The 72,089-nt window shown below is 40.5% G+C and overlaps 4 protein-coding genes across 6 annotated transcripts; all 4 read right to left on the bottom strand.

Moving 5' to 3' along the window:
- Nucleotides 1-13,133: 13,133 nt before the first annotated feature.
- Nucleotides 13,134-14,317, bottom strand: LOC131899546 (periphilin-1-like). Of its 3 annotated transcripts, none has more exons than XM_059251036.1 (3): nt 14,296-14,314; nt 13,694-14,250; nt 13,134-13,573 (listed from the first exon to the last, which is right to left on the bottom strand). In XM_059251036.1, the coding sequence occupies exons 1-3, from the start codon at nt 14,312-14,314 to the stop codon at nt 13,238-13,240; spliced, it is 912 nt and encodes a 303-aa protein (XP_059107019.1). In that variant the 3' UTR covers nt 13,134-13,237. The 3 variants fall into 3 exon arrangements, with proteins under 3 accessions (XP_059107019.1, XP_059107020.1, XP_059107021.1); XM_059251038.1 differs by having other exon boundaries at nt 13,136-14,016; nt 14,197-14,250; nt 14,296-14,317; XM_059251037.1 differs by having other exon boundaries at nt 13,134-14,250; nt 14,296-14,317.
- Nucleotides 14,318-24,056: 9,739 nt separating this feature from the next.
- Nucleotides 24,057-25,243, bottom strand: LOC131899549 (periphilin-1-like). The gene is given in 3 exon segments (XM_059251040.1): nt 24,057-25,008; nt 25,010-25,176; nt 25,222-25,243. Coding segments are annotated over 3 exon segments (1,032 nt in total). The 5' UTR covers nt 25,241-25,243; the 3' UTR covers nt 24,057-24,162.
- Nucleotides 25,244-35,100: 9,857 nt separating this feature from the next.
- Nucleotides 35,101-36,177, bottom strand: LOC131900150 (periphilin-1-like). The gene has a single exon (XM_059251518.1). It carries the CDS (start codon nt 36,175-36,177, stop codon nt 35,101-35,103), a length of 1,077 nt encoding a protein of 358 aa, XP_059107501.1.
- Nucleotides 36,178-44,506: 8,329 nt separating this feature from the next.
- Nucleotides 44,507-45,577, bottom strand: LOC131900148 (periphilin-1-like). The gene has a single exon (XM_059251517.1). It carries the CDS (start codon nt 45,575-45,577, stop codon nt 44,507-44,509), a length of 1,071 nt encoding a protein of 356 aa, XP_059107500.1.
- Between the last annotated feature and the right edge of the window lie 26,512 nt (nt 45,578-72,089).

Raw genomic sequence — 72,089 nt, 5'->3', positions numbered from 1 at the left:
AATTAAATTATCATATTAATTATACTATTAGTATTATAATTAATATAATTTTTAATTATTATAATTATCATAATAATATTAAACTATTATATTAATATTAAAATAATTAAAAATTAATATTAAAAAGAAATCTGGTAAATGGAGAATGGTAACAGACCTTAGAACATTTTACAAAGTAATTCAGCCAGTGGGCTCTCTACAACTTGGAACTCCTTTGCCTACTCTGTTACCAAAAGGATGGCCTCTCATAGTAATTGATTTAAAAGACTGTTTTTTTTTTCAATACCCTTACAAGAAAAAGACAGAGAAAGATTTGCCTTCATGGTGCCTACTTACAATAATCCTCAACCAGTTAAGAGGTTTCAATGGAGAGTCCTCCCACAGGGAATGTTGAATACCCCAACCCTGTGCCAATATTTTATACAACAGCCTTTGGAAGTGACACGTAAAAAATTTCCTAAATCTCTAATTTATCATTATATGGATGATATTTTACTAGCTGACTCAAATGCAGATACTTTAGAAAGAACGTTTGAAGAGGAAAAGAAAATTTCGCCTTACTGGGTATTACAAATTGCTCCTGAAAAGATGCAAAGAGGAGATTCTATTAATTATTTAGGATATAAAATAGGTCTACAAAAAAATTAGACCCCAAAAGGTGCAAATTAGGAGAGATGACTACAGACTCTTAATGACTTTCAAAGATTATTTGGAGACATTTCTCACCTATGAAATATTGTTGGGGTAAAAAATGATGAACTGAATAATTTGTTCAAAACCTTAGAAGGTGACAAGGACTTAAGTAGTCCAAGAGAATTATCACCTGAGGCTGAGAAAGAACTGGCCTTGGTAGAAAAGAAAGTACATGAAGGGCATGTATATCGTATTGATCCAAAGCTGGATTGCATTTTGGTTATTTTAACCTCTAGGCATTCTCCTACAGGAATATTAATGCAGAGGGAAGATATTATGTTGGAATGGATATTTTTCCCAAACAAACCAAATAAAAAATTAAAAACTTATGTGGAAAAAAATCTCTGACTTGATTTGGAAAGGAAAATTGAGACTTCATCCATTAGCAGGAATAGACTGAGTAGAAATTATCCTACCTTTAACTAAGGAGGATATTGAAAAATTATGGACAGAAAGTGAACCTTGGCAAAGAGCTTGCAGTAATTTTTTGGGAGAAATTAATAGCAAATATCCAAAACACGATAGAATTAATCAAATAAAGAGAGATGATTGGATTTTGCCTTGAATTGTATGGGAAATACCCATATATGGAATTCATACATTTTATACAGATGCCAACAAACAAGGAAAGGCAGGTTACAAATCAGAAAATTTAAGTACAGTGGTTCAAAGTCCTTATAATTCAGTTCAAAAATCAGAATTGTATGCTATTCTGTTGGTATTAATGGATATTTCAAAACCTCTCAACATAGTTACTGACTCTCAGTATGCTGAAAGAGTGGTATTACCTATTGAGACTGCAGAATTTATCCCTGGTGCTTCAGAACTAACTTCAATATTTATTCAATTACAAGATAGAATCAGCAAAAGGAGTCATCCTTTATATATAACTCAAATCCTATCCCATACTGGTCTGCCAGGCACTCTAGCACAAGGCAATGATAAGATTGATAAATTATTGATAGGAAATGTGCTGGAGGCCTCAGAATTTCATAAAAAACATCATGTCAATAGTAAAGGTTTAAAAAAGGATTTTCCCATTACCTGGCAACAAGCCAAGGAAATTATAAGGAAATGTCCTACATTTTCCTTTTACAAACAGACACCATTTCCAGAACAATGTAACCCAAAGGGTACTCAGAGGAATGAAATCTGGCAGATGGATGTGTTTCACTTTTCAGAATTTGGAAAATTAAAATATGTACACCATACCATTGATACTTATTCAGGATTTCAATGGGCAACTGCTTTGAGATCTGAAAAAGCTGATTCTGTAATCACTCATTTACTAGAAGTTATGGCCATCATGGGTATACCTGCCCAAATTAAAACTGACAATGCTCCAGCCTATGTCAATGTTAAAATGAAACAGTTTTTTGCTTATTACAATATAAAGCATATTACAGGTATACCACATAATCCTACAGGCCAAGCAGTTATAGAAATATCAAACAGAACTCTAAAGGATATACTAAATAAACAGAAAGGAGTAACAAAAAACCCCAGAAATAGACTGCATAATGTTCTATTAACTTTGAATTTTCTCAGTCCTAATGAGAAAGGAACAACAGCTGCAGAGAGGCATTGCATAACAGAAAAAACTACAGAATTAAATCAGCCTATATACTTTAAGGATATGCTGACCTCAGAATGGAAACCAGAATATGTGTTCTGTTGGGGACGAGGTTTTGCTTTTGTTTCTACAGGAGAAGATAAGCTGTGGATACCATCAAAATTGATAAAGGTTTGATTTGAACAAGGGAGACCTCTTAGAGGAGGTGATAGTTCATCAACCAACATGACTATACAATTTAAACTAACTTACATTTTTAACACATACTTTTTCACTTAATCAGACAATAACTTCTCGAAAGGGAACCTGCCCTAAATTAGTCTTGGGGAGAGGTTTTTGTTTTTGTCTTTTAGGAGAATGAAGGCTAAGGAATCTGAAGAACACTGGACAAATGAGACATCTGAAGAAAAAGGACAAATCATCTGTCCCAAGAAAAAGAGTAAAATGGCCTACTGGTATATCATTTATAAAATTTTATAAGTCTTCCTAAATGTTTGTTTCTGCTCTTCTCTAAAGAAATTTAACACTGTTGGTCTTCCTGTACCCCCAGTTCAATTAAAATTTAAAGCTGACTTTGGAGTTGGAGAATGGCTCTCTCCTTCTTTAAACTCAAGCAGGTTGTTAAAAGGAAAATGCAAACTCCCTGTATCATGCCAGAAGAAAGAGCCATCTTCCACTATGGGACAGGAGAAAAACCAAATTAATTAAGGGACTATTCTATTACTACTAATCTCAATTCTTTGATTCTATTCTGATTTTTAAACTTTTCTTAAAGTATGAATTTTATATCAAAGTTTACAGAATTTATATATATTATGTATATATGTACATTTTAAACTTTGTTAAGACATTAATGGTCATATAGAGTACTAATTCTAGAAAAAAGGCTTCAATTAGCTGCTTATACATGTCTTTGTGTTCGAGTCTCTTATCAGTTTTCTTGCAGGAAATCACAGCCAGGCCTATCATCAACTGAAGTCTCCAGGAAGAAGATGGGGCCCCACAGCAACCACAATTCCACATGGACAATAATAATACCACTAAGCTGACAAACATCATCTACAGATCAGCTTTGCACTACAAAATGCTAAGAGCAGTTTTGAGAGGGCTAGCTGAGATGATCCACTTTCAAAGACTACTTAAATAGGACTTGAGATAAGTACTTGACTTTGGCATTATGTTCAAACTGGACAACAAAGGAAATAGCTACCTTTCCTAGAATTTGACAATTAACCCAAAATTTTTCTTTTCAGAACAAAGATACATTCACCCACACCCAGCAGGAAGCAATTTTAAGAATACAATGCCCACATTCCCAAAGAGGTGGTGTGGAGCAGGTGGATTTTTGGACTTTTAATGAGTTTTGTGTCTGGGATAATTTTCATTGTTTAGGATGGTTGGTTACAAGTTGTTGTTAAGGGTTAGGAAAAGGGCTAAACAAAGGAGAATAGATTTAAGGTTCTTGTTTTAAAAAAAAGACAGTTACTAGTTTTAAATACTTTACACTGGATTGGATTTTTTTTATTGTATACAAATTATATATATTTAGATTGATATTGTTAGAGAATGATATACGTAAATTTCTAATCTTGTTCAAGATATTGTACTTATACTGTTCATTTAACAATGTAATGCGCCGGGCGGTGGTGGCGCACGCCTTTAATCCCAGCACTCGGGAGGCAGAGCCAGGCGGATCTCTGTGAGTTCGAGGCCAGCCTGGACTACCAAGTGAGTTCCAGGAAAGGTGCAAAACTACACAGAGAAACCCTGTCTCGAAAAAAAAAAAAACAAAAAAAACCAAAAAAAAAAAACAATGTAATGCAATTTGCTGATCCTTGAATGTCATTATTACCAACTATCAGGATATAAAGAAATGAAAGTTAGTAGTTAGACATTACAATAGAACTTGTAGTCATATTAGGTATGTTTTCAAGATTGAGCAGATATATTTTAGATAGACAGGTCCTCTTCAAACCCATCAGAGAGCTACAGAATATGGCATTTAAAGTGTTTTAATAACTAGAAAAATTTTTCTTTTTTGTTATGACTATGAGACATATCGGCTCCTGACAGTACCAATCTACTTCAGAGAAAATATAGGCATTGAAGAAACTGCATATGGAGTTAACTTTCATCGTGGCAAAAGTTAGCCACTGGACAACAAAGTATCCTCAAATTAACTGCTGACAAATAGGACAAAATGGACAGACAGGACACAAAACAAAGGACTACCAATTCTTGCCAAGACAAGTGTGGTTGTGGCTTTAAAAAAAGGCATCTTCTGAAGCCAGGATAATAGGGCACCATCCCTGAAGTGGCCTTTGCAATCGGGAAAAGGTACAGTGCCCTTTTCTCCAAAGACAACTGAACAGGCAGTGGGCCGATGGCTTCTGATGTGCAGTGGAACAGCAGCTGAAACAGTTATTCTTTTTATTTTATTTTACAATATAATTTAATTCTACAAATCCGCCATGGATTCCCTTGTTCTCTCCCCTCCTGCCCCCTCCCCTCCCCCCCCAAAACAGTTATATTTGAAGAGTAACTAAGCTCACACCTCTCAGTGGTAGACTGGCATTTAATAGAGGGATGTGGAGAAGAATGGGATGTTGAGATGAAGTCACACACACACATAGCCAAGAAGAATGGACAGCTGAATTAAAAAAACATCAACAATCTCCAGAATTTAAAATCCTGAATCATGACATGACACTATTGGAATTCAGGTGTTTCTGGTATGTTGACTGCTCTCACCAAATGTGAGGTCGAACTGTTGACATTGTGTACATCCTAGTTCACAAATGAGTCTGTCAGATACACTAAGCCTATAGGCTGAAGATGATGTCCCAACACTGGAGAAACCTCAGGTGACTGTCCAGGCAGCTGGCTGTTACTGTCAACTCACATGTTTGGAAGTTGCTTGCATGCACTTCCTGTTTTTATTTTTGTTAGCTAATATTATTTCCTTCTTGGGTCTCGGAGGGAGTTGAAATTTAGTTAGTTATAACTGAAGATTAGTTAGGATAGAAAGTGAATTAGGTACATTTTGCACTTACCAAAATAGGATAGATAATGGAATTATTTTCTCTGAATTTGTCAAATAAAAATGCACTAGACATTTTTTAGGTATCTATTGCTTGTATATATGGTATATAGTTATTGTACTTTTGTATATAGTTTTCTTATATTATTATATCTGTTTTATTAAAATAGAAAAGGGGAAATATGGTGATATTTTATCTGTACTGAAATGTGATTTTATTTCTATGTTAATAAGTAAATTTGCTTGGGGGTCAGAGCTAATAGCAAGCCATAGCAGAAGCCTGGTGATGGTGGTGCATGCCTTTAATCCCAGCACTTGGGAGGCAGAGCTAGGTAGATCTCTGTGTGTTCAAGGATACAACCAGCATGGAGACACTCACCATTAATCTCAATACGAACCATAGAAGACCTGGAGTCCTGTATAGATGGGCAGTCACAAAGAGGTCATGTGGTTGGGTTTACAACCAATGAGAAGGCAGAACAGAAAAAAGTATATAAAGACAGATACACAGGAAGTAGGGCACTCGCTAAGGAGGACAGCAGCGGCAGTGAAGGTTAAGGTTTTTAGCTCTTAGCTATTGCTCTGACCTCTTGGGCTTTTAACTCTGCAATTGACTCTGTGTTTCTTATTTAACTTGATGGTTACATCTACAAGCTGCAAAGGAAAAAGTTCAAGTAACATATGAAGGAAGACCTATCAGAATTACACCCAGCTTCTCAAAGGAGATTCTGAAAGCAAGAAGGTCCTAGACAGACCTTTTGCAAACACTAAGGGATCACAGATGACAGCCCAGAATACTATGCCCAGTAAAGTTTTCAATGATCATAGACAGAAAAAAAAATTATTCCATGATAAAACCAGATTAAACAATACCTATCCAAAAATCCAGCCCTATAGAAAGTACTAGAAGAAAAACTCCAACCCAAGGAAGTTAGCTGCTCCCACAAAAAAAAAAAAAACAAAAAAAAACAGGCAATAGATAGCAGCAAATCTCAAAGAAGGAAAAAGCATACACACAAACACCACCAACAAAAAAAATAACAGGAATTAACAACCACTGGTCATTAATATCTCTTACTATCAATGGACTCAATTTACCCATAAAAAGACACAGGCTAACAGAATGGATATGAAAACAGGATCCATCCTTCTGCTGCATACAAGAAACACACCTCAACTGCAAAGAAACACACTACCTCAGAGTAAAAGGCTGGAAAAAGAATTTCCAATCAAATGGACTTAAGAACCAAGCTGGTGTGGCTATCCTAAATTTTAACAACATAGACTTCAAACGAAAATCAATCAAAAGAGATTGGGAAGGCCATTACATACTCATTACAAGAAAGATCCACCAAGATGAAGTCTCAATTCTGAATATTTATGCCCCAAATACAAGGGCACCAACATATGTAAAAGAAACATTAATAAAGCTTAAATCGCACATCAAACTCCACACATTAGTAGTAGGAGACTTCAACATCCCACTCTCAATACTGTACAGATCTGCCACATTGAAACTTAACAGAGAAATAAGGGATCTAACAGATGTTATGACTCAAATGGACCTAATAGATATACACAGAATATTCCACCATAACAATAAAGAATATACCTTATCCGTAGCACCCCATGGAACTTTCTCTAAAATCAATCACATACTCAGTCACAAAGCAAATCTCAATAGATACAAAAAAGTTAGAATAACCTCCCGTAGTCTATCAGACCACCATGGTTTAAATTTAGATTTCAACAACAAGAAAAATTACAGAAGGCCTACAATCTCATGGGAACTGAATAATCCTCAACTGAATCACCAATGGGTAAAGGAAGAAATGAAGAAAGAAATTAAAGACTTCCTACAATTCAATGAAAATGAATGTACTACATACTCAAACTTATGGGACACTATGAAAGCAGTGCTAAGAGGAAAATTCATAGCACTAGATGCCCACATAAAGAAATTGGAGAAATCTCACACTAGTGACTAAATAGCACACCTATAAGCTCTAGAACAAAAAGAAACAAACTCACCCAGGAGGAAGAGATGCCAGGAAATAATCAAATTGAGAGTTGGAGTCAATGAAATACAAACAAAGAGAACAAACCAAAGAATCAATGAAACAAAGAGTTGGTTCTTTGGGAAAATGAATAAGATAGACAAGCCCTTATCCAAACTAACCAAAAGGCAGAGAGAGAGAGAGCATCCAAATTAACAAAATCAGAAATGAAAAGGGAGACATAACAACAGACAACAAGGAAATCCAGAGAATCATCAGGTCATACTTCTAACACCTGTACTCTTCAAAATTGGAAACAGACCATTTTTCTAGACAGGTACCACATACCAAAGTTAAATCAAGACCAGATAAACAATTTGAATAGACCAATAACCCCTAAGAAAATAGAAACAGACATTAAAAGTCTCCCAACCAAAAAAATCCCAGGACAAGATGGTTTCAACACAGAATTCTACCAGATTTTTAAAGAAGAGTTAATGCCAACACTCTGCAAATTATTCCACACAATAGAAACAGAAGGGACATTACCAAACTCCTTTTATGAGGCTACAGTTACTCTGATTCCCAAGCCAAACAAACATTCAACAAAGAAAGAGAATTACAGACCAATCTCCCTCATTAACATTGATGCAAAAATACTCAATAAAATATTGGCAAACCAAATCCAAGAACACATAAAAAAAAAGGATCCACCATAATCAAGTAGGCTTCATCCAAGACATGCAAGTATGGTTGAACATACTACATTTACTGTAAATTTATACTTTACAGCAAGAAAACAGCCAACATCAAAAAGTTCAAAGAGATTCTACTAAAAGCAGGAACAAGACAATGCTGTTCACTCTCTCCATATTTATTCAATATAGTACTTGAAGTTCTCTTGAGTTTCTCTCCATCAAGCTGTTGGCTTGCTGTAAATTGCCTTTATTATGTTTAGGTATGTTCCTTGTATTTCTGAACTCTCTAAAACTTTTATCAAAAAGGGGTGTTGGATTTTGTCAAAGGCCTTCTCAGCATTTAATGAGATGATCATGCGGTTGTTTTCTTTCAGTTTGTTTATATGGTGTATTACATTGACAGACTTTCATATGTTCAACCACCCTTGCATCCCTGGGATGAAGCCTACTTGGTCATGGTGGATAAATTTTTTGATGTGTTCCTGAATTCGGTTGGGCAGTATTCCATTGAGTATTTTTGCGTCAATGTTCATGAGGGAGATTGGTCTGTAATTTTCTTACTTTGTTGCATCTTTATGTGTTTTCGATATCAGGGTAACTGTAGCCTCATAAAAAAATTTGGGCAGGCTTTTGGGAATCTGGTGCCTGTGGTGTGATGCCTTGTGCAGCCTTGGTGCAGTGGGAAGGGGCTTGGACATGCTTGGGATTAGTGTGCTGGGCTCTACTGACTCCACATGGGAGACCTTGATTTGGGAGAGGTGGGGATGTTGGGTGGCTTGGAAGAGAGGGCTGGTGGTTGGAGAAGGAAGGAGGTGGGATCTGTGGGTGGTATGTAGAGTGAGGAGACAATTTCTTAATAAAGAAAAATGAAAAAAGAGAAAGAAATGGTTCATGTCTGAGTGGTTAACAGCATTTTTCTCTTGCAGAGGACCAAGCTTCAATTCCCATAACCTACTTAGAGGCTCACAACATTCTTTATTTCCAGTTCCAGAAGAACTGACACCTCTTCTGATTTCTGTGGGCATGACATACATGTAGTGTGCATATATATGCAGGAAAACTCATACCTTATAAGCAAGCTATGAAGTTCTTTGGCATGTGTCCAAAGTTCTTGACATCCTACCCCAGATACTTGCTCAGTCTTGTTCATTACCACTCTGTTCACATAGACTAGGAAAGAGAAATAACCTAAATAGCTTTCAACTAATGAAGAGGTAATGAGAATGCAGTACATATACACTGTGGAATACTATTTATCTGTAAAGAAAATGAAATCTAGAGGCAAAGGGATGGAACTAGAAAATATTGTATTAAGTGAATTAACCCAGACACAGAAAGTCAAATGGCACATGTTCCCATTCTTCTGTGATTCCTAACTCCAAATCTTCAGATGTGAATATTAAACCTGAGTAAATTCAGAAACTGTGAAAGTCAAGTGGTAGCACAGAGGGGAGGGCATGGGAAGGAGCCCTAGAATGAAGAATAACAATATACAAATGATGTGGGGGGAAATAGTGAAAACAGGGGAGATTTTCATTGGAGTGGAGAGAAGGTGGTCAATACAAATGGGGATGGAGAGGAAGAGGTGTAAATAACAGTAAGGTTGCTTGAAAAAAGCCACAGCAATTGTGCTGGCTAGTTTTGTGTCAACTTTACACAAACTAGCATCAAATGAGTGGAGGGAGACTCAACTGAGAAAATGCCTCCAAAAGATTGGGCTGTAGGCAAGCCTGTAGGGCATTTTCTTAGTTAGTGATTCATGGGTTTGGCCCAGCAAACTGTGGGGGGTACAATCTCTGGTCTGGTGGTTCTGGGTTCTATACGAAAGCAGGCTGAGTAAGCCATGGGGAGCAAGCTAGTAAGAAGTATTCCTTCATGGCCTTTGCATCAGCTCCTGCCTCCAGGTTCCTGTCCTGACTGATGAACAGTGATATGGAAGGTAAGCCAAATAAACCCTTTCCTCCTCAACTCATTTTTGAGTCATGGTGCTTCATCACAGCAACAGAAACCCTAAATAAGACAATGATTATTTATCTAATATTACTTGTGTGTGTGTTTGTGTGTGTGTGTGTGTGTGTGTGTGTGTGTACATCTGTATTTTAAATGACAATTCCCCCACCTCAGATGTCAATGTTTCTACAAAAAGCCATAGACTGTCTAGCAAAATCTCTAGTAACAGGGATGAAAAACTCCCTTTTGAGTTTTTGGTAAGGGGAGTTTGAAAGTCCCAAAACAATATGGGGTATTGACATTGCCCTTGACCATCTCACAGAAGTTGGAGGTAAGTCTCTCTTGCTGAAAATACCATGTGCTTCAGACACCGGACTGGAAGGATCCAAGCTGGAATTGACCTGAAAGTCTGCATTCTGAGGACTAATTTTCATAGTATTTGGTGCTGTGCAAGCAGCCAAGGGAAGGAAACAACAAATACACCTAACCAGCTGTGACATCAAAGTACCACAAAGACCAGCTTGGCAAAAAATCAATAAGTATGTAGTGTGGAATAATTGTTTTGTACACTGTGAAGATGTGTCTTTGCCAAGGCGCCTTCTGATTGCTTTAATAAAGAGCTGAATGGCCAATAGCTAGGTGGAAAGAGGTTGGACAGGACTTCCGGGCAGAAAGTGAGGAAGAGAGATGCATCTAGGCATGTGACAGACACCAGGGCACATGGAGAGGAAACAGGAGTTGCAAGATGGAAGAGAGGTAAAAAGTCATGAGGCAAAACATAGATTGATATAAATGGGTTAAGTTATGGGAGCTAGTGGGACAAGCATAAGCTATAGGCTGAGCTTTTCATTATTATTAGTATGTCTCCATGTCATTTTTTAAATTGTGAGCTGGAGGCCCAAAGGAAAAAAACTCTGCCTACAAGTATGCATCATACCTCTTACATCTTGGCCATAAGGAAGAGAATACTGAGGATGGTAGCACATGTGTTTAATCCCAGCATGCAGGAGGCAGAGGCAGGGGGATCTCTGTGATTTTGAGGACAGCCTGGTGTACACAATGGTTTCCAGTCTACCTAGGTCCAGACTGTAAAACCTTGACTCAAAAAAAGGAGATAATGAAATTGAGATGTAATTCAAACCATGATTTTTAATGTACCTATTGTCCCAAATTGTGTATTTTGGCTCAGTGCTATGCTGGGAAGGATCAAGAAGTGAGTGTAATGTCCAAATTGTCTCCTCTCTCTTCACTGACTCACTTACAAGTTGAGGGGAGCTCTGCTGGCCTTGATGTCTTTTGCCACATTTCTTTTTTCATTTTAATTTTTTATATACTTTTTTTTTAAATTTTACTTACCAACCCCAGTTCTCCCTCCCTCCCCTTCTCCCACTTCCCCGCAAGTTCTCCTCATGCCACCCGCTGGCAATGGGACCAGGTCTTATCCTGGGTACACGAAATGGCTTTATTTTTTAATTTTTTAATTCAATTTACATACCAACTACAGATCACCCTCTCAACGCTCCTCCAATTCCTCCCTCCTTTCCCCCCAACGACCCATGCCTTCCTCCAAAAGGGTTAGTCCTTCCATGGGGGAACAGGAAAGCCTGGTACATTTAGTAGACTCAGGACCAAGCTCCTCCACCATGCGTCAAGAGTGAGCAAGGTGTCCCACCACAGGTAATGGGATCCAGAAAACCAGATCATGCACCAGGGATAGATCCTGATCCCACTGCCCGGGGCCCCTAAAAGAGACCAAGTTTCTCCCGCATGCAGAGGGTAGTATAGTCCCTTGAGGGCTCCACAGCTGTTGGTCTAAAGTTCGTGAGTTTCCACGAACTTGGTCCAATTGTCTCTGTAGATTTCCCCATCATGATCCTGACCCCGTCTTCCTCATTCTTATTCCCTCTCTCAACTGGCTCCTGGAGCTCGGCCTGGTTCTTGGTTGTGGATTTCTTTACCTGCTTCCATCAGTTACTGGATGAAGGCTCTATGATGACAGGAAATTTATCGATCTGACAACCAGGTTACGCCAGTTCAGGCACCTTCTCCACTATTGCTAGTAGTTTATTCTGGGGTCATCCTTGTGGATTCCTGGAAATTCCCCTAGCACCAGGTTTTTCCCTAGACCCATAATGACACCCTCTATCCAGACATCTCTTTCATTACTCTCCCACTCCAAGTTCCCTAGGTTAACCATGTTCTCAATCCCCAAACCCTTCCCCCACTGCCCCCCTCACCCCCAGTTTACTCATGTAGATATCCTCTGTTTCTCCTTCCCAAGGTGATCCATGTGTCCCTCTAAGGGTCCTCCTTGTTTCCTAGCTCATGAACTGCCTTTTTAGAGCACATTCCCTGTGGTGTGATGCCTTATTCTGCCTTGTTTCTATGATAACACATGTGAAGAGGGAGATTCTCTAAGTCTACAGAACTAAGATCACGGAAACTAACCAAGAAATCTATCATTTTATCCCAATCATGAGCTCCTTGTCAGGTCCCTCTTTAATAAAGAACAGGCCTAAAACAAAACTCCAGGTTGTTGTATAGTCTAATTTTTTATCACTACCAGAAGAGTTTCTGAGAAATTTCAAATTAAAATGCATCTTTGTCTCAAGTTACCCCCTCCTATCAGTCTTATCTATAATGTTGTTCAGAGAGAGCAGTTAGGAGCGTCACTTCATAGAAGAGACAAACTAAGTTCAATGACTTGAGAAGAAGGTTTTGTTTCAATGTGTCCTTTAGAGATTTTTTTAAGTGCTTCTTTCCTATACAAAAGAAGAATTATTCTCAAAGCAAATATTGCAAGACAGCTAAGTTCTACTTCCTTAAGACAGCATATTTTGACACCACTGAAAGTTGCAAAGCAGAAAAAAAGCAGGCAACAAGTGAAACTCAACTCAAAATGCTAACAATGCCTATGATGCAACCTGGAATGATCTCTAACTACAAATTATACTTCGGAGACCAGCACATCATGGAAGACTATTGATCATGAGTTAAGTACAGAGAGCTTCTCTCCAGAACTGCCTTTTCAAACATTAAAAAATTAATTGAACATCATTTTTGGAAGGGAGGGGATGTATTAAGATGGATTAGACGATTCTACACATAGGGAAAACATTCTAATTAAGAGACTTTAAAAACTATTGTAGATGTTTATTTGATACTAGCAACGGGGTCAGTTATCATAAAGTATTTCTCTTCATCACAAAATAGTAAGGATTTCAAAAGTCCAAAGGGAAAAATCTAGAAGCTTTAAAAATTTGTTTGAACTGAGCCCTAATTCTTCTCAAAAAGGGCCTCCAAAATCTGGAGTAGAATTATCATACTCCATAATGAAATGCTTGAGTTCTTCAACATGTTGCTCACCTATTTCATGCAAACTCTGCTTCATTGCAAACTGTATAGATTTTTCTAAGGAACGATCCTTTTCAACCAGCCTTTCCACCACCATCCCGAAAGTTTCACAGACTTGTCGGTAAACCTTCTCAATCTCCGTGATTTTTGATGCAATCACTTTTGAGCGACTGCTAAGCTGGCTGTCTTCACACAATTCTGTGCCAGCTGTTGTGTTGGACTCGGGTTCTTCTGTCTGGTTGATACATAACGGTGCCTTGGATCCCGTCTCAAACTCGGACATTTCAGCCAAGTGATTTTCTTCTGACTTCTTGGGATTTTCATTAGCCCACTTGCTTGCAGCATCAGCCTGTTCCTTCTCAGTCAGCCGGCTGGGGCTTTTTAACACCTTGGATGAAGAACCTGAAGGCACAGTATCTCTTGATGTTTTCAAAAACTGGATGGCTCTCTCTTTACATCGATGTCGAGACTGATGGAAGGAGCGCATCCTGCTTCTACTGCTGAGACTGGAGCCAAATCTGCTGTGTAGGGAGTCCTTCCTGCCCACACGTGATTCTCTCCAAAAAGGAGCGCCCCATTTATGGGGAGATCGTTGTCTTGAATAATGGGAAGAATACAAATGTCTTCTTCTAAAGCCGTTTCTCATGACCCTGTACTGAGGCTGTCGGCTTGTGGCATACTCATCTCTTGACCATCGGTAGCCATAAGGGCCTCTTTGGTAGGGTGGGCCACTTCTTGGATTCTGAGAAAAACAGCGGCCCTCATCACTTTTTTGGTAATCCACGTGACAGTAGTATCTACTGTAGCCTCCTTCATCGGGTCTGGCTAGCAGAGATGATCTCTTGTCTCCCAGAGGCGGTCTCTTCGGCACGTTAATTAATCGATGGTTGCCATCACTGGGATGGCAACAAGGAGGCGCTTGTTTTCCTGGAAGTCGCTTGTAGTCTGAGCATCCCTGCGCTTGATTTCCTGGAAGTCGCTTGTAGTCACACCATCCTTCAGACCACATCTCATCTCGTGGAAGCCACTGGACTTCTGTGAACAGAAATGTGTACTTCCGTTCCTGTTCACTTTCAATTTCCAACCATACTCATGGCTCAGTTCAAGAATATGTTATTGTCTAAAAATTCGTCCTTGGAACTCTCCAACACAAACGTTCCACCACTGCTGCTGAAACCCCACCAACAGCTCTCTAATTAGACTTAGGACCACTCAACAGCAGGGAAATCATGCCAGGTGCTTGAAAGCTAGGAAATTAGCTGGGGCTAGTGAGGTCATGCGTCCTAGAGGAGAATGCAGTACTACTACTTGACTAAATCAGTACAATTCCTAAGTGAATTCCAGTTACTACAAATAAGTGTAGCTCTCACCCCTCACCAAAAAAAGCTTCTCTTTGCAAATTAGAGAGACCGTTGCACAAAATCACAACCACTCAAATTCAGAGAACAAGTGATTGTGGGGTGTCTAGCCCCAAGATACACACACACACACACACACACACACACATATATATATATATATATATATATATATATATATATATATATATCTCCCAACTCCTTTGCCTAAGGCTCAGGGAACATTATTAAGAGGAAGAGGAAAGTTTGTAGGAACCAGAAATCAAAGGGAAGCTTCACGCATGATATTTCAACAGTATGACTGCCTAAACAAGACCTGAATAAAGACAATACCAATCAATATGCTCACTTGAACGGGGGAAATCTCATAGAGTTCACCCCTAAACAAAGAACTACAGACTGCTAAAGAATTAGTCTTCCCCAGGGATGACCCTTTTAACTGGTTACCAATATCAAGTCGTTGCTCTGAATCATATACATATACAAGAAACACTAAATAGACTGGGAATGCTGTAATTATATATTTATGGGTGTGTGTGTGTGTGTGTGTGTGTGTGTGTGTGTGTGTGTGTGATAATTAAGGAAAAGAGATCATGAATTTGAAAGGTAACCAGGAAGAGAGGATATAGAAGGGAAGGAAATAGAAAAGGAAAGAATGTGATTGTATTATCATCTTTAAAAATTTAAAAATTGAATAAAATATAAATAAACATTGAAAACATATAAGGAAAAGAACATAAACACATAAAATATTTATTTAACAGTGAACGAATGTAAAATGATTTAAAATTAATTTATGTAATAGCAAAAAATCATAATATTCTAATAAAATTCACTAGTGAAAACTATAAAGTATCTTAAAATACAAGCTTATAAAATATTTATTTAACATATTGAACAAATGTAAAATGAATTAAAATTAATTTATGTAACAGGAAAAAATCATAATGTCATAACATTGTATATAGTTTTTCTTACATTAATTATAACTTTTGTCCTTTTTTCTTTATATTAAAATAGAAAAGGAGAAATATGGTGATATTTTATTTGTACTGAAAAGTGATTTTATTTGTATTTAATAAACAAAATTGCCTGGGGATCAGAGCTAATAGCAAGCCATAGCAGAAGCCGGGCAGTGGTGGCAGACACCCTTAATCCAGATCACATGACAGACAGTTCTCTGTGTGTTCAAGGATACAGCCAGGATGGAGACACATGTCTTTAATCTCAATACCAACCATAGAAGACCTGGAGGTCTGTATAGACAGGCAGTGATGAGGAGGTCATGTGGTTGGGTTTACAACCAATGAGAAGGCAGAACAGAAAGTCAATAAAAAGACAGATACACAGGAAGTAGGTCTCTTTCTGAGGGGAAGGACAGTAGCAGCAGGAAGGGTAAGAAGGTGGTTTTAAGTCTCAGCTCTCAGCTACTGCTCTGACCTCTTAAGCTTTTAACTCTGCATTTGACTCTATGTTTCTTATTTAATAAGACTGTTCATCTACATCTGGTGCCCAGTGTTCGTGGTACAAATTCATGAAGAAGCCACTTGCCAGTGGCCTTTTGGGTCCCCGCTCACACCTGAGCTACACATAGCCAGTTGTAGCATCTTGGCGGCCTGCCAACTACCCGACTCCCCAGCTTGGGCAAGCTCGGCCTAGGCCCCAGGGCTGACTGACCGACTGTAGCTACACCGGTGCTATGAAAAACTAAGGCCTGCCAGAACTACCGCTAATTGCAGTAGCTACACTCAACTGCAGATAGAGCTGCTTTTGGCTGAAATGTCAGCACACCTGGTTGGAGCTAAAGAGACTCAAGCGGGAACACATGGCTAGATTTAAGCATTTAGCCAGAACTTGTGGCTGGGCTGTGCTTTCTTGTGCTCTCTCTCTCTCTCTCTCTCTCTCTCTCTCTCTCTCTCTCTCTCGCTCTCTCTGTCTCTCTCTCTCTCTCTGTCTTTGGATTCACACCTTGGACACTAGGTAGCTGTTTTAGAATTCCCTCAGATTTCTACTGTTCTATGCAGACTTGGTAAGTCAATTAAGATATCAGATATTTTAAAGGAAAAAAACTATTTAAAAGAGAAATTTTTTTCCACATTAAAAAAAATGGGTTTTATGTATACATTGGTAGAAAATTGGGCTTTGTTTGATAAAATTTTAGGCAGTCTGCAAATGGAACAACTATATGAGAAGATTAATGTTGATGGGATTATGCACATTATTACTTTCCTTATCCTTATTTTACTATTTAAAAAGATAGTCAATTTGAGTGCCAGGATAAAAGCTTTAGAAAAACCTGTTAAACCTGTTAAAATGAGTTGTAGAGAAATTCAGATTCAGACAGAAGAAATTAACAGTGAAATTGTTTCAGGATTGGAATTTAAGGTTACAGAAAGAAAGCCTGTTTTCACACAATCACCCTTAATTTATCTGGTAATCATACAGGAGCTACCTTAGGGCACTCGCTAAGGAGGACAGCAGCGGCAGTGAAGGTTAAGGTTTTTAGCTCTTAGCTATTGCTCTGACCTCTTGGGCTTTTAACTCTACAATTGGCTCTGTGTTTCTTATGTAACATGAAGGTTACATCTACAAGCTGCAAAGGAAAAAGTTCAAGTAACATATGAAGGAAGACCTATCAGAATTACACCCAGCTTCTCAAAGGAGAGTCTAAAAGCAAGAAGGTCCTAGACAGACCTTTTGCAAACACTAAGGGATCACAGATGCCAGCCCAGAATACTATGCCCAGTAAAGTTTTCAATGATCATAGACAGAAAAAAAAATTATTCCATGATAAAACCAGATTAAACAATACCTATCCACAAATCCAGCCCTATAGAAAGTACTAGAAGAAAAACTCCAACCCAAGGAAGTTAGCTGCTCCCACAAAAACAAACAAACAAACAAAAAAAACAGGCAATAGATAGCAGCAAATCTCAAAGAAGGAAAATGCATACACACAAACGCCACCACCAACAAAAAAATAACAGGAATTAACAATAACTTGCCATTAATATCTCTTACTATCAATGGACTCAATTTGCCCATAAAAAGACACAGGCTAACAGAATGGGTACAAAAACAGGATCCATCCTTCTGCTGCATAAAACAAACACACTTCAACTGCAAAGACAGACTTTACCTCAGAGTAAAACGCTGGGAAAAGACTTTCCAATCAAATGGACTTAAGAAGCAAGCTGGTGTGGCTATCCTAAATTCTAACAACATAGACTTCAAACTAAAATCAATCAAAAGAGATTGGGAAGGACATTACATACACATCACAAGAAAGATCCACCAAGATGAAGTCTCAATTCTGAATGTTTATGCCCCAAATACAAGGGCACCAACATATGTAAAAGAAACATTAATAAAGCTTAAATCGCACATCAAACTCCACACATTAGTAGTAGGAGACTTCAACATCCCACTCTCAATACTGTACAGATCTGCCACATTGAAACTTAACAGAGAAATAAGGGATCTAACAGATGTTATGACTCAAATGGACCTAATAGATATCCACAGAATATTCCACCATAACAATAAAGAATATACCTTATCCGTAGCACCCCATGGAACTTTCTCTAAAATCAATCACATACACAGTCACAAAGCAAATCTCAATAGATACAAAAAAGTTAGAATAACCTCCTGTAGTCTATCAGACCACCATGGTTTAAATTTAGATTTCAACAACAACAAAAATTACAGAAGGCCTACAATCTCATGGGAACTGAATAATCCTCAACTGAATCACCAATGGGTAAAGGAAGAAATGAAGAAGGAAATTAAAGACTTCCTACAATTCAATGAAAATGAATGTACTACATACTCAAACTTATGGGACACTATGAAAGCAGTGCTAAGAGGAAAATTCATAGCACTAGATGCCCACATAAAGAAATTGGAGAAATCTCACACTAGTGACTAAATAGTACACCTATAAGATCTAGAACAAAAAGAAACAAACTCACCCAGGAGGAACAGATGCCAGGAAATAATCAAATTGAGAGTTGGAGTCAATGAAATACAAACAAAGAGAACAAATCAAAGAATCAGTGAAACAAAGAGTTGGTTCTTTGAGAAAATGAATAAGATAGACAAGCCCTTATCCAAACTAGCCAAAAGGCAGAAAGAGAGAGGGCATCCAAATTAACAAAATCAGAAATGAAAAGGGAGACATAACAACAGACAACGAGGAAATCCAGAGAATCATCAGGTCATACTTCTAACACATGTACTCTTCAAAATTGGAAACAGACAATTTTTCTAGACAGGTACCACATACCGAAGTTAAATCAAGACCAGATAAACAATTTGAATAGACAAATAAGCCCTAAGGAAACAGAAACAGCCAACATCAAAAAGTTCAAAGAGATTCTACTAAAAGCAGGAACAAGACAATGCTGTTCACTCTCTCCATATTTATTCAATATGGTATTTGAAGTTCTCTTGAGTTTCTTTCCATTAAGCTGTTGGCTTGCTGTACATTGCCTTTATTATGTTTAGGTATGTTCCTTATATTTCAGAACTCTCTAAAACTTTTATCATGAAGGGGTGTTGGATTTTGTCAAAGGCCATTTCAGCATCTAATGAGATGATCATGCGGTTGTTTTCTTTCAGTTTGTTTATATGGTGTATTACATTGAGAGATTTTCATATGTTCAACCATTCTTGTATCCCTGGGATGAAGCCTACTTGGTCATGGGGGATAAATTTTTTGATGTGTTCCTGGATTCGGTTGGGGAGTATTCCATTGAGTATTTTTGCATCAATATTCATGAGGGAGATTGGTCTGTAATCTTCTTACTTTGTTGCATCTTTGTGTGTTTTCGATATCAGGGTAACTGTAGCCTTATAAAAAAATTTGGGCAGGTTTTTGGGAATCTGGTGCCTGTGGTGTGATGCCTTGTGCAGCCTTGGTGCAGTGGGAAGGGGCTTGGACTTGCTCGGGCTTAGTGTGCTAGGCTCTACTGACTCCACATGGGAGACCTTGATTTGGGAGAGGTGGGGATGTTGGGTGGCTTGGAAGAGAGGGCTGGGGGTTGGAGAAGGAAGGAGGTGGGATCTGTGGGTGGTATGTAGAGTGAGGAGACAATTTCTTAATAAAGAAAAATGAAAAAAAAGAGAAAGACATGTCTCATGTCTCAGTGGTTAACAGCATTTTTCTCTTGCAGAGGACCAAGCTTAAATTCCCATTACCTACTTAGAGGCTCACAACATTCTTTATCTCCAGTTCCAGAAGAACTGATACCGCTTCTGATCTCCGTGGGCATGACATACATGTAGTGTGTATACATATGCAGGAAAACTCATACCTGATAAGCATGCTATGAAGTTCTTTGGCATGTGTCCAAAGTTCTTGACATCCTACCCCAGATATTTGCTCAGTCTTGTTCATTACCACTCTATTCACATAGACTAGGAAAGAGAAATAACCTAAATAGCTTTCAACTAATGAATGGGTAATGAGAATGCAGTACATATACACTGTGGAATACTATTTATCTGTAAAGAAAATGAAATCTAGAGGCAAAGGGATGGAACTAGAAAATATTGTATTAAGTGAATTAACCCAGACACAGAAAGTCAAATGACACATGTTCCCATTCTTCTGTGATACCTACCTCCAAATCTTCAGATGTGAATATGAAAACTGGCATATGTGCAGAAACTATGAAAGTCATGTGGTAGCACAGAGGGGAGGGCATGGGAAGGAGCCCTAGAGTGAAGAATAACAATACACAAATGATGTGAGGGGAAATAGTGAAAACAGGGGAGGTTTTCATTGGAGTGGAGAGAAGGTGGTCAATACAATTGGGGATGGAGGGGAAGTGGTGGAAATAACAGTAAGGATGCTTGAAAAAAGCCATAGTGATTGTGCTGGCTAGTTTTGTGTCAACTTTACACAAACTAGCATCATCTGAGTGGAGGGAGCCTCAACTGAGAAAATGCCTCCATAAGATTGTGCTGTAGGCAACCCAGTAGGGCATTTTCTTAGTTAGTGATTGGTGGGTATGGCCCAGCAAACTGTGGTTGGTACAATCTCTGGGCTGGTGTTTCTGGGTTCTATACAAAAGCAGGCTGAGTAAGCCATGGGGAGCAAGCTAGTAAGAAGTATTCCTTCATGGCCTTTGCATAAGCTCCTGCCTCCAGGTTCCTATCCTGACTGATGAACAGTGATATGGAATGTAAGCCAAATAAACCCTGTCTTCCTCAACTCAATTTTGAGTCATGGTGCTTCATCACAGCAACAGAAACCCTAAATAAGAAAATGATTATTTATCTAAAATTACTTGTATGTGTTCCTGTGTGTGTGTGTGTGTGTGTGTGTGTGTGTGTGTGTATGTATACGTCTGTACTTTAAATGAAAATTCCCTCAGCTGAGATGTCAATGTTTCTATAAAAAGCCATAGACTGTCTAGCAAAATCCCCAGTACCAGGGATGAAACACGCCCTTTTGAGTTGTTGGTAAGGGGAGTTTGAAAGTCCCAAAATAATATGGGGTATTGACATTGTCTTTGACCATCGCACAGAAGTTGGAGGTAAGTCTCTCTTGCTGAAAATACCATGTGCTTCAGACACCGGACTGGAAGGATCCAAGCTGGAATTGACCTGAAAGTCTGCACTCTGAGGACTAATTTTCATAGTACTTGGTGCTGTGCAAGCAGCCAAGGGAAGGAAACAACAAATACACCTAACCAGCTGTGACATCAAAGTACCACAAAGACCAGCTTGGCAAAAAATCAATAAGTATGTAGTGTGGAATAATTGTTTTGTACACTGTGAAGATGTGTCTTTGCCAAGGCGCCTTCTGATTGCTTTAATAAAGAGCTGAATGGCCAATAGCTAGGTGGAAAGAGGTTGGACAGGACTTCTGGGCAGAAAGTGAGGAAGAGAGATGCATCTAGGCATGTGACAGACACCAGGGCACATGGAGAGGAAACAGGAGTTGCAAGATGGAAGAGAGGTAAAAAGTCATGAGGCAAAACATAGATTGATATAAATGGGTTAAGTTATGGGAGCTAGTGGGACAAGCATAAGCTATAGGCTGAGCTTTTCATTATTAATAGTATGTCTCCATGTCATTTTTTAAATTGTGAGCTGGAGGCCCAAAGGAAAAAAACTCTGCCTACAAGTATGCATCATACCTCTTACATCTTGGCCATAAGGAAGAGAATACTGAGGATGGTAGCACATGTGTTTAATCCCAGCATGCAGGAGGCAGAGGCAGGGGGATCTCTGTGATTTTGAGGACAGCCTGGTGTACACAATGGTTTCCAGTCTACCTAGGTCCAGACTGTAAAACCTTGACTCAAAAAAAGGAGATAATGAAATTGAGATGTAATTCAAACCATGATTTTTAATGTACCTATTGTCCCAAATTGTGTATTTTGGCTCAGTGCTATGCTGGGAAGGATCAAGAAGTGAGTGTAATGTCCAAATTGTCTCCTCTCTCTTCACTGACTCACTTACAAGTTGAGGGGAGCTCTGCTGGCCTTGATGTCTTTTGCCACATTTCTTTTTTCATTTTAATTTTTTATATACTTTTTTTTTAATTTTACTTACCAACCCCAGTTCTCCCTCCCTCCCCTTCTCCCGCTTCCCCGCAAGTTCTCCTCATGCCACCCGCTGGCAATGGGACCAGATCTTATCCTGGGTACATGAAATGGCTTTATTTTTTAATTTTTTAATTCAATTTACATACCAACTACAGATCACCCTCTCAACGCTCCTCCAATTCCTCCCTCCTTTCCCCCCAATGACCCATGCCCTCCTCCAAAAGGGTTAGTCCTTCCATGGGGGAACAGGAAAGCCTGGTACATTTAGTTGAGTCAGGACCAAGCTCCTCCACCATGCGTCAAGAGTGAGCAAGGTGTCCCACCACAGGTAATGGGATCCAGAAAGCCAGATCATGCACCAGGGATAGATCCTGATCACACTGCCAGGGGCCCCTCAAAGAGACTCAGTTTCTCCTGCATGCAGAGGGTAGTATAGTCCTATGAGGGCTCCACAGCTGTTGGTCTAAAGTTCGTGAGTTTCCACATACTTGGTCCAGTTGTCTCTGTAGATTTCCCCATCATGATCCTGACCCCGTCTTCCTCATTCTTATTCCCTCTCTCAACTGGCTCCTGGAGCTCAGCCTTGTTCTTGGTTGTGGATTTCTTTACCTGCTTCCATCAGTTACTGGATGAAGGCTCTATGATGACAGGATATTTATCGATCTGATAACCAGGTTACACCAGTTCAGGCACCTTCTCCACTATTGCTAGTAGTTTATTCTGGGGTCATCCTTGTGGATTCCTGGAAATTCCCCTAGCACCAGGTTTTTCCCTAGACCCATAATGACACCCTCTATCCAGACATCTCTTTCATTACTCTCCCACTCCAAGTTCCCTAGGTTAACCATGTTCTCAATCCCCAAACCCTTCCCCCACTGCCCCCCTCACCCCCAGTTGACTCATGTAGATATCCTCTGTTTCTCCTTCCCAAGGTGATCCATGTGTCCCTCTAAGGGTCCTCCTTGTTTCCTAGCTCATGAACTGCCTTTTTAGAGCACATTCCCTGTGGTGTGATGCCTTATTCTGCCTTGTTTCTATGATAACACATGTGAAGAGGGAGATTCTCTAAGTCTACAGAACTAAGATCACGGAAACTAACCAAGAAATCTATCATTTTATCCCAATCATGAGCTCCTTGTCAGGTCCCTCTTTAATAAAGAACAGGCCTAAAACAAAACTCCAGGTTGTTGTATAGTCTAATTTTTTATCACTACCAGAAGAGTTTCTGAGAAATTTCAAATTAAAATGCATCTTTGTCTCAAGTTACCCCCTCCTATCGGTCTTATCTATAATGTTGTTCAGAGAGAGCAGTTAGGAGCGTCACTTCATAGAAGAGACAAACTAAGTTCAATGACTTGAGAAGAAGGTTTTGTTTCAATGTGTCCTTTAGAGATTTTTTTAAGTGCTTCTTTCCTATACAAAAGAAGAATTATTCTCAAAGCAAATATTGCAAGACAGCTAAGTTCTACTTCCTTAAGACAGCATATTTTGACACCACTGAAAGTTGCAAAGCAGAAAAAAAGCAGGCAACAAGTGAAACTCAACTCAAAATGCTAACAATGCCTATGATGCAACCTGGAATGATCTCTAACTACAAATTATACCCCGGAGACCAGCACATCATGGAAGACTATTGATCATGAGTTAAGTACAGAGAGCTTCTCTCCAGAACTGCCTTTTCAAACATTAAAAAATTAATTGAACATCATTTTTGGAAGGGAGGGGATGTATTAAGATGGATTAGACGATTCTACACATAGGGAAAACATTCTAATTAAGAGACTTTAAAAACTATTGTAGATGTTTATTTGATACTAGCAACGGGGTCAGTTATCATAAAGTATTTCTCTTCATCACAAAATAGTAAGGATTTCAAAAGTCCAAAGGGAAAAATCTAGAAGCTTTAAAAATTTGTTTGAACTGAGCCCTAATTCTTCTCAAAAAGGGCCTCCAAAATCTGGAGTAGAATTATCATACTCCATAATGAAATGCTTGAGTTCTTCAACATGTTGCTCACCTATTTCATGCAAACTCTGCTTCATTGCAAACTGTATAGATTTTTCTAAGGAACGATCCTTTTCAACCAGCCTTTCCACCACCATCCCGAAAGTTTCACAGACTTGTCGGTAAACCTTCTCAATCTCCGTGATTTTTGATGCAATCACTTTTGAGCGACTGCTAAGCTGGCTGTCTTCACACAATTCTGTGCCAGCTGTTGTGTTGGACTCGGGTTCTTCTGTCTGGTTGATACATAACGGTGCCTTGGATCCCGTCTCAAACTCGGACATTTCAGCCAAGTGATTTTCTTCTGACTTCTTGGGATTTTCATTAGCCCACTTGCTTGCAGCATCAGCCTGTTCCTTCTCAGTCAGCCGGCTGGGGCTTTTTAACACCTTGGATGAAGAACCTGAAGGCACAGTATCTCTTGATGTTTTCAAAAACTGGATGGCTTTCTCTTTACATCGATGTCGAGACTGATGGAAGGAGCGCATCCTGCTTCTACTGCTGAGACTGGAGCCAAATCTGCTGTGTAGGGAGTCCTTCCCGCCCACACGTGATTCTCTCCAAAAAGGAGCGCCCCATTTATGGGGAGATCGTTGTCTTGAATAATGGGAAGAATACAGACGTCTTCTTCTAAAGCCGTTTCTCATGACCCTGTACTGAGGCTGTCGGCTTGTGGCATACTCATCTCTTGAGCATCGGTAGCCATAAGGGCCTCTTTGGTAGGGTGGGCCACTTCTTGGATTCTGAGAAAAACAGCGGCCCTCATCACTTTTTTTGGTAATCCACGTGACAGTAGTATCTACTGTAGCCTCCTTCATCGGGTCTGGCTAGCAGAGATGATCTCTTGTCTCCCAGAGGCGGTCTCTTCGGCACGTTAATTAATCGATGGTTGCCATCACTGGGATGGCAACAAGGAGGCGCTTGTTTTCCTGGAAGTCGCTTGTAGTCTGAGCATCCCTGCGCTTGATTTCCTGGAAGTCGCTTGTAGTCACACCATCCTTCAGACCACATCTCATCTCGTGGAAGCCACTGGACTTCTGTGAACAGAAATGTGTACTTCCGTTCCTGTTCACTTTCAATTTCCAACCATACTCATGGCTCAGTTCAAGAATCTGTTATTGTCTAAAAATTCGTCCTTGGAACTCTCCAACACAAACGTTCCACCACTGCTGCTGAAACCCCACCAACAGCTCTCTAATTAGACTTAGGACCACTCAACAGCAGGGAAATCATGCCAGGTGCTTGAAAGCTAGGAAATTAGCTGGGGCTAGTGAGGTCATGCGTCCTAGAGGAGAATGCAGTACTACTACTTGACTAAATCAGTACAATTCCTAAGTGAATTCCAGTTACTACAAATAAGTGTAGCTCTCACCCCTCACCAAAAAAAGCTTCTCTTTGCAAATTAGAGAGACCGTTGCACAAAATCACAACCACTCAAATTCAGAGAACAAGTGATTGTGGGGTGTCTAGCCCCAAGATACACACACACACACACACACACACACACACACACACACACACATATATATATATATATATATATATATATATATATATATATCTCCCAACTCCTTTGCCTAAGGCTCAGGGAACATTATTAAGAGGAAGAGGAAAGTTTGTAGGAACCAGAAATCAAAGGGAAGCTTCACGCATGATATTTCAACAGTATGACTGCCTAAACAAGACCTGAATAAAGACAATACCAATCAATATGCTCACTTGAAAGGGGGAAATCTCATAGAGTTCACCCCTAAACAAAGAACTACAGACTGCTAAAGAATTATTCTTCCCCAGGGATGACCCTTTTAACTGGTTACCAATATCAAGTCGTTGCTCTGAATCATATACATATACAAGAAACACTAAATAGACTGGGAATGCTGTAATTATATATTTATGGGTGTGTGTGTGTGTGTGTGTGTGTGTGTGTGTGTGTGTGTGTGATAATTAAGGAAAAGAGATCATGAATTTGAAAGGTAACCAGGAAGAGAGGATATAGAAGGGAAGGAAATAGAAAAGGAAAGAATGTGATTGTATTATCATCTTTAAAAATTTAAAAATTGAATAAAATATAAATAAACATTGAAAACATATAAGGAAAAGAACATAAACACATAAAATATTTATTTAACAGTGAACAAATGTAAAATGATTTAAAATTAATTTATGTAATAGCAAAAAATCATAATATTCTAATAAAATTCACTAGTGAAAACTATAAAGTATCTTAAAATACAAGCTTATAAAATATTTATTTAACATATTGAACAAATGTAAAATGAATTAAAATTAATTTATGTAACAGGAAAAAATCATAATGTCATAACATTGTATATAGTTTTTCTTACATTAATTATAACTTTTGTCCTTTTTTCTTTATATTAAAATAGAAAAGGAGAAATATGGTGATATTTTATTTGTACTGAAAAGTGATTTTATTTGTATTTAATAAACAAAATTGCCTGGGGATCAGAGGTAATAGCAAGCCATAGCAGAAGCCGGGCAGTGGTGGCAGACACCCTTAATCCAGATCACATGACAGACAGATCTCTGTGTGTTCAAGGATACAGCCAGGATGGAGACACATGTCTTTAATCTCAATACCAACCATAGAAGACCTGGAGGTCTGTATAGACAGGCAGTGATGAGGAGGTCATGTGGTTGGGTTTACAACCAATGAGAAGGCAGAACAGAAAGTCAATAAAAAGACAGATACACAGGAAGTAGGTCTCTTTCTGAGGGGAAGGACAGTAGCAGCAGGAAGGGTAAGAAGGTGGTTTTAAGTCTCAGCTCTCAGCTACTGCTCTGACCTCTTAAGCTTTTAACTCTGCATTTGACTCTATGTTTCTTATTTAATAAGACTGTTCATCTACATCTGGTGCCCAGTGTTCGTGGTACAAATTCATGAAGAAGCCACTTGCCAGTGGCCTTTTGGGTCCCCGCTCACACCTGAGCTACACATAGCCAGTTGTAGCATCTTGGCGGCCTGCCAACTACCCGACTCCCCAGCTTGGGCAAGCTCGGCCTAGGCCCCAGGGCTGACTGACCGACTGTAGCTACACCGGTGCTATGAAAAACTAAGGCCTGCCAGAACTACCGCTAATTGCAGTAGCTACACTCAACTGCAGATAGAGCTGCTTTTGGCTGAAATGTCAGCACACCTGGTTGGAGCTAAAGAGACTCAAGCGGGAACACATGGCTAGATTTAAGCATTTAGCCAGAACTTGTGGCTGGGCTGTGCTTTCTTGTGCTCTCTCTCTCTCTCTCTCTCTCTCTCTCTCTCTCTCTCTCGCTCTCTCTCGCTCTCTCTGTCTCTCTCTCTCTCTCTGTCTTTGGATTCACACCTTGGACACTAGGTAGCTGTTTTAGAATTCCCTCAGATTTCTACTGTTCTATGCAGACTTGGTAAGTCAATTAAGATATCAGATATTTTAAAGGAAAAAAACTATTTAAAAGAGAAATTTTTTTCCACATTAAAAAAAATGGGTTTATGTATACATTGGTAGAAAATTGGGCTTTGTTTGATAAAATTTTAGGCAGTCTGCAAATGGAACAACTATATGAGAAGATTAATGTTGATGGGATTATGCACATTATTACTTTCCTTATCCTTATTTTACTATTTAAAAAGATAGTCAATTTGAGTGCCAGGATAAAAGCTTTAGAAAAACCTGTTAAACCTGCTAAATGAGTTGTAGAGAAATTCAGATTCAGACAGAAGAAATTAACAGTGAAATTGTTTCAGGACTGGAATTTAAGGTTACAGAAAGAAAGCCTGTTTTCACACAATCACCCTTAATTTATCTGGTAATCATACAGGAGCTACCTTAGGGCACTCGCTAAGGAGGACAGCAGCGGCAGTGAAGGTTAAGGTTTTTAGCTCTTAGCTATTGCTCTGACCTCTTGGGCTTTTAACTCTACAATTGGCTCTGTGTTTCTTATGTAACATGAAGGTTACATCTACAAGCTGCAAAGGAAAAAGTTCAAGTAACATATGAAGGAAGACCTATCAGAATTACACCCAGCTTCTCAAAGGAGAGTCTAAAAGCAAGAAGGTCCTAGACAGACCTTTTGCAAACACTAAGGGATCACAGATGCCAGCCCAGAATACTATGCCCAGTAAAGTTTTCAATGATCATAGACAGAAAAAAAAATTATTCCATGATAAAACCAGATTAAACAATACCTATCCACAAATCCAGCCCTATAGAAAGTACTAGAAGAAAAACTCCAACCCAAGGAAGTTAGCTGCTCCCACAAAAACAAACAAACAAACAAAAAAAACAGGCAATAGATAGCAGCAAATCTCAAAGAAGGAAAATGCATACACACAAACGCCACCACCAACAAAAAAATAACAGGAATTAACAATAACTTGCCATTAATATCTCTTACTATCAATGGACTCAATTTGCCCATAAAAAGACACAGGCTAACAGAATGGGTACAAAAACAGGATCCATCCTTCTGCTGCATAAAACAAACACACTTCAACTGCAAAGACAGACTTTACCTCAGAGTAAAACGCTGGGAAAAGACTTTCCAATCAAATGGACTTAAGAAGCAAGCTGGTGTGGCTATCCTAAATTCTAACAACATAGACTTCAAACTAAAATCAATCAAAAGAGATTGGGAAGGACATTACATACTCATCACAAGAAAGATCCACCAAGATGAAGTCTCAATTCTGAATGTTTATGCCCCAAATACAAGGGCACCAACATATGTAAAAGAAACATTAATAAAGCTTAAATCGCACATCAAACTCCACACATTAGTAGTAGGAGACTTCAACATCCCACTCTCAATACTGTACAGATCTGCCACATTGAAACTTAACAGAGAAATAAGGGATCTAACAGATGTTATGACTCAAATGGACCTAATAGATATCCACAGAATATTCCACCATAACAATAAAGAATATACCTTATCCGTAGCACCCCATGGAACTTTCTCTAAAATCAATCACATACACAGTCACAAAGCAAATCTCAATAGATACAAAAAAGTTAGAATAACCTCCTGTAGTCTATCAGACCACCATGGTTTAAATTTAGATTTCAACAACAACAAAAATTACAGAAGGCCTACAATCTCATGGGAACTGAATAATCCTCAACTGAATCACCAATGGGTAAAGGAAGAAATGAAGAAGGAAATTAAAGACTTCCTACAATTCAATGAAAATGAATGTACTACATACTCAAACTTATGGGACACTATGAAAGCAGTGCTAAGAGGAAAATTCATAGCACTAGATGCCCACATAAAGAAATTGGAGAAATCTCACACTAGTGACTAAATAGCACACCTATAAGATCTAGAACAAAAAGAAACAAACTCACCCAGGAGGAAGAGATGCCAGGAAATAATCAAATTGAGAGTTGGAGTCAATGAAATACAAACAAAGAGAACAAATCAAAGAATCAGTGAAACAAAGAGTTGGTTCTTTGAGAAAATGAATAAGATAGACAAGCCCTTATCCAAACTAGCCAAAAGGCAGAAAGAGAGAGGGCATCCAAATTAACAAAATCAGAAATGAAAAGGGAGACATAACAACAGACAACGAGGAAATCCAGAGAATCATCAGGTCATACTTCTAACACATGTACTCTTCAAAATTGGAAACAGACAATTTTTCTAGACAGGTACCACATACCGAAGTTAAATCAAGACCAGATAAACAATTTGAATAGACAAATAAGCCCTAAGGAAACAGAAACAGCCAACATCAAAAAGTTCAAAGAGATTCTACTAAAAGCAGGAACAAGACAATGCTGTTCACTCTCTCCATATTTATTCAATATGGTATTTGAAGTTCTCTTGAGTTTCTTTCCATTAAGCTGTTGGCTTGCTGTACATTGCCTTTATTATGTTTAGATATGTTCCTTATATTTCAGAACTCTCTAAAACTTTTATCATGAAGGGGTGTTGGATTTTGTCAAAGGCCATTTCAGCATCTAATGAGATGATCATGCGGTTGTTTTCTTTCAGTTTGTTTATATGGTGTATTACATTGAGAGATTTTCATATGTTCAACCATTCTTGTATCCCTGGGATGAAGCCTACTTGGTCATGGGGGATAAATTTTTTGATGTGTTCCTGGATTCGGTTGGGGAGTATTCCATTGAGTATTTTTGCATCAATATTCATGAGGGAGATTGGTCTGTAATCTTCTTACTTTGTTGCATCTTTGTGTGTTTTCGATATCAGGGTAACTGTAGCCTTATAAAAAAATTTGGGCAGGTTTTTGGGAATCTGGTGCCTGTGGTGTGATGCCTTGTGCAGCCTTGGTGCAGTGGGAAGGGGCTTGGACTTGCTCGGGCTTAGTGTGCTAGGCTCTACTGACTCCACATGGGAGACCTTGATTTGGGAGAGGTGGGGATGTTGGGTGGCTTGGAAGAGAGGGCTGGGGGTTGGAGAAGGAAGGAGGTGGGATCTGTGGGTGGTATGTAGAGTGAGGAGACAATTTCTTAATAAAGAAAAATGAAAAAAAAGAGAAAGACATGTCTCATGTCTCAGTGGTTAACAGCATTTTTCTCTTGCAGAGGACCAAGCTTAAATTCCCATTACCTACTTAGAGGCTCACAACATTCTTTATCTCCAGTTCCAGAAGAACTGATACCGCTTCTGATCTCCGTGGGCATGACATACATGTAGTGTGTATACATATGCAGGAAAACTCATACCTGATAAGCATGCTATGAAGTTCTTTGGCATGTGTCCAAAGTTCTTGACATCCTACCCCAGATATTTGCTCAGTCTTGTTCATTACCACTCTATTCACATAGACTAGGAAAGAGAAATAACCTAAATAGCTTTCAACTAATGAATGGGTAATGAGAATGCAGTACATATACACTGTGGAATACTATTTATCTGTAAAGAAAATGAAATCTAGAGGCAAAGGGATGGAACTAGAAAATATTGTATTAAGTGAATTAACCCAGACACAGAAAGTCAAATGACACATGTTCCCATTCTTCTGTGATACCTACCTCCAAATCTTCAGATGTGAATATGAAAACTGGCATATGTGCAGAAACTATGAAAGTCAAGTGGTAGCACAGAGGGGAGGGCATGGGAAGGAGCCCTAGAGTGAAGAATAACAATACACAAATGATGTGAGGGGAAATAGTGAAAACAGGGGAGGTTTTCATTGGAGTGGAGAGAAGGTGGTCAATACAATTGGGGATGGAGGGGAAGTGGTGGAAATAACAGTAAGGATGCTTGAAAAAAGCCATAGTGATTGTGCTGGCTAGTTTTGTGTCAACTTTACACAAACTAGCATCATCTGAGTGGAGGGAGCCTCAACTGAGAAAATGCCTCCATAAGATTGTGCTGTAGGCAACCCAGTAGGGCATTTTCTTAGTTAGTGATTGGTGGGTATGGCCCAGCAAACTGTGGTTGGTACAATCTCTGGGCTGGTGTTTCTGGGTTCTATACAAAAGCAGGCTGAGTAAGCCATGGGGAGCAAGCTAGTAAGAAGTATTCCTTCATGGCCTTTGCATAAGCTCCTGCCTCCAGGTTCCTATCCTGACTGATGAACAGTGATATGGAATGTAAGCCAAATAAACCCTGTCTTCCTCAACTCAATTTTGAGTCATGGTGCTTCATCACAGCAACAGAAACCCTAAATAAGAAAATGATTATTTATCTAAAATTACTTGTATGTGTTCCTGTGTGTGTGTGTGTGTGTGTGTGTGTGTGTGTGTATGTATACGTCTGTACTTTAAATGAAAATTCCCTCAGCTGAGATGTCAATGTTTCTATAAAAAGCCATAGACTGTCTAGCAAAATCCCCAGTACCAGGGATGAAACACGCCCTTTTGAGTTGTTGGTAAGGGGAGTTTGAAAGTCCCAAAATAATATGGGGTATTGACATTGTCTTTGACCATCGCACAGAAGTTGGAGGTAAGTCTCTCTTGCTGAAAATACCATGTGCTTCAGACACCGGACTGGAAGGATCCAAGCTGGAATTGACCTGAAAGTCTGCACTCTGAGGACTAATTTTCATAGTACTTGGTGCTGTGCAAGCAGCCAAGGGAAGGAAACAACAAATACACCTAACCAGCTGTGACATCAAAGTACCACAAAGACCAGCTTGGCAAAAAATCAATAAGTATGTAGTGTGGAATAATTGTTTTGTACACTGTGAAGATGTGTCTTTGCCAAGGCGCCTTCTGATTGCTTTAATAAAGAGCTGAATGGCCAATAGCTAGGTGGAAAGAGGTTGGACAGGACTTCTGGGCAGAAAGTGAGGAAGAGAGATGCATCCAGGCATGTGACAGACACCAGGGCACATGGAGAGGAAACAGGAGTTGCAAGATGGAAGAGAGGTAAAAAGTCATGAGGCAAAACATAGATTGATATAAATGGGTTAAGTTATGGGAGCTAGTGGGACAAGCATAAGCTATAGGCTGAGCTTTTCATTATTAATAGTATGTCTCCATGTCATTTTTTAAATTGTGAGATGGAGGCCCAAAGGAAAAAAACTCTGCCTACAAGTATGCATCATACCTCTTACATCTTGGCCATAAGGAAGAGAATACTGAGGATGGTAGCACATGTGTTTAATCCCAGCATGCAGGAGGCAGAGGCAGGGGGATCTCTGTGATTTTGAGGACAGCCTGGTGTACACAATGGTTTCCAGTCTACCTAGGTCCAGACTGTAAAACCTTGACTCAAAAAAAGGAGATAATGAAATTGAGATGTAATTCAAACCATGATTTTTAATGTACCTATTGTCCCAAATTGTGTATTTTGGCTCAGTGCTATGCTGGGAAGGATCAAGAAGTGAGTGTAATGTCCAAATTGTCTCCTCTCTCTTCACTGACTCACTTACAAGTTGAGGGGAGCTCTGCTGGCCTTGATGTCTTTTGCCACATTTCTTTTTTCATTTTAATTTTTTATATACTTTTTTTTTAATTTTACTTACCAACCCCAGTTCTCCCTCCCTCCCCTTCTCCCGCTTCCCCGCAAGTTCTCCTCATGCCACCCGCTGGCAATGGGACCAGATCTTATCCTGGGTACATGAAATGGCTTTATTTTTTAATTTTTTAATTCAATTTACATACCAACTACAGATCACCCTCTCAACGCTCCTCCAATTCCTCCCTCCTTTCCCCCCAATGACCCATGCCCTCCTCCAAAAGGGTTAGTCCTTCCATGGGGGAACAGGAAAGCCTGGTACATTTAGTTGAGTCAGGACCAAGCTCCTCCACCATGCGTCAAGAGTGAGCAAGGTGTCCCACCACAGGTAATGGGATCCAGAAAGCCAGATCATGCACCAGGGATAGATCCTGATCACACTGCCAGGGGCCCCTCAAAGAGACTCAGTTTCTCCTGCATGCAGAGGGTAGTATAGTCCTATGAGGGCTCCACAGCTGTTGGTCTAAAGTTCGTGAGTTTCCACATACTTGGTCCAGTTGTCTCTGTAGATTTCCCCATCATGATCCTGACCCCGTCTTCCTCATTCTTATTCCCTCTCTCAACTGGCTCCTGGAGCTCAGCCTTGTTCTTGGTTGTGGATTTCTTTACCTGCTTCCATCAGTTACTGGATGAAGGCTCTATGATGACAGGATATTTATCGATCTGATAACCAGGTTACACCAGTTCAGGCACCTTCTCCACTATTGCTAGTAGTTTATTCTGGGGTCATCCTTGTGGATTCCTGGAAATTCCCCTAGCACCAGGTTTTTCCCTAGACCCATAATGACACCCTCTATCCAGACATCTCTTTCATTACTCTCCCACTCCAAGTTCCCTAGGTTAACCATGTTCTCAATCCCCAAACCCTTCCCCCACTGCCCCCCTCACCCCCAGTTTACTCATGTAGATATCCTCTGTTTCTCCTTCCCAAGGTGATCCATGTGTCCCTCTAAGGGTCCTCCTTGTTTCCTAGCTCATGAACTGCCTTTTTAGAGCACATTCCCTGTGGTGTGATGCCTTATTCTGCCTTGTTTCTATGATAACACATGTGAAGAGGGAGATTCTCTAAGTCTACAGAACTAAGATCACGGAAACTAACCAAGAAATCTATCATTTTATCCCAATCATGAGCTCCTTGTCAGGTCCCTCTTTAATAAAGAACAGGCCTAAAACAAAACTCCAGGTTGTTGTATAGTCTAATTTTTTATCACTACCAGAAGAGTTTCTGAGAAATTTCAAATTAAAATGCATCTTTGTCTCAAGTTACCCCCTCCTATCGGTCTTATCTATAATGTTGTTCAGAGAGAGCAGTTAGGAGCGTCACTTCATAGAAGAGACAAACTAAGTTCAATGACTTGAGAAGAAGGTTTTGTTTCAATGTGTCCTTTAGAGATTTTTTTAAGTGCTTCTTTCCTATACAAAAGAAGAATTATTCTCAAAGCAAATATTGCAAGACAGCTAAGTTCTACTTCCTTAAGACAGCATATTTTGACACCACTGAAAGTTGCAAAGCAGAAAAAAAGCAGGCAACAAGTGAAACTCAACTCAAAATGCTAACAATGCCTATGATGCAACCTGGAATGATCTCTAACTACAAATTATACCCCGGAGACCAGCACATCATGGAAGACTATTGATCATGAGTTAAGTACAGAGAGCTTCTCTCCAGAACTGCCTTTTCAAACATTAAAAAATTAATTGAACATCATTTTTGGAAGGGAGGGGATGTATTAAGATGGATTAGACGATTCTACACATAGGGAAAACATTCTAATTAAGAGACTTTAAAAACTATTGTAGATGTTTATTTGATACTAGCAACGGGGTCAGTTATCATAAAGTATTTCTCTTCATCACAAAATAGTAAGGATTTCAAAAGTCCAAAGGGAAAAATCTAGAAGCTTTAAAAATTTGTTTGAACTGAGCCCTAATTCTTCTCAAAAAGGGCCTCCAAAATCTGGAGTAGAATTATCATACTCCATAATGAAATGCTTGAGTTCTTCAACATGTTGCTCACCTATTTCATGCAAACTCTGCTTCATTGCAAACTGTATAGATTTTTCTAAGGAACGATCCTTTTCAACCAGCCTTTCCACCACCATCCCGAAAGTTTCACAGACTTGTCGGTAAACCTTCTCAATCTCCGTGATTTTTGATGCAATCACTTTTGAGCGACTGCTAAGCTGGCTGTCTTCACACAATTCTGTGCCAGCTGTTGTGTTGGACTCGGGTTCTTCTGTCTGGTTGATACATAGCGGTGCCTTGGATCCCGTCTCAAACTCGGACATTTCAGCCAAGTGATTTTCTTCTGACTTCTTGGGATTTTCATTAGCCCACTTGCTTGCAGCATCAGCCTGTTCCTTCTCAGTCAGCCGGCTGGGGCTTTTTAACACCTTGGATGAAGAACCTGAAGGCACAGTATCTCTTGATGTTTTCAAAAACTGGATGGCTTTCTCTTTACATCGATGTCGAGACTGATGGAAGGAGCGCATCCTGCTTCTACTGCTGAGACTGGAGCCAAATCTGCTGTGTAGGGAGTCCTTCCCGCCCACACGTGATTCTCTCCAAAAAGGAGCGCCCCATTTATGGGGAGATCGTTGTCTTGAATAATGGGAAGAATACAGACGTCTTCTTCTAAAGCCGTTTCTCATGACCCTGTACTGAGGCTGTCGGCTTGTGGCATACTCATCTCTTGAGCATCGGTAGCCATAAGGGCCTCTTTGGTAGGGTGGGCCACTTCTTGGATTCTGAGAAAAACAGCGGCCCTCATCACTTTTTTGGTAATCCACGTGACAGTAGTATCTACTGTAGCCTCCTTCATCGGGTCTGGCTAGCAGAGATGATCTCTTGTCTCCCAGAGGCGGTCTCTTCGGCACGTTAATTAATCGATGGTTGCCATCACTGGGATGGCAACAAGGAGGCGCTTGTTTTCCTGGAAGTCGCTTGTAGTCATAGCATCCCTGCGCTTGATTTCCTGGAAGTCGCTTGTAGTCACACCATCCTTCAGACCACATCTCATCTCGTGGAAGCCACTGGACTTCTGTGAACAGAAATGTGTACTTCCGTTCCTGTTCACTTTCAATTTCCAACCATACTCATGGCTCAGTTCAAGAATCTGTTATTGTCTAAAAATTCGTCCTTGGAACTCTCCAACACAAACGTTCCACCACTGCTGCTGAAACCCCACCAACAGCTCTCTAATTAGACTTAGGACCACTCAACAGCAGGGAAATCATGCCAGGTGCTTGAAAGCTAGGAAATTAGCTGGGGCTAGTGAGGTCATGTGACCTAGAGGAGAATGCAGTACTACTACTTGACTAAATCAGTACAATTCTTAAGTGAATTCCAGTTACTAAAAATAAGTGTAGCTCTCACCCCTCACCAAAAAAAGCTTCTCTTTGCAAAATAGAGAGACCGTTGCACAAAATCACAACCACTCAAATTCAGAGAACAAGTGATTGTGGGGTGTCTAGCCCCAAGATACACACACACACACACACACACACACATATATATATATATATATATATATATATCTCAACTCCTTTGCCTAAGGCTCAGGGAACATTATTAAGAGGAAGAGGAAAGTTTGTAGGAACCAGAAATCAAAGGGAAGCTTCACGCATGATATTTCAACAATATGACTGCCTAAACAAGACCTGAATAAAGACAATACCAATCAATATGCTCATTTGAAAGGGGGAAATCTCAAAGAGTTCACCCCTAAACAAAGAACTACAGACTGCTAAAGAATTAGTCTTCCCCAGGGATGACCCTTTTAGCTGGTTACCAATATCAAGTCGTTGCTCTGAATCATATACATATACAAGAAACACTAAATAGACTGGGAATGCTGTAATTATATATTTATGGGTGTGTGTGTGTGTGTGTGTGTGTGTGTTTGTGTGTGTGATAATTAAGGAAAAGAGATCATGAATTTGAAAGATAACCAGGAAGAGAGGATATAGAAGGGAAGGAAATAGAAAAGGAAAGAATGTGATTGTATTATCATCTTTAAAAATTTAAAAATTGAATAAAATATAAATAAACATTGAAAACATATAAGGAAAAGAACATAAACACATAAAATATTTATTTAACAGTGAACAAATGTAAAATGATTTAAAATTAATTTATGTAATAGCAAAAAATCATAATATTCTAATAAAATTCACTAGTGAAAACTATAAAGTATCTTAAAATACAAGCTTATAAAATATTTATTTAACATATTGAACAAATGTAAAATGAACTAAAATTAATTTATGTAACAGGAAAAAATCATAATGTCATAACATTGTATATAGTTTTTCTTACATTAATTATAACTTTTGTCCTTTTTTCTTTATATTAAAATAGAAAAGGAGAAATATGGTGATATTTTATTTGTACTGAAAAGTGATTTTATTTGTATTTAATAAACAAAATTGCCTGGGGATCAGAGGTAATAGCAAGCCATAGCAGAAGCCGGGCAGTGGTGGCAGACACCCTTAATCCAGATCACATGACAGACAGATCTCTGTGTGTTCAAGGATACAGCCAGGATGGAGACACATGTCTTTAATCTCAATACCAACCATAGAAGACCTGGAGGTCTGTATAGACAGGCAGTGATGAGGAGGTCATGTGGTTGGGTTTACAACCAATGAGAAGGCAGAACAGAAAGTCAATAAAAAGACAGATACACAGGAAGTAGGTCTCTTTCTGAGGGGAAGGACAGTAGCAGCAGGAAGGGTAAGAAGGTGGTTTTAAGTCTCAGCTCTCAGCTACTGCTCTGACCTCTTAAGCTTTTAACTCTGCATTTGACTCTATGTTTCTTATTTAATAAGACTGTTCATCTACATCTGGTGCCCAGTGTTCGTGGTACAAATTCATGAAGAAGCCACTTGCCTGTGGCCTTTTGGGTCCCCGCTCACACCTGAGCTACACATAGCCAGTTGTAGCATCTTGGCGGCCTGCCAACTACCCGACTCCCCAGCTTGGGCAAGCTCGGCCTAGGCCCCAGGGCTGACTGACCGACTGTAGCTACACCGGTACTATGAAAAACTAAGGCCTGCCAGAACTACCGCTAATTGCAGTAGCTACACTCAACTGCAGATAGAGCTGCTTTTGGCTGAAATGTCAGCACACCTGGTTGGAGCTAAAGAGACTCAAGCGGGAACACATGGCTAGATTTAAGCATTTAGCCAGAACTTGTGGCTGGGCTGTGCTTTCTTGTGCTCTCTCTCTCTCTCTCTCTCTCTCTCTCTCTCTCTCTCTCTGTCTTTGGATTCACACCTTGGACATTAGGTAGCTGTTTTAGAATTCCCTCGGATTTCTACTGTTCTATGCAGACTTGGTAAGTCAATTAAGATATCAGATATTTTAAAGGAAAAAAACTATTTAAAAGAGAAATTTTTTCCACATTAAAAAAATGGGTTTTATGTGTACGTTGGTAGAAAATTGGGCTTTGTTTGATAAAATTTTAGGCAGTCTGCAAATGGAACAACTATATGAGAAGATTAATGTTGATGGGATTATGCACATTATTACTTTCCTTATCCTTATTTTACTATTTAAAAAGATAGTCAATTTGAGTGCCAGGATAAAAGCTTTAGAAAAACCTGTTAAACCTGTTAAAATGAATTGTAGAGAAATTCAGATTCAGACAGAAGAAATTAACAGTGAAATTGTTTCAGGATTGGAATTTAAGGTTACAGAAAGAAAGCCTGTTTTCACACAATCACCCTTAATTTATCTGGTAATCATACAGGAGCTACCTTAGGGCACTCGCTAAGGAGGACAGCAGCGGCAGTGAAGGTTAAGGTTTTTAGCTCTTAGCTATTGCTCTGACCTCTTGGGCTTTTAACTCTACAATTGGCTCTGTGTTTCTTATGTAACATGAAGGTTACATCTACAAGCTGCAAAGGAAAAAGTTCAAGTAACATATGAAGGAAGACCTATCAGAATTACACCCAGCTTCTCAAAGGAGAGTCTAAAAGCAAGAAGGTCCTAGACAGACCTTTTGCAAACACTAAGGGATCACAGATGCCAGCCCAGAATACTATGCCCAGTAAAGTTTTCAATGATCATAGACAGAAAAAAAAATTATTCCATGATAAAACCAGATTAAACAATACCTATCCACAAATCCAGCCCTATAGAAAGTACTAGAAGAAAAACTCCAACCCAAGGAAATTAGCTGCTCCCACAAAAAAAAAAACAGGCAATAGATAGCAACAAATCTCAAAGAAGGAAAATGCATACACACAAACGCCACCAACAACAAAAAAATAACAGGAATTAACAATAACTTGTCATTAATATCTCTTACTATCAATGGACTCAATTTGCCCATAAAAAGACACAGGCTAACAGAATGGGTACGAAAACAGGATCCATCCTTCTGCTGCATAAAACAAACACACTTCAACTGCAAAGACAGACATTACCTCAGAGTAAGAGGCTGGGAAAAGACTTTCCAATCAAATGGGCTTAAGAAGCAAGCTGGTGTGGCTATCCTAAATTCTAACAACATAGACTTCAAACTAAAATCAATCAAAAGAGATTGGGAAGGACATTACATACACATCACAAGAAAGATCCACCAAGATGAAGTCTCAATTCTGAATGTTTATGCCCCAAATACAAGGGCACCAACATATGTAAAAGAAACATTAATAAAGCTTAAATCGCACATCAAACTCCACACATTAGTAGTAGGAGACTTCAACATCCCACTCTCAATACTGTACAGATCTGCCACATTGAAACTTAACAGAGAAATAAGGGATCTAACAGATGTTATGACTCAAATGGACCTAATAGATATCCACAGAATATTCCACCATAACAATAAAGAATATACCTTATCCGTAGCAACCCATGGAACTTTCTCTAAAATCAATCACATACTCGGTCACAAAGCAAATCTCAATAGATACAAAAAAGTTAGAATAACCTCCTGTAGTCTATCAGACCACCATGGTTTAAATTTAGATTTCAACAACAACAAAAATTACAGAAGGCCTACAATCTCATGGGAACTGAATAATCCTCAACTGAATCACCAATGGGTAAAGGAAGAAATGAAGAAAGAAATTAAAGACTTCCTACAATTCAATGAAAATGAATGTACTACATACTCAAACTTATGGGACACTATGAAAGCAGTGCTAAGAGGAAAATTCATAGCACTAGATGCCCACATAAAGAAATTGGAGAAATCTCACACTAGTGACTAAATAGCACACCTATAAGATCTAGAACAAAAAGAAACAAACTCACCCAGGAGGAAGAGATGCCAGGAAATAATCAAATTGAGAGTTGGAGTCAATGAAATACAAACAAAGAGAACAAATCAAAGAATCAGTGAAACAAAGAGTTGGTTCTTTGAGAAAATGAGTAAGATAGACAAGCCCTTATCCAAACTAGCCAAAAGGCAGAAAGAGAGAGAGCATCCAAATTAACAAAATCAGAAATGAAAAGGGAGACATAACAACAGACAACGAGGAAATCCAGAGAATCATCAGGTCATACTTCTAACACATGTACTCTTCAAAATTGGAAACAGACAATTTTTCTAGACAGGTACCACATACCGAAGTTAAATCCAGACCAGATAAACAATTTGAATAGACAAATAAGCCCTAAGGAAACAGAAACAGCCAACATCAAAAAGTTCAAAGAGATTCTACTAAAAGCAGGAACAAGACAATGCTGTTCACTCTCTCCATATTTATTCAATATAGTACTTGAAGTTCTCTTGAGTTTCTCTCCATTAAGCTGTTGGCTTGCTGTACATTGCCTTTATTATGTTTAGGTACGTTCCTTATATTTCAGAACTCTCTAAAACTTTTATCATGAAGGGGTGTTGGATTTTGTCAAAGGCCTTTTCAGCATCTAATGAGATGATCATGCGGTTGTTTTCTTTCAGTTTGTTTATATGGTGTATTACATTGAGAGATTTTGATATGTTCAACCATTCTTGTATCCCTGGGATGAAGCCTACTTGGTCATGGGGGATAAATTTTTTGATGTGTTCCTGGATTCGGTTGGGCAGTATTCCATTGAGTATTTTTGCATCAATGTTCATGAGGGAGATTGGTCTGTAATCTTCTTACTTTGTTGCATCTTTGTGTGTTTTCGATATCAGGGTAACTGTAGCCTCATAAAAAAATTTGGGCAGGCTTTTGGGAATCTGGTGCCTTTGGTGTGATGCCTTGTGCAGCCTTGGTGCAGTGGGAAGGGGCTTGGACTTGCTCGGGCTTAGTGTGCTGGGCTCTACTGACTCCACATGGGAGACCTTGATTTGGGAGAGGTGGGGATGTTGGGTGGCTTGGAAGAATGGGCTGGGGGTTGGAGAAGGAAGGAGGTGGGATCTGTGGGTGGTATGTAGAGTGAGGAGACAATTTCTTAATAAAGAAAAATGAAAAAAAAGAGAAAGACATGTCTCATGTCTCAGTGGTTAACAGCATTTTTCTCTTGCAGAGGACCAAGCTTAAATTCCCATTACCTACTTAGAGGCTCACAACATTCTTTATCTCCAGTTCCAGAAGAACTGATACCTCTTCTGATCTCCGTGGGCATGACATACATGTAGTGTGTATACATATGCAGGAAAACTCATACCTGATAAGCATGCTATGAAGTTCTTTGGCATGTGTCCAAAGTTCTTGACATCCTACCCCAGATACTTGCTCAGTCTTGTTCATTACCACTCTATTCACAAAGACTAGGAAAAGGAAATAACCTAAATAGCTTTCAACTAATGAATGGGTAATGAGAATGCAGTACATATACACTTAGGAATACTATTTATCTGTAAAGAAAATGAAATTTAGAGGCAAAGGGATGGAACTAGAAAATATTGTATTAAGTGAATTAACACAGACACAGAAAGTCAAATGACACATGTTCTCATTCTTCTGTGATACCTACCTCCAAATCTTCAGATGTGAATATGAAAACTGGCGTATGTGCAGAAACTATGAAAGTCAAGTGGTAGCACAGAGGGGAGGGCATGGGAAGGAGCCCTAGAGTGAAGAATAACAATACACAAATGATGTGAGGGGAAATAGTGAAAACAGGGGAGGTTTTCATTGGAGTGGAGAGAAGGTGGTCAATACAATTGGGGATGGAGGGAAAGTGGTGGAAATAACAGTAAGGGTGCTTGAAAAAAGCCATAGTGATTGTGCTGGCTAGTTTTGTGTCAACTTTACACAAACTAGCATCATCTGAGTGGAGGGAGCCTCAACTGAGAAAATGCCTCCATAAGATTGTGCTGTAGGCAACCCAGTAGGGCATTTTCTTAGTTAGTGATTGGTGGGTATGGCCCAGCAAACTGTGGTTGGTACAATCTCTGGGCTGGTGTTTCTGGGTTCTATACAAAAGCAGGCTGAATAAGCCATGGGGAGCAAGCTAGTAAGAAGTATTCCTTCATGGCCTTTGCATAAGCTCCTGCCTCCAGGTTCCTATCCTGACTGATGAACAGTGATATGGAATGTAAGCCAAATAAACCCTGTCTTCCTCAACTCAATTTTGAGTCATGGTGCTTCATCACAGCAACAGAAACCCTAAATAAGAAAATGATTATTTATCTAAAATTACTTGTATGTGTTCCTGTGTGTGTGTGTGTGTGTGTGTGTGTGTGTGTGTGTACGTCTGTACTTTAAATGAAAATTCCCTCAGCTGAGATGTCAATGTTTCTATAAAAAGCCATAGACTGTCTAGCAAAATCCCCAGTACCAGGGATGAAACACGCCCTTTTGAGTTGTTGGTAAGGGGAGTTTGAAAGTCCCAAAACAATATGGGGTATTGACATTGCCCTTGACCATCTCACAGAAGTTGGAGGTAAGTCTCTCTTGCTGAAAATACCATGTGCTTCAGACACCGGACTGGAAGGATCCAAGCTGGAATTGACCTGAAAGTCTGCACTCTGAGGACTAATTTTCATAGTACTTGGTGCTGTGCAAGCAGCCAAGGGAAGGAAACAACAAATACACCTAACCAGCTGTGACATCAAAGTACCACAAAGACCAGCTTGGCAAAAAATCAATAAGTATGTAGTGTGGAATAATTGTTTTGTACACTGTGAAGATGTGTCTTTGCCAAGGCGCCTTCTGATTGCTTTAATAAAGAGCTTAATGGCCAATAGCTAGGTGGAAAGAGGTTGGACAGGACTTCCGGGCAGAAAGTGAGGAAGAGAGATGCATCTAGGCATGTGACAGACACCAGGGCACATGGAGAGGAAACAGGAGTTGCAAGATGGAAGAGAGGTAAAAAGTCATGAGGCAAAACATAGATTGATATAAATGGGTTAAGTTATGGGAGCTAGTGGGACAAGCATAAGCTATAGGCTGAGCTTTTCATTATTATTAGTATGTCTCCATGTCATTTTTTAAATTGTGAGCTGGAGGCCCAAAGGAAAAAAACTCTGCCTACAAGTATGCATCATACCTCTTACATCTTGGCCATAAGGAAGAGAATACTGAGGATGGTAGCACATGTGTTTAATCCCAGCATGCAGGAGGCAGAGGCAGGGGGATCTCTGTGATTTTGAGGACAGCCTGGTGTACACAATGGTTTCCAGTCTACCTAGGTCCAGACTGTAAAACCTTGACTCAAAAAAAGGAGATAATGAAATTGAGATGTAATTCAAACCATGATTTTTAATGTACCTATTGTCCCAAATTGTGTATTTTGGCTCAGTGCTATGCTGGGAAGGATCAAGAAGTGAGTGTAATGTCCAAATTGTCTCCTCTCTCTTCACTGACTCACTTACAAGTTGAGGGGAGCTCTGCTGGCCTTGATGTCTTTTGCCACATTTCTTTTTTCATTTTATTTTTTTATATACTTTTTTTTTAATTTTACTTACCAACCCCAGTTCTCCCTCCCTCCCCTTCTCCCGCTTCCCTGCAAGTTCTCCTCATGCCACCCGCAGGCAACGGGACCAGGTCTTATCCTGGGTACACGAAATGGCTTTATTTTTTAATTTTTTAATTCAATTTACATACCAACTACAGATCACCCTCACAACGCTTCTCCAATTCCTCCCTCCATTCCCCCCAATGCCCCATGCCCTCCTCCAAATGGGTTAGTCCCTCCATGGGGGAACAGGAAAGCCTGGTACATTATTTTTGGAAGAGAGGAGATGTATGAAGATGGATTAGACGATTCTACACATAGGAAAAACATTCTAATTAAGAGACTTTAAAAACTATTGTAGATGTTTGTTTGATACTAGCAACGGGGTCAGTTATCATAAAGTATTTCTCTTCATCACAAAATAGTAAGGATTTCAAAAGTCCAAAGGGAAAAATCTAGAAGCTTTAAAAATTTGTTTGAACTGAGCCCTAATTCTTCTCAAAAAGGACCTCCAAAATCTGGAGTAGAATTATCATGCTCCATAATGAAATGCTTGAGTTCTTCAACATGTTGCTCACCTATTTCATGCAAACTCTGCTTCATTGCAAACTGTATAGATTTTTCTAAGGAACGATCCTTTTCAACCAGCCTTTCCACCACCATCCCGAAAGTTTCACAGACTTGTCGGTAAACCTTCTCAATCTCCGTGATTTTTGATGCAATCACTTTTGAGCGACTGCTAAGCTGGCTGTCTTCACACAATTCTGTGCCAGCTGTTGTGTTGGACTCGGGTTCTTCTGTCTGGTTGATACATAACGGAGCCTTGGATCCCGTCTCAAACTCGGACATTTCAGCCAAGTGATTTTCTTCTGACTTCTTGGGATTTTCATTAGCCCACTTGCTTGCAGCATCAGCCTGTTCCTTCTCAGTCAGCCGGCTGGGGCTTTTTAACACCTTGGATGAAGAACCTGAAGGCACAGTATCTCTTGATGTTTTCAAAAACTGGATGGCTTTCTCTTTACATCGATGTCGAGACTGATGGAAGGAGCGCATCCTGCTTCTACTGCTGAGACTGGAGCCAAATCTGCTGTGTAGGGAGTCCTTCCCGCCCACACGTGATTCTCTCCAAAAAGGAGCGCCCCATTTATGGGGAGATCCTTGTCTAAAATAATAAGAAGAATAGAAAAGTCTTCTTCTAAAATCGTTTATCATGGCCCTGTATTCAGGCTGTCGGCTTGTGGCATACTCATCTCTTGACCATCGGTAGCCATAAGGGCCTCTTTTGTAGGGTGGGCCACTTCTTGGATTCTGAGAAAAACAGCGGCCTTCATCCCATTTTTGGTAGTCCACGTGACAGAAGTATCTACTGTAGCCTCCTTCATCGGGTCTGGCTAGCAGAGATGGTCTCTTGTCTCCCAGAGGCGGTCTGTTTGGCACAACGGTTGCCATCACTGGGATGGTTCCAAGGAGGCACTTGTTTTCGTGGAAGTTGCTTGTAGTCATACCATTCCTTTGCTTGATTTCCTGGAAGTGGCTTGTAGTCACACCATCCTTCAGACCACATCTCATCTCGTGGAAGCCACTGGACTTCTGCAACCAGAAATGTATACTTCCCTTTCTGTTCACTTTCAATTTCTAAGGATACTCATGGCTTAGTTCAAGAATCTGTTATTTTCTAAAAATTCGTCCTTGGAACTCTCCAACACGCACGTTCCACCGCTGCTGCTGAAACCCCACCAACAGCTCTCTAATTAAACTTAGGACCACTCAACAGCAGGGAAATCATGCCAGGTGTTTGAAAGCTAGGAAATTAGCTGAGGCTAGTGAGGTCATGCGTCCTAGAAGAGAATGCAGTACTACCACTTGACTAAATCAGTACAATTCCAAAGTGAATTCCACTTACTACAAATAAGTGTAGCTCTCACCCCTCACCATAAAAAGCTTCTCTTTGCAACAGAGAGAGACCATTGCAGAAAACCACAACCACTCAAATTCAGAGAACAAGTGATTGTGGGGTGTCTAGCCCCAAGACACATACACACACACACACACACACACACACACACACACACACACATCTCAACTCCTTTGCCTAAGGCTCAGGGAGCATCATTAAGAGGAAGAGGAAAGTTTGTAGGAACCAGAAATCAAAGGGAAGCTTCACAGTTGATATTTCAACAATATGACTGCCTGAACAAGACCTGAATAAGGACAATACCAATCAATACGCTAACTTGAAAGGGGGAAATCTCATAGGGTTTACCTCTAAAGAAATAACTACAGACTGCTAAAGAATTAGTCTTCCCCAGGGATGACCCTTTTAACTGGTTACCAATATCAAGTCGTCAGCTCTGAATCATATACTTATACAAGAAACACTAAGTAGACTGGGAATGCTGCGTTTTATATTTATGGGTGTGTGTGTGTGTGTGTGTGTGTGTGTGTGTGTTGTGTGTTAATTAAGGAAAAGAGATCATAAATTTGAAAAGTAACCAGGAGGAGATGATATGGAAGGGAAGGAAATAGAAAAGGAAAGGATGTGATTGTATTATCTTTTCTAAAAATTTAAAAATTAAATAATATATAAATAAACATTGAAAACATATAAGGAAAAGAACATAAACACATAAAATATTTATTTAACAGTGAACAAATGTAAAAGGAATCAAAATTAATTTATGTAGTAGCAAAAAATCATAATATTCTAATAAAATTCACTAGTGAAAAAAATAAAGTACCTTAAAATACAAGCTTATAAAGTATTTATTTAACATATTGAACAAATGTAAAATGAATTAAAATTAATTTATGTAACAGGGAAAAATCATAATGTCATAACATTGTATATAGTTTTTCTTATATTAGTTATAACTTTTGTCCTTTTTTCTTTTTATTAAAATAGAAAAGGGGAAATATGGTGATATTTGATTTGTACTGAAATGTGATTTTATTTGTATTTAATAAATAAAGTTGCCTGGGGATCAGAGCTAATAGCAAGCCATAGCAGAACCTGGGCCGTGGTGGCAGACACCTTTAATCCAGATCAAATGACAGACAGATCTCTGTGTGTTCAAGGATACAGCCAGCATGGAGACACACACCTTTAATCTCATTACCAACCACACAAGACCTGGAGGTCTGTATAGACAGGCAGTGATGAGGAGCTCATGTGGTTGGGTTTACAACCAATGAGGAGGCAGAACAAAAAGTCAATAAAAAGACACACAGGATGTAGGTCTCTTTCTGAGGGAAAGGACAGTGGCGGCAAGAAGTGTCATAAGTACATGAGGAGAGGCGGCAGGAAGTTTTTAGGTCTCAGCTCTCAGCTACTGCTCTGACCTCTTGGGCTTTGAACTCTGCATTTGGCTCTGTATTTCTTATTTAATAAGACTCCTCATCTACATACTCCTACGAGAAAAAGTTTCTTCCTTAAAACTCCTCAACTGCATGTTCTATCATTAATACAGAAATTCTAATCATTTAGAGAGTTACAGGTTGTCATGCTCTGGACCACAGACATGCTGTCTAGCTGCAGGTCTGCACCCCTTTCTCCAGCCCACACGGATGTGCTACCCAGCTCAGCCCTGCATCCCACCCTCCAGCTCAAGAGACAGGACACTACATGTCTCATAGAGCCTATGCTTCCTGGGCTTCCACAGCAATGTAGCCATCAGGATCCCCAGCTTCACACCCATATCAGCATGAAGCAACCAAGAATGATTTCTACAGCCTTTGTCACTTACCCATCTTTCTATATTGAACTTTCCAGCCTAGGGGTGGAATGTCCCTTTAAAAATGTTCTATTATTGTATAACTTCTGCCCATGATCCTGAAATATATACACTATCAGACATTCTCCTCATGTACTTATGACAATTATTCTGTATACAAGCCTTGCTATGTACACCCTAGGTAACCTTCAACTGCAGCCTTGGCCGCACAGATGCTCGTGACTAACTCAGGTAACTCCTTATCTAACAATGCCTCTTGAAAATACAATTTAACTAAATTAATACCACCAATCAGAGATTAATAGATAGAGTTAATGTTTCAAACCAATCATTTCTTTATAACAACTGAGACTCATAGTATTCAGACACACTTGACCATATTATGTGGTACTAGTTAATGATAGATTTTTTTATGTTATTCCGTTGCTCCCTTTTTGGGACAGAGATATTCTAACTTACACAACTATTCCTATTAGATAGTTATACTAATTCTCAGCTTACCATTTACAGAGACTATCAATTATAAATATATATTATTATTGATACAAATATTAGGTATCCATATTAATTAACCATTACTTTTTATTTTTCAAGTCAGTCATCTTCATTTTTAAATTTATCCACGTTTTTTACTGCCCTAGAGAGAATTAAACATTATCCTTTTTTTTTTTACTAAATGCAAAAACCAGAACTGCTGTAAGCCACAGGAAAATGTAATAGAATTCACCTACTATCACAAAAGCTACTACCTTGAAAAGTCAAGGACATTTCTAAAGGTCAAGCCGTGGCTTAAGAAATCTTGGTGACATTTTAGCTTTTGTATATATATTAGCTGATTCCTGCAATGATTTCCTTGTATGCTATGTATGCTTCCAAGAACTCATAACAGTGTATGTTATCTGAAACACCTATCAAACATCCAGGGTCAAACAACCTCCTGAATTAAGGTAAATTAAGCTCAGACCTTCCTTTCTTATACAACCTTAGTGGTATTCTTACTAACATTTTAGACTCCTAACATTTACCTAATCACCTCTAGGAATGAAGTTTGAGCACATAAATTCACTTTGTCTGATATATTGACCCATTTTAGCTCTTAGTAGACTTCCTCCTTTACCACTCCCCTTTTGAGTTGTTAAAGAAAGCCTGATGGTCACTGCCTGAGGAAAACTCTTGTCTGCTTTTATGACTCAGTAAGATTTCAAGCCTGGTGACCTGGCTTTAGCTAGAGTAGTACTATTGCATGGGTATATGACTGTAAACCTCAGAGACTTAGAGAGGACTTTTTGAGGATTTTGAATGGAGAGGATTTTGACTGGAGAACTAGATGGAGAACTTGAGGATGAGATGGAAGATGAAGAAGAGCCAGATGGGGAAAAACAAGATGGGTAAGAACAAGATGAGAAAGACCAAGATTGGGGTAAAACTAACATGAGAGAATTAAGAATTCAGAACATAGAGGGGGCAGTAGATAGAGGCAGTGAGAAATCAGGCAAGAGAGGAGCTAGGCATGAGTTTGAACTGAAGCTGTATAAGTAACAGTATAAGGTAAATGGACTAAGAGCGCAGTGTACTTGGATTCTTTCCCCAAAAATAATTCTTGCCGTTTGCAGGATCTCTTCTGGGCCCCTGTGAAGAATAGTATTAAGGCTGGTCCTTAATAATATTTGAGAATTTTCATTATTAAATTCACTATGCATAGAAGTTATTGTAGTAGAACAAGTTTATCAAAGGGAAAACTTGAAATTTCTTTTAAATATTACCATTTTAGAGCACTCATTCATGTATGTATAAACTACCCTATTTATCTTAAATAGATTACCTGAACTAAACATAGTCATTGTAAGATAAATCGAGAAAGTTATTTTGTGCTGACATTAGAATTGCCAAGCTAATTCTCAAAAAGTGTATATTATCTGATTTGATATTCATATTTCCTGTCCATTTTACCCTACACCAAGTTCTTCATGCCTAGCAGCATTCATGCTAGTATGCAAATCCAATGTTTTCAAGGACCTCAAATGACCAACATGAAATTCAGATGAGTGAGTCAAAGATACGTGAGAGTTATGATATGTGATAGTATTCAGATAAACACAGGGAACTATAAAATTAGACAAGAAGCCAATTTATCCCAGATTGTAGGAAAGGAATGGGTTTCCTAGAGACAGATATATTTAAAATTGAAAGTAGTGGGATAAATTGGGGCTAAACAATGGAAGGCATTGTGAAGTGTTCAGAAACTCCAAGGAGAAAGCATGTGCCAAATCACTAAGGCAATGCACAGGAAGATAATTTGAGGACAGGAAAGTGCCCCAGTGCTTCTGAATGGTGCAAGCCTGAGTGTCTGTGGAGGCAAAGGGAAACAGAAATCTTTCACAAAAACAAATACAGCACTGAAATAATTAAACAAAAACCTTTCATCCAGCAACAACAAAATTGCTCAAAAGAAAACTGGTAAAATGTGCAATAATCAAACCAGGTTTCTCTATCAGTAAGATAACATCTTCATCCATATCCTTAAAAATACACTTTCTCAGTATATTAATTGCTATATAAATCTGACCTCTCAAAGAATCAACTTGACCAAGGGTTTCAAAACTCATTCTATACAACTCTGCCACAGCTACATCTTTAGAATGAAAGTGAATGGCCCATGGGGAGCCACTAATTTCAACCATTATTCTCTTGGTGCCTTCAGAAGATTGTATGACCTTCCAAAAGCAATCCAAATATGTAAATGTTATAGGACCCAACATGTAAACTGTGACAAACAGAACAATTGTTTAAGGCTGCATTCGGGAGTCTAGCTGTGTCTGTGTTGTGAATCTGTGAACTTAAGCAAAAGCAGATAAGAGTATTGGAAAAACAACTTGCATCTGTACTCTAAGGAGACTATTTTTCTTCTTTTTATTGTCTACACAATAAATATCTATATATAATAGGTACTTCCATAATAAGAGCATTGCAGTAAGTATTATTAAGCAATCTAGGGATGTATTTCAGCATACAGAAAGACATTCACAGATGTTGTCACAAATTTAGCTACAAAATCCCAGGACAGGCCATGCTAAAAATGCAGAGTAGCATTTGTAATATCAATTCCAGGCATCCTCTGTTCTATTTAAACAACATTACTTGTTCTTTCCCTAACACAATCAGCAGTGATTTGCTGGCCCGCAGGCTCTGAGGAGCAAGGGTCCGGATCACCCTTTCTCACTCAGTTAGGAGGCTCAAGCAGATCTCACTGCAACACTGATGGTAGCCTGACAACAGGTACCGTCCTGGTGCAAGAGGGACCTGAGAGCACAGTCTCCTAAGCACCCCTTGCCTTTCCCAATCATGGTGCCCCTTCCAAAGTCCTTATCATGGCCGCCAACAGTGGGCACCAGACTAGCTAGCACTCGTGACCCTAAGGAAGAGGAGAGGGTCCTCAGTATCCCTCCTCATTCAGAAAACTTGGATGTTTGCCCTGCAGCTGCATGCAGAACGGCCAGGTGAGGCAGCTCGGGACTGGACCGTGCAGGCCGAGGACAGTCATTCCAAGGGCCCCTCCTGAGAGCTGCTGGATTGCTGAGACCAACTGTCACTCGAATTCTGTGTGCTTCTTCCGGACATGTCCACAGTTCTCAGGAAAGGAGAGCCTCTCTGACAGGATACTGCTTAGATGCCGCTTGCCGTGAGTCACCATTGCCAAGTATATTCCCTACCTCTTGAGAGGGGTAATTTCCCATTTCCCTTTTTCTTGTTCAACTACCTTATTGGCTAAATAACCAGACGTGTGGAGAGAGGCCAGCGAGCCTCAGCCCAGACGTTGCCCTCTTACCGTAGACTGCAATTTTCCCAGCTTCCCCAGCCTGGGACCCCCTTCACTGTCCCCCAAAGAGATGGTGACCATAGACCACAGTTTTCCCAGCCTCCCATGCCCTTCAGTGTCCCCCAAAAGGATGATTGTAGCTAGAGTTTTCCTGCCTGGCCCACAGTCAGTACAAATCTCTCTCACCTGCCAGTCCCACAGCCACTCAGACCCGACCAAGTAAACACAGAGACTTATATTGGTTACAAACTGTATGGCCGTGGCAAGCTTCTTGCTAACTGTTCTTACAGCTTAAATTAATCCATTTCTATTAATCTATACCTTGCCACATGGCTGGTGGCTTACCGGCATCTTCACATGCTGTTTGTCATCGTGGCGGCTGGCAGTATCTCTCTGACTCAGCCTTCCACTTCCCAGCTTTATTCTCCTCCTTGTCCCACCTATACTTCCTGCCTAGCCAACAGCCAATCAGTGTTTTATTGATTAATCAGCTACACATTTGTCATACATCCCACAGCACTTCCCCCTTTTTTTTTTTCAAAAAGGAAGGTTTTAACCTTAACAAAGTAAAATTACATATAATTTGGGAATTTGGGCGTAGCTTCTCTTACTACTTCCTGCTGGAAGGGGGAGCTGTATCTTATGGGGAAACAAAGAAAATTTTAGAATTATGGAATAGTCCATGAGGCTGAGTCAGTTGCCTTCAAATCGTTCTGGATGTTGGATCATCTGGGCCATGGTGTCATCGGAGAACTTTCAGGGGGTCTTGGCTGGTCAAACCTGATGTATCTTAATCTTGAACAAATCCATAGCCTCTGGCTTTCTGTGGAAACAAAAGAGACTCTTTTCCAAAGCAAAATATCCTTATATTCAAATTTTGAAGTCAAGGTATCTTTAAAATGTACATATTGGTTTAACTCAACATCTTTTATGATCAAATGTTTTTCTGCAGTTAAAAATCCCAAAGACAACACAATCCAGATTCTCTGTGTAATATTCATCTTTATGTGGCTTATTTTTTATATTAATTTTACTGTCTCTTTAAAGACTTTATTTTTTAAAACTATGTATTTGTTTCTGTAACTGTATATATCACCTTTTTTATCTCTTTCAAGCCTACGTATATTTTACACACATTATAAACTATTACATCTGAATCTGTATTATTGTGAATCTATTGCTTTAAACTGCAGCAGCTGTGGCTGCTGGCTCTGCCCACCTCAGCTTCCCATCATGGCGGTGGTTTACCACCAGCTCTGGGAGCTTTTATGGGTCTATGCTTTTAGCCAAGCAGCGTGTAGCCCAGAAACATCTTTTTTTTTGTACTAGCAAAGCTAAATCCACCACACAGCTTAATGTGCCACTTGCAGAGGCCTGATTCCCGCCATACTGCAGGTTGAGCACGCACGCCAGGAACCCACCAGTAGCTGAATCCAGCAGCTGCCGCTCATTTGAGAGAGACAATTAGGAAGCTGTTTTTAGCTCTGTTTTAGAATCTTTTTTCTCAGTTTTTAGGTGGAAACCCTTGCCACCACATTGGACGCCATTTGTAGCTTGAGTTTTCCTGCCTGGCCCACAGTCAGGACAAATCTCTCTCACCTGCCAGTCCCACAGCCACTCAGACCCGACCAAGTAAACACAGAGACTTATATTGGTTACTAACTGTATGGCCGTGGCAGGCTTCTTGCTAACTGTTCTTACAGCTTAAATTAATCCATTTCTATTAATCTATACCTTGCCACATGGCTCGTGGCTTACCGGCATCTTCACATGCTGTTTGTCATCGTGGCGGCTGGCAGTGTCTCTCTGACTCAGCCTTCCACTTCCCAGCTTTATTCTCCTCCTTGCCCCGCCTATACTTCCTGCCTAGCCAACGGCCAATCAGTGTTTTATTGATTAATCAGCAACACATTTGCCATACATCCCACAGCAGATGATGACCATAGACCGAGGTTTTCCCAGCCTCCCTGACCTGAGACACCCTTAGGTGTCCCACAAAGGGATGATGACACCTCACCCCACTGGGGGAAGGACTGGACCAGCATAAAAGACCCAAGGGACTTTGCACCTCCAGGGCGGTTCGACTGACTAGACACAAGTTCAGGAGCCAGAAGCCCTATGAGGACAAAACATTCAAAGTCCCCGACTCGTGGACTGCAGATAGTCTGAAGAGTCTTAGGGCTTCTATAATGAGTACATCCAATAAGAAGACCCTGGACCCCATAAAAGAGCTGAAAGAGAACAAGGGAGGAAAAGTTCCACTTTTGCGGGAGGTTCCTGAGTGCAGGAGTAACCCACTGAGCAGGAAACCCAGACCATCTGCCTTACAGCCTGCCACCAGGCCCATACCTAGGAAGGTGAAAAGAAGCATGACTATGTCTACTGTGTTTGAAAAGCCTATGGACATTGACCAGTTGCACACCAGAGTAAGTGCAACATCTTCAGAACACTGTGCTGGAGATGCTAGTGAAAAGTTCAAAGATGACACAGTGCCTGGACCATCTTCTGCTGACTCTCCCACTGACCAACGTGGACTGGTATTCTCCCCACTTATTCAAGGATCTCTGCAAACTTCCCCACATACCCATGGAGCTCTGGGATGTTCCCCTTCTTCCCAAGATGCTCAGGAACTATTCCTCTCCACCCAAGAGGTTCTGGGAGGACTCCAACGTGACCAAGGAGCTATGGGCCATTCCACATCTGCACAGGAATTCCAGAGACCTCCCACTTGTGCTCAAAGGAAAATCAAACATATCTCCTCTTCCAGAAGGGGTTTCAGAAGTCCATCCTCTAACCATGGGGTCACCAATTGTTCCAGTTCTTTCCCAAAGAGTTTTAGACAAGGCCCTTCTGATCAAGGGGGCCTCCAACAGGCCCCTTCAGACAGAGGCTTCCAAACCTTCTCCAAAAGGGGGACTCAGTGATTTCTCATTTTCCCAAAATGGATTGAGTCCCACCACCTCTCCCCAGGGGACTTTCACACCTTTGACAGCTGCCAAAGGTGGCTGGAGAGCTACTACCTCTAATGAAGACAGTCAAGGACTTTTCCACTCTCCCCGAAAGGACCCTAAGCAACCCAATTCTGCTGAAGTGAGTTTGAGTCCTGCCTCCTCTGACCAAGGGAATTTCATAACTTTACCATTAAAGCAAGAGGGCTTTAAATGTCCTGCACCACTAAAAAATGAGCTTAGCTCTTCCCTTACAGCCAAAAGCCTTACGGCAAACACTATTCCCCAAATGTGCTTCACACCACCCATCTCTGGCCAAGCAGAAACAAAACTATCCACATCTATACCAGGAACTCAAGGACCTTTGCCATCTTCAGAAGGGGTCCTAGAGGGTTCCATATATATGCATGAGGTGTTAGGAACTCCCAAGTCTGCCCAAGGGACTCTTGGGCCTTCTCAACACACACAAAGGGCTCTAGCGCCTTCACCATCTTCCTCAGGGGTTCTGAGTCCTCCCATTACTGTCAAGGGGACTCTAGGATTGTCCACATCTAGAGTAGAGGGTCCAAGACCTATTCTCTCTCACAAAAGGAGATTCAAACCTTCTGTTATGAAACGGGCCCTACACATTGCCACTGTAGCCAAAGGAGATGGAGAGATGCTCCCTTTAAACAAGGGGATTTCACAGTGTCCCTATCAGACCAAGAGGGCTTCAAATATCCCCTGCTGGCCAAAAAGGCCATCCTGTCTCATCATCGGGCCCAACATAACCAAACATATTCCAAGATATTTTAAGTGAGCCACACATTTCCACCTGCCCCAATGGCTCCTGGACATTCCTCATTAACATGAACAAGTCCATCCCCTTCCCCATCTTTGAAAAAAGATGATAAATCTCACCTATATACACAAGCATCTCTGGAACTGAGCACATCAGCACAAGGCTCTCTAGATCTTTTACCATCTACTCAAGAGCCTGAGCAAGATCCCCTTTATGCAAAACCCACTTTAGAACAGCCCACATCTGCACAGGAGACTGAAGGACATTCAGTTTCTACCTCGTGGACTCTGGGATCTAATCAAAGTGCCCAGAAGGAACTAGGAGATTTTCCAACTGCCCAAGTACCTCTGATAATTCCCTTATCTATGCAAGGAACTCTAGCATTTTGTTCATCTGCACAAGAGGCTCTGGGTCCTTCCCTATCTGCCCAAGGGCCTCTAAAACTCTCCACACCCACACAAGGAACTGTAGAAACTCTGCCATCTTCTCAAATGGCTTTGAAACACCTAACTTCTTCCCAGGAGGTTCCAAGATATTTTCTGTCTGCCCAAAGTACTTTTCAAGGTTCAGGAACTTCCAAAAGAGCTATAGGACCTTTCCTACATAGCCATGAAACTCAAGGACCTTTTTTGTCCTCAGCAGAGGATGCAGAACATTCACCATCTGCACCAGATGCTCAGGAATATCCTCTATCAGTTCCAGGGACTCTAGAACATTTGCTGTCTTCTAAAGGGAATAAAGAACTCACTACAATGGCAGAAAAGACTTTGCCTGTGAAAACCTTCCAAAGGGCTCTGGAACCTTCAGTACATTCCTCTCCTTCTGTCCATGGTCCTAGAGAGACTTCACTATATAACAAAATGCCTAGAGGACTTTCCTTACATGCTCCTGGTGATCCAGCACTTCTGTTCTCTGATCATTGGCCTCTAGAACTTAGTATATCTGCCCAGGGTCCTCTGAGTCCTTCAGCATCTACCAAAGTAACTCTAGAGTCCTTGTCATCTTCTGGAGACATCCTAGGAACACTCCAATCTACACAGAGTTGTCATGGGCAATTGTCCCATGTAGGAGGTACTTTGGAAACTTCATCTTCTCTAGGGACTTCAGTGTATTGACCTTGTGCTCCAAAGCCTCTGTGACTTTCCTCTTTACAACAAGGGAATCAAGCAACTTCTCATTGACCACAAGGATCTGTGGGTTCCTGCCTATCTACACAAGGGACTAAAGGAATGTCCACATCTACACAAAGGGCCGAAGGACATCCTCCATCTTCTCAAGGGCTTTCAAGCACATCCTCTCACACATAAGGTAGAGCAGCACATTTACCATCTATGCCAGTGTCTTGGGGACCTACCCACCTTGCCCAAAAGATGGTAGGAACATTGAAAACTGCACAAGGGTCTCCAAGATTTTCTATAACTGAACAAGAGTCTCTAGAACCTTTGCCACCTCCCTGGGAGACTCCAGGATATTCATCATCTGCACCAGGTGCAGGCAAATCTTTGACAGCTATGCCAGGATTTGTGGTATCTGATGAAGGGACTCTGAAGCTTTCCCTATCTACCCAGGCAACCTTGAGTCCTTTCCTTTCTTCCCAAAGCCTTTGGGAAGCTTCCCGGTCTGTAGAAGGGACTTTGAATCTCTCCACACATATACAAAATACTCTAGGACCTTCTGTTTCTTCCCAGAGACCTCTTGAGTCTTTGCAGTCTGCCCAAAAGGGTCAACAAACAGATTCATCAGCTGCAGATTCTTTCGGATCTATGCCTTCTTCAAAAGCGCACATGGTAATTTCTTCATCTGGATAAGAGACTCTAAGATCTACAATATCTTTACTGGGACCTTTGGTAATATCCTTATCTGTTCAAGTGAGTTCAGGACCTTTGTTATCTTGACAAGAAGCTGGAGGACCTTGCCTGCCTTCACAGGGAACTCCTGAAGTTTGTACATGTACACATGGAGATCTAAGGATATCCACTTCTTCAATAGGAAATTTGGGGTCTTCCCCATCTACTCCTGTGACTATAGGATCTTCTTCACCTGCCCAAGTAAATTTGGGAGTGTCTCCACCTGTACCATTGTCTCTGAGACCTCCCCTCTCTGGTACAAGTGGAGTAGGTCATCCACATCTGCCCAAGGGGCTATGAAATTTTCACCAGCAGGCCAAGGGAATAAAGAGCCTTTGCCATATGCCCAAGACAAGCTGAGACTCGAGTCTCCTTCCCTGAGAACTTGGGAACCTTCCCAATTTTCCCAGGAGAAAGAGTCTCTAGGATATTCACCATTTGACAATGGTCTCCAGAAACTTCCACATCTTCCCACAAAGTGCTAGGCCTTCTTATGATCAAGGGACTGTAGCAAAGTTTCCATCTGTCCCAGGAGATGGACTTTCTCCCTCTGCTCAGGGCATACTGCAAACTTTCCCATCTTCCCACATTAGTCTAGACACATCATATGTCCAGAGATCTGTAGAGGCTTCATTAGATGTGCACGGTGCTCTACCACTTCAGCCTCATTTTCCAGGATATGTGGGACTTTCCCAACATATTCAGAAGACATCACAAAGTTTGCCATCTCCCCAAATGGTTTCTAAATTTTCTGAGTCTTCATCAGGGACTCTAGGAAACTTGTCACCTCTCCCAGGTTCTCTGGAACATTCAGTATCTGCCCAAGGTGCTGTGTGCCTACATGACTCTGACCAACCAATTTAGGCATCTTCAACATCTCTCCACGAAACTTTTAAATTTTCTCCATCTTCTGAAGGTTCAGTTGGACCTACTCCACTTGTACCAGGGACTTTGGAATCTTTATTATTAACCCAATTTTGTCTGAAATTGTCTAGATCTGCCCAAGGAGCTCTAAGACCTTCACCATCTCAGAAAGGGTGTTTAGGAGATTCACTATCAAGCCAAGGCTCACTGAGAAATAACCATAGCAGCACAAGAGTATATAGGACATTCAAATCCTGATCAAGGGTCTCCAGAAACTTCCACATCTTCCCAAGAGAATCTTGGCCTTTCTTTAGCCCAAGAGACTTTAGCATATTCATCAAGTGCTTCAGCATATTGTGGACTTTCCCAATCTTCAGAAGGTACTCTAGGAACATCGTCATCCACCAAAAGTGCCAGGGAAACACCATCATCTGCCCAAGAGTCTCCAGAAATGTCCACATCTTCCCAAGAGGGTATAGTCCCTTCTTTAGCTCAAGAGGCTTTAGCACATTCACCATCTGCTTCAGGAGATTGTGGGATTTCTCAGTCTTCAGAAGGTACTCTAGGAATATCACCATCTACTCGAGTTGCTAGGGATACCACCTCATCTGCCAAAGAGCCTCCTGAAATTTCCACATCTTCCCAAGACTATCTTGGACCTTCTTCAGTCAAAGAGGCTTTAGCACATTCCTCATCTCCTCCAGGAGAATGTGGACTTTATCAATCTTCAGAATGTTCTCTAGGAAAATCACCATCTACCCAAGGTGCAAGAGAAACACCACCATCCATTCAATGTTATACAGACTCTGCATCGTCTACTCAAAGTGTTTTAGGAATCCAGGCTCCTTTGGAGGGGTCTCTGTGTCATTCCCAATTGCCCCTAGAGACATCAGAAACTTTGCCATCTTACCAAGAGCTTTATAAGACTTTAGAATCTGTCTCTAGGTCTCTGGAAACTTTGGTCTCTGTCCTAGAGTCCATGAGACTTTCCCCTTCTGACCAAGGTGCTTCGGGCCCTTCTCTCCTAGAGACCCTGAGACTTTCCCCATCTGACCAAGGTGCTTTGGGCCCTTCTCTATCTGACAAAGTGATACTGGGATCACGAACAATTCCCCAGGAAACTGTGGAAACTTCTCTATCTGATCAAGGGTCTGTGAAATCTGCCCCATCTCAAATGGGGCCTCTAAGACCTTCACTAACAGACCAAGGTTTACAGGAAGTGTCTTTGGATGAAAGGAGTCCTACAAGATTCACCACCTCAGCAAATCTATTTAGGAAATGCGTTGTCTACACAAGGGGCTCTGGGACTATCCACATCAGCACAAAATTCTCTTGGACATTCATCATCTGCTCAAGCATCTCCAGATACTCCCTTGTCATCCCAAGAGTCTCCAGGTCCTTGTTTGGACAAAGGATCTTTAGGACAGTCATCATCTGATTCAGGGGATCTTAGACTTTCTGGATCTACTAAGGGGACACTAGGAACATTGCCATGTACCCAAAGTACTCCAGACATACCATCTTCTACCCATGGGATTATAGAAACTTCACCACCTTCCCATGATTCTCTAGAAATTCTACCTCCTTCGGTGGAGACTCCTCAACCTTCCACCCTTATGCCAGACCCATCAGATATTTTTCCCCCTACCAAAGAGATTTGTAATATGTCAGACCAATCCCCAGGAACTTCAGAAACCTTGCCATCTACCCCAGGGTCTATGGGACTCTCAATATCCTCCCAACATTCTGTGGGATATTCTGTCTCTGAAGAAGAAATTTTGAAACCATCAATATCTCCTAAGGAAACTCTGGAACCTTCTTCATCTGAACAAGGGTCTATGAGACCCACTGCATCTGCATCTAGGACTGTACTATCTCTCTCAGAACAAGGTTGTCAGAAAATATCTTCAGGTGTACAAGGAGATTCCGATGTTCTCCTTCTGACCAAAGGGAATTCAGTGATGTGCCCTCTAATCAAGAGTAGGCCAGAACTTCAATTTCTGCACCCCCAACATACGCCTCCTGCCCATGGTGTCTTCAGTCCTTACAAGCCTGTCAAATTGAAGTTCTGTTGATGTTCATCTCAAGAGGGGAGCCTGGGCCCTACTCTCTCTTTCCATGGCATCTTCAGATCTTCTTATCCACAAGCTGGCCTCATATTTTCCCACTTTGTGTCCCACATGAAAAATGGGAGTTTAGAATGTTTCCTTGTCATCAATCATCTGTCAAAATTTTGACCTCCATTCCATGCTATATAAAATGAATCTTTTTTAAAAACTTCAAAGGTTCCATGGACAAAGAAAAGTCTCATCTTAATTTTTGTCTCCTCAAAAAGAAGGTATGCAGCATCAATGGGTAAAAAGAATCGAAGCCAGAGTATATGCTCTTCCCGAAGACCTTGTGGAAGTAAAACCCAAGATGGTCATGACCGTGTTTGCCTGTTTGATGGGCCGGGGGATGAAGAGAGTGTAAAATAACCAATCTGAACAGAACCAAACTTACTCACAGGTGCATGATTAGCAAATCAGCTATTCCCAGAGGAAGTGCTCATGGCTTAAGGAATTCTTGGTCATTTAAAGGACTTTTTATTTTCATTAACAAGACTAGCTCATCATGACAGCCTTCGGGGAAAGACTTTTAGTAACAAGCAAATCCTCTTTCCCTTCGAGTGGGATCTGTTCAGGACACCTGAACATGCTCACAGCCGACCACATGATCTCTCCTCCTAGAATGTTGCCCTTGACATTTCCTGTTGCTGTGTAATATCTCTCTGAGTACCGTTGCACTCTTAGGGTGTCCGTCTCTTGAGACTTCTTAGACAGGCACATTAGGAACAGTATCAGCTTGCCATTTTGCCTTCCTTGCTCAACCAGTTTTTGCTGGAGAACTGTGGGCAGACACCATGTGGAGATGAGTGTCCCTTGTTCACTTGTAGTGCTGAAAATCTGCTGAAGTAACTGACTGTGCAGAATGGACTAGAAGTTTTCTCATTCTTTTATTCTTGAAATCAGTATCTTTTTACAGTATTCTTTCTACATGATTATTTTCTATACATTTAAGAGTATTTTGATTACAGTCAACAAGACTGCTGATCTGCGACTTAATTTAAAGGGACTTCAAGATAGTAAAAAGAAAAGAAAAGAAAAGAAAAGAAAAGCATAAACCATAGACTCAGGAAAATGAACCCTACAGTTGTATTTCCCCCTCACACCCAGGCTTAAATCAGAAGAAATATTTGGTCTTCAATGAGTCCATTCCACACATGCTTCTTTAATTTTGTAATCTTTATCACAAAACTCTTTTTCAATCTGAAATGCTGTTGAATATGACACTTTTGAGGAGAGAGTGAGCTCAGAGTTTAGATAGGGATTCAATGAGCAAAGTATGCTAAGTGTACCATAGATTTTTAAAGGTAACACCTGTAACAAGGAGACTTGGTCACACAAAAGGGAAAGTATGTATGTCAGACTCGATGTTCTCTTCCTTTGTCAATCTTTTTTGCTATAGTTCTCAAGGGTGTTATGTAATCTTACTTCAGAGTAATCTTACTCTGAAAAGTGATGTAATCTGGTACCAACATAGTAGTCCAAATAAAGGCATTTGCATTGTAATTAGTCTCTCAAGTTTTTTTATTTGTTTTGTTTTAAAGGTTTGTTTTTAGTCTTATTGTGTTTTGGGTAGAGGGGTACCTATGTCCTCCAGAGAGGGCATTGGTTTCCCTGGATCTGGAGTTTCAGTTTGTTGCAATCTACTTGATGAGGGTGCAGGCCACCAAACTTGAGTCATCTGAAAGAGCAGCCTGTGCTCTTAATGGCTGAGAGGTGGTAAGATGGGCCATCCTGAGCAATGCAGGGAGTATAGAAGCATCATGTAGCCTCTGTCTACACAACCATGCTCCTGGTTGTGTCCACCAAAAATATCTCAATCATGGCCTATTGTCCCCTGGGATAAAAAAAATGAACCTCAGCTGACAAGCACAGGGTTAGATGCCCTTTTAAGGTTTTGCGTGATTAATAACATGAAGTCCAGTACTTTTAGAATCTAGTTACATGACAGCATTATAAAATAGTTTGGATAAACATGATGACATACACCTGTTGTTACAACACTTGGGAGGCTGAGGCAGAAGCATGGCCAGTTCTAAGACAGCCTCAGCAGCTTGGTGAAACCGTGTCAGAAAGAAAGAAAGAGAGAGAGAGAGAGAGAGAGAGAGAGAGAGAGAGAGAGAGAGAAGGAAAGAAGGAAAAAAAAGAAAGAAAGAGGCTTTGTACTGGTGACACATGCCTTAAATAACACCCAGCAATCAGAAGGTAGAGGAAAGTGGATCTCTGTGTGTTTGGAGAGTGCCTAGTCTACAGAGTGAGTTCCAGGACAGTCAGGGTTACACACAGAGATCTTGTCTCAAAAAAGGCAAAGAAAAAGATAAAGAGAAAAGAAAGCAAGAAACTTAGTTATACGTTCTATCTGAAAGTTTGACAAGGACTTTCTAAATACAGCACAATTTCTAAAGACATAGAATATAAGAATGAATCATTTGATAAATCTCCTTTAGGGGTGACAAGGTTTTTCTTTTCTTTATTTTTTATTGTTTTTGAAATTCACTAGTTAGGAATCTTAACAGAATGAGTGAAGGTCAGGGAGAGATTCTGCCTCAAAAAATAAAATAATTTGAAAATCTAGTAAATAGAAAAACTACATTAAGCAGAAGAGCAGCCAGGTATGATGGCATTTGCAGGTGGGGTATAGCCCAATCATTGAGAAACAGATTGAATCATCAACAGGAATGAACCTACTTTGTCTTTACTATAAGATGGCTTTCAAGCCTAAGATGGAGGCAGCCTGGTTCATCAGCTGGGGGGATGGTTCAGCAGTTAATAGCCCTTGACACTCTTGCAGAGGAGCAGCATTCCCTTACCAGCACACAAGTGGCAGCTCCTAAGGGCCTAAACCTCCAGTCCCAGGTGATAGGATGCCCTCTTCTTGCCTCTGTGTGAACTGCATGCCTCTGTTACAATCAGGGCCTACAGGGAAAACATTCAAACTCATAAAACAAAACAGATATTTTTAAACATTCAGAAAACTTAAAAATAATTAGCACATAAATTTTTATATGGTGAATGTTTTACCTGAGTGTATATTAGAGCACGGTGTATGTGCCTGATACCCACAGTAGCCAGAAGAGCTTGTCAGATCCCCAGGGACTAGAGTTACAGCAATGAGTCACAATGTGGGTGCTGGAAATAGAACCTCAATCATTTGGATGAGCAGCCAGAGCTCTTAACCACAAAGCCATCTTCCCAGAGCGCCCCCCATGCACCACATTACTATTTATTTGTTTGTTTGTTTATTATTTATTTATTTATTTATTTATTTATTTATTTATTTATTTATTTTTGTTTATTTAGACAGAATTTCTCTGTGTAGTCCTGGCTGTCCTGGACTCACTCTGCAGACCAGGCTGGCCTAGAACACAGAGATCTGCCTGCCTCTGCCTCTTGAATGCTGGGGTTAAAGGCATGCAGCACCCCTGCCCAGCCACACATTATTTTAAATTATTTATTTAGACAAGCTTTTGTGTATGCCAGGCTAGCCTCTGACTCACTGGGGGTCATTTGAAACTTCTGATCCTCCCTGCCTCTACACTCTAAGTGTTGGATTTATAAGCTTGTGCCACTATGCTTTGTTTACTTGGTACCGGGAATCTAACTCCAAGGCTCTGTGCTCCTGCACTATACCAAATGTGCTATTCTCAGCCCTAAGCATTCTCCATACTCCGCTTATGTGTATAGGTGTTTTGCCTGCATATGTCTGTGTACCTGGTACTTACAGAGGCCAAATAGGGTGTCAGAGCCCCTGGGACTGCAGTTACAAATGGTTGTGAACCACCTTGTGATGGCTGGGAATTGAACCTCGGTCCTCTGGAAGAGCAGTCCTTACTCTTAATTGCTGAGCCATTTTTCTAGCTCTACTAAGCATTCTTTTCTAGTAAGGAGAGAGCAAAGGATTTGTGCCACAGGAAACCCACGCAAAGCCATTTAGGTCTATGCCTGTCCAGGTGATCGACAGAGTAAAAGGCTTTTGACTTGTGAATGGCCATTACTCCCTAAGGAAAAAGAGAAGAAAAACTAAGCAAATCAGGAAGGGCTTCTGCAGACCAGTGAAGACCTCTTATCCAAGCCCAGGGGTCTCTGGGGAAATTTCCCTTGAGAGGTGATAGGAATTGAAACCACGGCCCCATGGTCCTGCATGCCTGGCAGGACACTTACTCATTTCCACCTAGTCATTTCTGGGTCATATGTCCTACGTGACCCATGACCCCGTAGTTGTGTAAGCACGAGGCACAGCCACGTGATCTATGGGCATGCGTGGAATAGCCACATGGGCCTGTGTGCACAGGTGGGACTTGGCCTTTAAAAGACAGCCCCTATGTACCCCACCCCATTCACACATGTGTCCTTTCAGCAGGCCTGATCACACCTATTCTTTTCTTCTTGTCGTAATAAAACTCTTTTTTTTTAAAGATTTATTTATTACATATACAGCATATATGACTGAAGGCCAGAAGAGGGCACCAGATCTCATTACAGATGGTTGTGAGCCACCATGTGGTTGCTGGGAATTGAACTCAGGACCTTTGGAAGAGCAGTCAGTGCTCTTAACCTCTGAGCCATCTCTCCAGCCCATAATAAAACTCTTGTTAGTGGATTCTGTTGTGTTTCCTCACTTTTCCTCGCAGGGTGAGAGCGCACCTAAAAACCATCAGGAGGAGTCTCGAGCTCCCTTCACTTCCCACTTCCTAAGAGATGTAATTGCACCTGAGTCTTTGCCCCTCTCCCAAGCATCCCTCTCCAGGAGAAGGCAATGGGGATATTGTGAGATTTCTTGCTGCCCTGGATAGCAAAGAAAGACACCTCCTTGTCCAGGAGAAAGAACCTCATGGGCTCCAATGCTCTCCTTCCCCTCCCCTCTGAGTTATCTATTTCTACCCAAACAGTCAGGAAGTGAGTGAGAGATAAACAAGCCTGTGAAGTCAGGACCTTTGAGCCAAGGCTGGGCACATCAGCAGGCCCTTGGTCAAAAGGGGAGCCTCAGCTGGGAAAGAATACTGGGGGTTGGGACTGTAGGGAATGGAGGCAGAAAACTCCACACTGATGGAGGCATTTAAAAGCCAGTTGAGGGGCTGCTGGTGTGGCTTGGCATGTCTGAGAACCTGGGTTCCATCCCCAGCTCCTCATTAAGACAAGGCCATTTTAAACCACTCCTGCCTTGGGATTTCAGTGCCTTTACTCTTTTACTTTCTACCACGGATCTGGTTTCAAAAGGATACTCCTGATTGAGACATCCCTAAGGAAAACAAATGAAGGAAATATTTTACAGAAGCCTGTTTCAAACAGGACTTTCTTTCTGTTGTAATTTTGATGGTGTGACCTCCTAGGCTTTTGCTGGTGCTGGAGACAATGCCCTGCCCAAGGCCTAGAGATAGTAAACACCTGCTTGGGCTACTGCCTTTCACATGTAAAATAACCAGAAGCTAACTCACCTTCCATCCCAACCCTTCAGGAGTATTTCCCTACCCTAATCTCCCTGGGGCCAGTTACTAGGTAAATCTGGCCTCACCCACTGAAACCATTCAAATTAGCCAGTCTTTAACCTGAGGACCTAGCCTAACCCCCTTCTTACCTATAGAAATCACAACGAAGGGACTTTTCTACAGCCCCCAACCCATTCCTTTTTTATATCAACCCCCACCCCGCCCACACTAGTGCTTCCCACTGTGGCCAACTTCTCTCTTAGGACCTACGAACTATATAAATGTGTTCTCAAGAATCTCTATAGTAGAATCGGAGTCCCTCTTCAGGCATGCAAGAATATATGCAGAACACTCATACATAAAACATAAATAAAATTTAAAAAATCGCCATCTTGGGGCTGGAGACTTGGTTCAATGGATAAGAGCACTGGCTGCTCTGCCAGAGGACACAGGTTCAATTTCCAGCACCTCCATGTCAGCTCACAGCTGTCTGTAACTCAGTTCCAGGCAAGCATGACCTACAGGAGACCCTGTCTCAGGTGAACAAACAAACAAACAAACAAACCAACCAAAGTGGCTTTATCTGGGATTGGGAGGCTTGGACAAGCCCTAGGACCTTACACACGCTAAGCATTCTTCCAAACTTGGCTGGCTATTTTTAGTTCAGTAAGATCATGAAGCAAATGAAAAGACAAGAGCGAAGTCCTGTTCCTTCTATATTTCTGGCCTGTGAAATCGAGCAAGACAAAATTTTAATGTTACTCACTTCTGGTCAAGGAATGAAATCATGCATCCAGACCTAGTAGGCAAATAATGGTGGTGTTCATTTACCTTTGATTGGCAGTGCTGGGATGGAACCCAGGGCCTCCTGCATGCTAATCTAGTACTCTAGCTACACCTGTTACCCATGCGCCTCTTGAAAAGATTGTGTCTTGTCTTTGGTTTTGAGACAAGATCTGGCTACATGGCATAGGCAGACTTCTGCTACCTCTGCCTTCTGAGTGCTGGGGTCATGGATGTGGGTCACCAGGTCTACCTCACATAGATTTATCGAAATGATATTAGTTAAAAGTTTAACTAAGCACCTAGACAGCTACTTACTGACAAATAAACAGAATAGGAATGTATGCACAGATGATTCAGACCGAACACCACTGGAGTAACTGAGCTAAGGTCTACTTCTGCAAACAACACAAAACACCACGCAGGACCCAGAGGGAAAAGACCAACAGCACTTTCTGGGCCAGAGGGAAGACAAGGAGCTCTCACCATGCAGCAAAGGTGTTAATACAGGAGAGGGGTGGGAACACAGTCACAGCTGTGTAAGAGCCACATATCAGCCTCTCTGGAAATGAACTGGTCCGTTTATAAATGCATTAATTGGGTGGGTATGTGCCAGAAACACTTATATCAAAGCAAGGTTCTCAACTTCCATGTAGTTGCACTATGTAACCCTTTTATTATGGCTGACTACAAATGGCAGTTTCCTGTTAACTGAAGTTCCAAGCTTTGGGCAGTGCATGTGTGTGTGTGTGTGTGTGTGTGTGTGTGTGTGTGTGTGTGTGTGTGTGTAAAGCAATGCTAAAGATTCTATGAATCCAATTAGTTTGTTGGAACTTCTGGCATCTTTAGGGGATCCTGAAAAGAAAAATTTTGAATTAATTGTCAAGTCCTGGAGGAGGTAGCTATATCATTTGTTGTCCAGTCTCTGCATAATGCAAACGTGCAGGGCTTATCTCAAGTCCTTGTTCAAGGAGTCTGTGAGGCTGGATCATCGCAGATAGCCAGTTTGGAATTGTCCTGAGCAGTTTGGAGTCCAAAGCTGATCTTTGGGTGATGTTTGTCAGCTTAGTGGTATTGTTATTGTCCATGTGGAATAGTCATTGTGGGGCCCCATCATCTTTTTAGAGACTTCAAATTTGCTGTTAGGTGTGGTCATGATTCCTTGCAGAAAACTGATAGAGACTCAAACACAAAAACATGTACAGGCAGCCCGCTATCTGTGTTAATTTAGATTTTTGGAAGTTGCTTACAATGCACTTCCTGTTTTCTTAGGTAATATATCCTACTGGAGTCGTTGATGTAGTTGAAGAAAAGATAATTACAATTATAATTTTCCTTAGTTATGATAAATGATAAATACGAATCTTTAGACTCACAAATATAGGATAGATAGAATATTTTCATTGATTTTTGCCAAATACAAATCGTCTAGATATTATAACTGTAATTCTCTTCTATTATATGCAATTTTACTATGTGAAAGTTAAAACTTTCCTTTTTATTAGATAGAAAAGGGGAAGAGCTGTGGTATATTTCTGTATGCTGTGAATATGTGTTGCTCTGATTGGTTGATAAATAAAGCTGAATTGGCCTATGGCAGGGCCGGAAGGAGCCAGGTGGGAAAATCCACGGGAGATAGGGAAATGAAAAAGAAGAGGCAGGAGAGACACTATCTTGCAGTCTAAGAAGCAGCACATAATGGCACACAGGTAAAGCCATGGAACACGTGGTGACATATTGATTAATAGAAATGGGCTAATTGTAGTTATAAGAGCTACCTAGTAAGAAGCTTGAACCATAGGCCATCACCATACAGTTCATAATTAATATAAGCCTCTGCAAGTTTATTTGGGTCTGAGCAGCTGTGTGACCAGGCAGGACACAAAAAATCTTCAGACTACACACCTCTCTGTATGAACTAATATCCCTGTACTATCAAGTGAAATTCTCTTGGAATAAAGCAACAGATCACTACTTTCTACCCACCTAAAGGCTTAGAATATTATTAAATGATTATTGAGCTTATAATAGATTTTACCCAACTAGCTTTGATCTCCCATACTTGATGCTCCCATCAATAGTACTGGGGCAGAGAGAGCAAGAGCACACAGGGCAGAGGTGGCACATGCCATTAGAAATTCATTAATAATTGTTATGCAATAAGCAGGGAATTCTTTTTCTATGGTCTATCTTATGTCAATTGTTCTGGGTGTGCTACAAGCACATATTCATAATGCTATATTGTTAATGGAGCCAAAAGTTTTTGAAAACTCTAATTCAATATATTGCAAGTATATCATAGGATTTTATCATTCCTGGTTTTTCTAATAGAATTTCTTGCCAGGTGGTGGTGGCTCACTTCTTTAATCCCAGCAATTGGGAGCCAGAGGCAGGCAAGTCTCTGTGTTTGAGGACAGTCTGGTCTACAGAGCTTGTTCTAGCACAGTCAGGTCTACATGGTGAAACCCTGACTTGAAAACACACACACACACACACACACACACACACACAGAGAGAGAGAGAGAGAGAGAGAGAGAGAGAGAGAGAGAGAGAGAGAGAGAGCTACTTAAACTTAATACCAAAGATGAGAGGAGAAAGACCACCAACCCAAGTCATCATTGCCAAATTAATTAAAGCAAGCTTTTTTATTTTTATTTGTGTACATGGGCTGCCCTCCCCTAAGTTGGAGTTCAAGAGGCCAACAATGGACATGAGGAAGAAAAAGGTTTTGTAGCTTAGAGGTAGGGGCTTTCCAAAAGGGAGGATTTGGTAGACAAAGTAGGTGGGGTTACAGGAACAGAACAAATGCATAACAAGTTAATCGTAACAGTCTCCTCAAACAAAGATATAGTTGTAAGATGGGCATAACAATTTAGTTATAACAACAGGTAGTCATAACAACTTTTTCAAGCAAAGATATGGTTATCTTTTCTCAGAACAGGCCATAGAGAACCATGTGTAGGTAAGGTTACAGGTGAGATATAGCCCAATCCTTGAGAAGCAAAGGTTTCATCATAAATAGGAATGAACATAGTTTGTCTTTATTATAAGATGATCTTTAAATCTAATATGGAGGAAGGCTGATTCATCAGTAGCCCAGGCTATTCCCAAATTCACTATGTAGCCAATGATGATCGTGAATTTCTGATCGTCCTAACTCTTCCTGGGGTTATATTCATGCACCACCATGCTTGATTTTTGTGGTGCTGGGAATCAAATCCAGCCAGGACTTCCTGCATACTCTATAAGCAACCTACCAAATGAGCTATCTCTCCACAAAAGCTGTTTTTACATTGACAGAGGAACATCCGGCTTGAACATTGAACTCAATTGTAATTTCTAGCTGGCTATAGAATGCTTTGGCACAATCTCTGTGCACTGTAAATATGTATTGCTCTCATTGTCAATAAAAACCCGATTGTTCGATACCTAGACAGGATTTTTTTTGGGCAGACACAATGCTAGGAGGGACAAGGGCTGAGTCTGAGTGTCATTGGCAAGACACAGAGGGAGCAGGACATATAGGAAATGAGGTTACAAGCCATGAGCCATATGGCAGCACATAGATTAATAGAAATGGGTTAATATAAGTTACAAGGCCTAGCTAAAATCAACCCTTAGCAATTGGTTGCACATTTATAATTAATAAGAAGTTTCTTTGTTGCTTTTTTTGGGGGGGAACTGGCTGGTGAAAATGTAAGTCTGACTACAATAGACAGACACAGGTCCTCCTAGTAACTTTCTGAAACATGATGTGTTATCCACATCCTTCTTTGAATCAGGCAGTCAAACCATTGGAGCAAAAAGAGTATTCATCCTGCCCTAATCCAACGCTAAGCCATATGTAGTTCCTTAAATGACATAGTGAAATAATAAAGAAATATAAAGATATAGGGGCTAATGTAGAGATGTAGGAACTGGGGCATATATTCAGCATGAGGTTCAGTTCTCAGCACAGTCACCCAGAATGGGATATAAATATTTAATGATATACAAATATGTTGTCAATATTTTTAGAAAATGAACAGAATAACTTACAGACCAACTCGGATAAGATACTTGAATTAAACTATTCCTCACTTGCTTGGCCTGGCGGTGCACACTTGTAACTCCAGCTACTCTGGAGATAAAAGCAGGAGGGTAGGAAGTTCAAAGCTGGCTTGCGCAACTTAGCCAAACCCTGTCTCAAAACAAATTTTTGATTAAAATGAGCTAGGGATGTAGTTCAGCCGGCTCAGGCTACAGTGTGAGTTCTTGTTTCAGAAACAACAAACTGAAAACATTTAAGCATTTTGTTTAAACATTCATCAGTCAATGGACATGTAGCTTGTTTCACACTTGAGGTCATGTGAAAAATGGTATCAGCAACATTCATGGAAGGAATTTTTAGTAGAATGGGCTGCTTTCAACCAAATAGGAGAAGGACTATTTGAGTGGAGGTACAGGACGATCAGATAGAAAGAGGAAATCAGGGGTACAGGGTAGAGTGGGGGAAGGGGGAATGAAAAAATTAAAACGAAACACATCTATAAAAATGTCATTTCATCAATAATGAAAGGCAACAATTTGTCTGCTAATTTAAAAAATTAACACTGGGAGGTGATAGCACAAATATTTAGTTCCAGTACTTAGGCAGATGCAGGTCGATCTCTGAGCCTGAGGCCAGTCTGAATCTACAGAGCGCGGTCCAGGACAGCCAGGGTTACACAGAGAAACTCTGTCTCTAGAAAAATAAAACAAAAACAACAACAACAACTAAAACCTTTAGCAAGCACAGAGCACACATAAGAAAGGAATATCTCTTTTGGTTTCTTGGCTCTGTAGTAGAGAACAGGTGCCATGAAGACAGGAAGGGGAAATGGGGAAAAACATAAGTGGGGAGGGCAATGACGGGGGTGGGGGTGGGATTGGGGGGAGGGTAATGTATGGGGTGGGAAACCTAGCAGGAGAGTGAATGGATAAAGAATGCTTTGAGTGTTTGAAAAAATCCATAGGCAGATCTATTTCTCATAGGCTTTCTTTAAAACACATATACAAAATATGTACATGTAGTTTAATTGGAAATATCCCATCCCGGGGAATAATGCCCTCCCCTGGAAGCACAGACATTAGGAGAAAAACTCTGGTGCCAGGTGTGTGAAACCTCCTTTGAGTTTTGTGGTTTGATGGTCCAAGAGATTTCCTCAGACAATATAAGCTGTTGCCATTGGTTTGGTTGCCTGCCAAAACTTGAGGACATGCCCCTCCTGAAGAGCAAGCAACCACTGCTCTTCCAAAGGACCCAGGCACAGTTCCCAGCACTTCTGCGGCAGCTCACAGCCATCTGTGTCTATAACTCCAGTTCCAAGGGATCCAGTGCCCTCTCAGTTCCTCTTCTGTCCTCTGTGGGCACAAGGAATGCTTGTGGTACACACACACATATATGCAGGCAAAACACTCAAAGGGGTGTGGTGGCACAACACTTTAATCCTTATTAAAACATATTTAAGTTTGTTTCTCCCGTAAATGCTAATTTCCCGTTATATGGTTCCCTCAGTCACCCTGTGTCTCACTTAATGGAGTCAAAGATTTTCTCAGGAAGTAGCAAAGAAACCTTCGCGGCTTTCCCAGGTCCAGAGCTCCCGCCCCTTTGAGACTCTGGGATGGATCTAGGATAGATCAGTTATCCGCTGGGCGGGGCCAGCACTCAGAGGGACAGGAATTTCCTTTTTCTTTCCGACCGACCCTCAACCAAGAGTTGGGAGAGTGGGAAGCAGGCGCCAAGTGCAGGCTGCTGGCG

This window comes from Peromyscus eremicus, chromosome X (genome assembly GCF_949786415.1).
Source record: "Peromyscus eremicus chromosome X, PerEre_H2_v1, whole genome shotgun sequence".
Lineage (NCBI taxonomy): Eukaryota > Metazoa > Chordata > Mammalia > Rodentia > Cricetidae > Peromyscus > Peromyscus eremicus.
This window is presented reverse-complemented; position numbering and strand designations above follow the sequence as displayed.

Coding starts and splice junctions, on each gene's coding strand:
- LOC131900150 (XM_059251518.1), bottom strand. CDS start 36,177: ATGTGGTCTGAAGGATGGTGTGACTACAAGCGACTTCCAGGAAATCAA.
- LOC131900148 (XM_059251517.1), bottom strand. CDS start 45,577: ATGAGATGTGGTCTGAAGGATGGTGTGACTACAAGCCACTTCCAGGAA.